General features: G+C 44.0%; 1 long non-coding RNA gene across 1 annotated transcript; it reads left to right on the top strand.

Moving 5' to 3' along the window:
• Positions 1-15,926: 15,926 nt before the first annotated feature.
• On the top strand, positions 15,927-41,228 carry LOC134733506 (uncharacterized). The gene is made up of 4 exons (XR_010117060.1): positions 15,927-16,830; positions 27,113-27,367; positions 28,230-32,706; positions 39,538-41,228. It is a non-coding gene; the product is annotated as an uncharacterized lncRNA (long non-coding RNA).
• The last annotated feature ends 30,861 nt before the right edge of the window (positions 41,229-72,089 follow it).

Below are 72,089 nucleotides of genomic sequence, written 5' to 3'. Positions count from 1 at the left end.
CTCAACTGCAAGAGGCCTTCCTCTTTTACTAATCCTCCTTAGCACAGACCCTTCACAGGTGTCAGGCTGGGGGACGGTCAGGTCTTTCCCATCCCACGAGGCCATATTTCAGACTATCACATGGGGAGAAACTTTGGACGATACCTGGCTTTCCAGGGCAGAGGTCCCTGCAGCTTGCCCCTGGTTTATCAAGAATGGAGAATGGCAATGACTTTATCAAGAATACTGCCTGTAAACATTTTGTTAGCAAAGTACATCCTGCACAGCCCTAGATCCCTTAAACCTTGATTCCATACAACACATGTTTTGTGAGCTCAAGGGTGGGGCAAAGTTACAGATTAACAGCACCTCAGGACAAAGCAATTGTTCAGGGTACATGTTAAAATCGAGTTGTTATGTCTTCCCTTTCTGCAGAGACACAGTAACAGTCTGATCTCTCTTTCTTTTCCCTACACGTTTCAGACTTGTGTGGGGTCTGTAGCCCCTTTCTTTTGGCCCATTTCTCCCTTTTGGAATAGGAGTATTTACTCAATGCATATGCCTCATTTTATCTTGGAAGTAACTAACTCTTTTTTATTTTACAGGCTCTTAGGTGGAAGGGACTAGCTGTGTCTCAGATGAGACTTTGGACTGTGGACTTTTGAGTTACTATTGGAATGAGTTAAGCCTTTGGGGGACTGCTGGGAAGGCATGATTGTATTTTGAAATGTGAGAAAGACATGAAATTTGGGAGAGGCCAGGGGCTGAATGATCTCCCCACCCAAATCTTATGTTCAATTGTAATCCCTAGTGTTGGAGGTGGGGCCTGGTGGAAGATGATTGGATCATGGGAAGGAGTTTTCATGAATGGTTTAGCACCATCCTTCCTTGGTACTGTATAGTGAGTGAATTCTTATGAGATCTGGTTGTTCAAAAGTAGGTGGCACCTCCCACCATCTTTCTTTCTCCTGCTCTGGCCATGTAAGCCATACCTGCTTCTCCTTTACCTTCTGCCATGATTGTAAGTTTCCTGAAGCCTCCCCAGCCATGCTTCCTGTACAGCCTGTGGAACCATGAACCAGTTAAACCTCTTTTCTTTATAAATTACTCAGTCTCAGATAGTTCTTTATAGCAATGCAAGAATGGACTAATACAGTATATGTGGGCCTCTGGCTTTACAAACACTGTGAATGTGGTTGGAGGCAGGGGGCCTGCCTCAGCAATGCATGAAGAAGACATTCTTCCTTTTGGTCCTCTGACTCCGAATGCAACCGCATTCATTCATTCATTCATTTGGTCAGTATTTGGAGTGCTGTTGATAGGGGTGGGGTCATATAGCCCTCACATCTAGATAAGTAGCCCCAACACAGCAATAGGTGAAATTTTAAAAAACACAACCTAATTAAATTCCAAAGTGGAAAGTCTATACCAGTGTGTTTTAAACTTTATTTCCCCATGAAAATCGCTAGGGAAACTTTTAAAAAATACACATTCCTGAGTTTCAGGCCAGAATCAGAATCTCTCATTTTTAGCTTTAAAAAAATGTTACAAACTTCGCAGGAAATTTTTATGTAGCTTGCCCAGTACTGCACTGTGAATTGGTGTTCAGAAAATATGGTAGATGAGAGACCACCTCTGTGAAGTTGAGGATGTAGTGATATCTGACTAGCGGAATTGTCATGCTCTCCTAGCATGCTAATGAGGACAGTGTCAGAGGAGAGAGCTGGCCCTAGGCACCAGACAGACACAGAGAGCCATTTACTTACTCTTGCGGATTCCAAAAGTCAAGACTCAAAAATCGCATTTCTTCTCTCAATGCCTGGAAGTGATGACTGAGACCTGTTGTACTTTTATTTGGTGCTAGGGGCTACTATGGAACTTCAGTCTCCATACTTACCTATTAAAGTTCCTTCTGTTTCCCCTTTTTCCCAAATTCACTTGTGTAGGGCAATGATATTACAAGAGCAGTGCTCTAACCCCTGAGCTATGGAGCCCCTGCCTGATCAATGATATGAAAGACTGGCCTCAAAGCTGTGACAGACTCTTGAAAATTATTGGAAAATAACTGAATAATAACAACACAGTCTTACTTCAAACCCTGTGTTCCCTAAGAGTGTTTTTTCCCCCAAAGTATTTTCAAAGTATCTGTCATTGCTTTGGGGTAGGCTTTTATCACTAGAATCTTCATAGCTGACACTTCATTTCCAGCCCCTTTGGCTTTTTTATATGTTTAGTCATATACACAGGTCATACCACCATAGCAACTCACTCAAAATAACTCACTTAGGGTGACTGCACAGAGAGTCTCTCTCAGCGATTTTAGTAATAACACAATAGCAACCCACGTTAGTGCAGTTGGGCTCCTTAAATATTCCTTCCTAAGTCATGTAGTACACACTTTAGAAGCCACATTAAAATACTAAAATTACCCACAAACGCTTTATTGCTATAGTTCACTCCCGGATTTGCTTCTCAACCTGTGGGTAAAGAAAGACATAGATAAAATAGATAAATTCATCTGCTGCTTTAAAGTGATAGAGCTATAAAAATCTGATTTTTCTCTGTGTTTTGAAAAATTGAATAGTCATAGAAAATTCTTATAACAGTATTTACATAAGTAAGCACTTCCTCTTTCCTTTCTTCCCTCTCTTTCTCCATATCCTTCCTCCTTCCTTCCCTCCCCCTTTCCTTCCTTCCTTTTTTCTCTCCTTCCCTTCCTTCCTTCCTACCTTCCTTCCTTCCTTCCTGCCTGCCTTCCTTCCTTCCTTTTTTTCCTTCCTTCTTTCCTCTCTTTCTTTACTAAATATCCATATTATGCTAGGTATTGTTTTAGATTCCAAGCCAGACACAAAGGTAAATACAATATAGTCATTGCTCTCAAATGTCTCACAGCCTTCTGAATCTTTTCAAGAGGAAAACCTGAGAATTATATAAAATTGTTTCATCAACATAAAAGAATCTAAAGATGGCGCAGAATGTTTTGGGGGATGCTTCCTTGATTTCTAGTTCCTTTCTCTGTAGATTCTTTCTGTTCAAAGCACAGAGGTAGACAGACATGAGATGCCTGGGTCAGAAACATAAGACTTTACTACTCACAGCAATAGCAGTAGGCAGAGTATCAGCAGTTGTTCATACGTGTCCTGAGCCCCAGTTTCCACAGGGCATGTGAAGAAGGCCAGATGACACTTATTCACATAGTGACTTGCATTATAGGAGGAGATTCCTGAGCTCAGAGAACCCAAATCTTTTATGATGGGCAGTAAGTTTGCCTGCCCTTTTCTCCAACAGCAGGTATTAATTCTGTCTTTCAAGGCTGGTCACTATACATGGAGAATTCTTCCCCAATCCTCTTGCCTCTCACCTTTCTTTCTTTCTATTTTTATTTTTATTTTTTTTTGAGACGGAGTCTCACTGTTGCCCAGGCTGGAGTGTAGTGGCATGATCTCAGCTCACTACAATCTCTGCCTCCCAGTTCAAGTGATTCCCCTGCCTCAGCCTCCCGAGTACCTGGGACTACAGGTGCGCACCACCACTCCCAGCTAATTTTTTTTTGTATTTTAGTAGAGATGGGGTTTCACCATGTTGGCCAGGATGGTCTCCATCTCCTGACCTCGTGATCCACCTGTCTCGGCCTCCCAAAGTGCTGGAATTACAGGCGTGAGCCACCACACCCAGCCTCATCTTTCTGTAAGTCCAAATAAAAATAAAAGCAGCTGGCAAATCTAAAGTGAGATATAAGTGGATTTCTCCTCCGGGTTCAGGATCCGGATGTTGTCTCTGCCAGGTGTCCTTTCCCACCTTGCCTTCTGTTCTCCTCTCCCCTCCTCTCCAGCTCCATATCATGCTCTGCTAAAGAATGCAAGACTTCACGTGAGCTGAGTCCATCCTGGGCACTACTATTAGGCCCATTCTAAAGCTGGGGTTGCTAAACTATGTCACAAGCTACATCTAGCAGAAATGATTTTTTAAAATTTAATGGTTGTAAAAAAAAAAAAAAAAAAAAGAAGAAGAAGCCGGGCGTAGTGGCTCATGCCTGTATTCCCAGCACTTTGGGAGGCCAAGGCAGGCAGATCATTTGTGGTCAGGAGTTTGAGACCACCCTGGCCAACAAGGTGAAACCTAGTCTCCACTAAAAATACAAAACTTAGCAGGGTGTGGTGGTGTGTACCTGTAATCCCAGCTACTCAGGAGGCTGAGGCAGCAGAATCACTTGAACCCAGCAGGCAGAGGTTGCAGTGAGCCGAGATCGTGCCACTGCACTCCAGCCTGGGTGACAGAGCAAGACTCTGCCAAAAAAAAAAAAAAAAAAGTCCAGGCACGGTGGCTCACACATGTAATTCCAGCACTTTGGGAGGCCAAGGCGGGTGGATCATGCAGAAGATCGAGACCATCCTGACTAAGATGGTGAAACCCCGTCTCTACTAAAAATATATATATAAAAAAAATAGCCAGGCATGGTAACGGGCGCCTGTAGTCCCAGCTGCTTGGGAGGCTGAGGCAGGAAAATAGCGTGAACCTGCGAGCTAGAGCTCGCAGTGAGCGGAGATCGCGCCACTGCACTCCAACCTGGGCGACAGAGTGAGACTCTGTCTCAAAAAAAAAAAAAAGAAAAGAAAAGAAAAAGGAAAGAAAACAGAGACACAGAGCCAGTCCACAAAGCCTAAAATATTTACTATTTCTCTCTAAGGAAAGGATTGCTGAGTCCCATTCTAGAAGTAACTGAGTATAGGGGGAAGTCAATTATTAAAAAAAAAAAAATGGCAGCTACAGCAGCCCCAGAATGGATGAGGTGCTGGAGCACTGGGTGAACATGTTACCTTTCTATTTTTTGAGATGTGCTGTTTCCCTTCCTGGCAGAAAGCTGGGATGACCTTCCTCAGGTCTTAGAAGACGCAGAGCTCTCAGATTATAAAATGGTACACACTGTCTCTGTCTCTCTATATCTAAACACACATATTATATATCTGATTTAATTTACAATAACCTATACCTTATATCTATATATTATTGTGAATTAAATTAGAAGAAGTGAATAAGGGAGTGAGAATTACAGATCCAATTATAATATGTGATTTAAACACATATGGAGCCTGGACTCATCTTCGTCTCCCAGTCAAGTGTAGCTACGGCATCAATTAAGATTTAGATGATGTTCTCAGGTCTGGGGAATGAATTGATGAGTGCCAGGAAAATAATGCTCAAGTGTCTGTGCACGCATGGAGCTAGCTGGACGCCGCTCCGACAGATTTCCTTTGTGTATCAAGCATCTGAGCTCTGCAGAAGTCTCTTCTTAAAGTCATCCTGAAGCCCCTCAGTCCTCAGATTGCTGCAGTATCTTAGTGTTTTTAAACCCCTCTGTTAACACAAAGATTAAATATTTTTGCGCATACTCTCTGTATGTCTGAAAAATGCTCAAAAATATTGAAAGATGGAGAAATATACTTGAGAATCTTTTTATTTACTTTAAAATGAATGTGGGATACTTTCTTCTTCCAGTCTCTCTCTGGGACTGACTCCAGCTCTAACCTGGACTTGCAGTGTGGCCAGCAGTTTAGTAATGTCGAACTTGACCTAACTAAGTCTGATTTTTACTAAATCAAGAACTCTACTAAAAGATGTAAAAATGTGAATGATTGTTGCTTGCCACCTTGAAGGAAAATAGCAGTGTTAAATTAGAACATTCTCTCATCTTAGAGATGTTACTAACAGGTGACATTTGAATACTGTTTCAGAGGAATGGGATTATACTGAATATTTTTCTAATATTTCTTTCGTTGTCACGAGGCAAGAAACAACTGGCACTGTTCTAAGGGCTTAATATGCATTAATTTAATTCTCACATCTCATGAAGCAGGTGCTGTTGTGAGCCCCATTTGACAGAGGAGGAAACTGAGGCACGGATTGGTAAATGGAAGAGCCCGATTTCAAAGCCTGATTATTTGGTTTCAGAGCTTGGACTCTTTCCTGGCTGACACCAGACATTCCTAGAACCCTTAATTATGTGCTAGAAGAGTGATTCTCCATCCTAACTGTAAATAATTTGTAGTTATATGTAAAAGTGGAGTTGGGTTCCAGGCTCAGAAAATTATAAACAAGTTTGTCACCTGCATAACTGTCTGGTGGGACATTGAAAAGTTCCACAAGATCGTCTTCTGCATTGTGGGACCTCTAGTATTCCAGGCCTCCACCCACTAAATGAGGTCACACCCCATCTTCATGACTATCAATAAAGTAAAATAGGGCCAGGCACGGTGGCTCATGCCTGTAATCCCAGCACTTTGGGAGGCCGAAGTGGATGGATCACGAGGTCAGGAGTTCGAAACCAGCCTGGCCAACATGGTGAAGCCCTGTCTCTACTAAAAATACAAAAATTAGCCAGGCGTGGTGGTGGAAGCCTGTAATCCCAGCTACTCGGGAGACTGAGGCAGGAGAATCACTTGAAACCGTAAGGCGGAGGTTGCAGTGAGTCGAGATTGCACCACTGCACTCCAGCCCGGGTGAAAGAGCAAAACTCCCTCTCAAATAAATACATAAATAAATAAAGTAAAATAAAGCCCCTACACATTTCCAAAATGCTCTCTAGGGGGCAGTATCCCTCCATTAAGAACTATTGGTTAGCTTTTTGATGGTGACGTTAAAGCGTCATTTCTCTAGAGTAAATCAACCTGGATAAGAGTTCTAGCCACAGGCACATGTCTGTATTTCTACATGAGCGTGAAGAAGCAAGTGCACTGTGGAGGGGATATGAACAATATCTCCCTCCCTTCCCAACTAAGGGAAGCCGGCCCATGCCTGCACTCACATGAGACTGTTCCTCACGATGGCACAGTAAGAGGAGACTTGAGAGAGCGCCCTGCTGTTTTGGTCGTGTGTGATGTTAGTGACCGCGTCATAAGAACCAAAGCTGATGCTTGACTGGAGTGTGCTAGAATCGAATCACTTAGAAGTGGATCTGCCAGAAAATATACGAGATTGATTTTTGGAAGCGATGCTGGAAACTGTGGCTGGCGAGGTAGACTGAGCTTTGCTTTCCAGTATCTGCAAGGGGCCGACTTCTCCGGAGCCTGCGTATGTCGGGGCATTCTCAGGCTTTCAGATCGAGCCAGATGTTCCCACTTCCTTTTGATTCTCTTGCTGATGGAGAAAACTGCCGCTCTGGGGGATGAAGTACTTCCCAATGACTTGGAAATTGTGATGGTAACTTGTAGTTGATGAATCATGAGTTGTTACCACAGGCCTCCAAAGATCCACAATGCACACCAAAGACGGGCACCAACACCACCCCAGTGGTATAGAGACAAGCACGTGGTTCTCTCATTTTGAACACTCTGTGTTTGAAAGATATCAATAATGTCTCCCTCGCTTCCCAAATTATTTTCTCCCAGGGAATCTCCACGTTATGACATCTTCACAGATGCAGTCAACTGTTTTCTTTAAATGTCATTGGCCCCCGAGGAGAGGTAGGCCCTAAGTCTTGTGGCCCCAACCCACCCTGCTGAGAGGCTGGTGTGTGGCTCCTGTTTTGGGAAAGAGGAGGTAGGCGATTACGTGACTCCCCCACTTCCTCCAGCTCTCTTGGCAAGGCTGTTGGCAGATTGGAGCTTGCCCCGCTCTGGACTCAGAAGTTCTCATCTGCTCCATTAGCTGCTTCATCTGGCTCCAAAGGGAGGATTCTTGGAAAGTTCTAAACTGGGTTACAGCCGCATTTTAGGCTGCCATTAATTGATTGTTCAGAGCTAAAATTAGAAACAATACATTATAATGACTTTTACCATGTCAGAACCACCAATATTTAAAAATATTTCACGAATGTAATTGCCGGTGTGAAATATACTTGTTTAACCGTCCCACCGCTAAAGGAAAATCTTGGACTGAAATTCTTGATTTCAGGAAACAAACTATAAATTTCAACAGATAGTGGTTTGCCTCACTGAATAGACACAGGCTTCAGGACCCAATAGGCTGGTTTTAGGATCTTGGTCCCTCTATTTACCAGCGGAGGGCCCCAATAAGTTACTACCTCTCTGGGTCTCAGGTTTCGTATTTGCAAAGTGTGGTTAAAAATAACCGCTTTGCAAAATAGTGTTTTGCACAAGGCTAACTGATGGAGAGAGAGAGAGAGAGTTAAAGACCAAATTGATAATTTCGTCAACAGCATGGAATAGCAATTGGGAAATTAATTTATTATGCCCTGTTTGTGGTTAACCAAACTAAATGTCTATTTAGCTAGGGTATTGTGTCTTGATAACAGCACCCCCACAAGAGAAAATTTTATATGTTGTAAATTAGGTTTTGGTATCAAAAATTTTGATAAGGTATTAAAATATGGTACCTAACTTTGAATTTCAAAAACTGTGTGGATATTCATATAGCCACAAAAGTTTGTATACTATTTTAGAGGGTCCACAGACCACTGAATTCCATGCAAGGATCCCTTGAGGATCTAGGGACCTTGTATTTGAAATCCCGGAATACTGCTTACTGAGAGATAGCTTTTATACTTGGGGTTCTAGATTTTGATAATCATTGCCAGGATTTGATTTTATTGTAAGCTAACCTACACAACAAATTGCTTGTTAAAAGAGAGCAACGATCATGGAAAAAATAAATCTGCTCCAAAATTATGTATTGTCTGTTTGTTCTCTGCAAATGCTTGGCGAGAGAGGGAAATATTTCACAGAGGTGTTTACTATATTGGGTATTCCTAACAAGCTGTGGTTTCAACATTCCCTGGGGCAGCTCACTTTCTCTCATCGCTTGGAATGATCTCTGCCAGTGTGGGGCTGTTTACAGAGAGGAGGGAAGGGGTTAGAGATGGATCTGAGCTATTAAATCGTGTGGTTTCTGGGGACTTGGCCTCCTGGTGGCTTTGTTGTTTTTGAATAGTTGTTCTTGGGACGGTGGGAAAGAGAAGGTATATGAATCTGCCTGCTGCTCAGAAGAGACTTTTATTTCTCTTGCATTGCGTATGTGTCTAAAACTTACTCCCTGGCTTATGCTTATTTGTGATTCCTACCTTTTTCCAGTTGCTTTACCAGATCTGTACCTATCTGAGATTAGCATCATTGGGGGAGAGTTTTGTTTGGGCTGAACTGAAGGACTTCAAGGCTAGCTGTGGAAATTAGGGCACTTAGGGGAAAGAAAATCTGTAAGTGATCTTGGCCAAAGTCACTTTGCCTCTCAGGCTTTAGTTCTTCCATTGTAAAACTAAATCCACTGTTCACACATTTAGTGATTTTGCTCAATGCAACACATTTACTGAGAGCTACTATTTTCCAGGAATGTTCTAGGTACTTGGAGCAAATTAATAAACACAGATCACTGTTCCCCTAAGGGGAGGGGGTGGGAGGATTGGGATTGTAATTGTTCACAGGATGATCTAGAGAAGGAGGCATTGGAAAAGGACTTGATCTGGGAGATAGGAACAAGCTTTCCAGGCAGAGAGAAGAGCCAGAGCAATGGCCCTGCATCCAGGGTAATCCTCATCCTTGGAGGAGTAGCAAAGGGGCCAGCGTGGCTGGAGCTGCAGGAGCAGGTAGGGAGGGGAGGGTATGAGGTCAAAAGCCCAATGGGAGGTGGAGACAGCTCTGCGGACACCCTGTTTGGCAAATAATGGTTGGGCTGGGTTTCAAGCCCCATCCACGCCTGAGGCCATCAGCAGCCTGCACAACATGTGGAATTGGAGGCGGGGGTGCCCTGAGTAGCCCCACATCAATTTATCTAAAAAGGAAAGATGGAAGTCACTTTTCCCTAGGCCACGGTGGCTTTGGCTTCAGTGGGATTGCCGACAGCCTCTGGGCACACAAGTTCCATTTCTGAATCCCCACTACCTCCCACTCCTTCCACGCAGTCCCTTGCTTCTATACAAAGGGCTCCCAGCGTCTCACAGGTTTGCAAGTGACCACAGTGATCCTGCTGGCACCCCAGGGCATCGTTTTTCTTTGCCACTTCCAAAGCTTGCCAGCATCGCTGAGAGCATGTCATTAACCAGGGGTGCCGCTAGGTCCTTGTGCAGAGCTCTTGCCCCCAGGGTCAACTGTCTGTCCTAGGGCATGACGGGCAGCACAGCCTCTCTCATGAGGGTTCCTGACTCTTGTGGCAGACTCTGAGCTGAGACCCTTGTTGCAGAAGCCATCCAGAGTAGACGGAGCACAGCATAACTACTGGAGTCAGAAAAAACAAGACCTACACTGAATCCACTCTGCCATCAGCTTTTAGCTTCACAGTGAATTGGCTGTACAACCTTGGGCTTGTTGCTTAACTTTTTGTGTTTAAAATGGGAATTATAATAGCACCTCATCCCTACTCATGGCAGTTTTGTAAGGCGTAAATGACACAACACATACTAAGCACTTAGCACAGTGGCTGGCATGTAATAATTACTCAATAAATATATATTTTAAACCTTCCAAATTTTCTGGAACAGTACTAATCTAAAATATTTTCTTGAGAAGCAGGTGTGAAGTACAAATTAGTACATTTCTATTTTTTAAGTTGGTGATGCATATCAAGAGATTTAAAATGTTTTTATCCTATTATGCAGTATTTCTGCTTCTTGATCATACTGTGGAAATTTCCAAAACTGTGAACAAAGATGTATGTATAACAATGTTTGCCACAGTATTTTTTTTTCAACTTAAATATAAAGATGATTTTTATTTATTTATTTTTATTATACTTTAGGTTTTAGGGTACATGTGCACAATGTGCAGGTTTGTTACATATGTATCCATGTGCCATGTTGGTTTGCTGCACCCATTAACTCATCATTTAGCATTAGGTATATCTCCTAATGCTGTCCCTACCCCCTCCCCACAACCCACAACAGTCCCCAGAGTGTGATGTTCCTCTTCCTGTGTCCATGAGATCTCATTGTTCAATTCCCACCTATGAGTGAGAACATGCGGTGTTTGGTTTTTTGTCCTTGCGATAGTTTACTGAGAATGATGATTTCCAGTTTCATCCATGTCCCTACAAAGGACATGAACTCATCATTTTTTATTGCTGCATAGTATTCCATGGTGTATATGTGCCACGTTTTCTTAATCCAGTCTATCGTTGTTGGACATTTGGGTTGGTTCCAACTCTTTGCTATTGTGAATAGTGCCGCAACAAACATACGTGTGCATGTGTCTTTATAGCAGCATGATTTATAGTCCTTTGGGTATAAACCCAGTAATGGGATGGCTGGGTCAAATGGTATTTCTAGTTCTAGATCCCTGAGGAATCGCCACACTGACTTCCACAATGGTTGAACTAGTTTACAGTCCCAACAGTGTAAAAGTGTTCCTATTTCTCCACATCCTCTCCAGCACCTGTTGTTTCCTGACTTTTTAATGATCGCCATTCTAACTGGTGTGAGATGGTATCTCATTGCATTTCTCTGATGGCCAGTGATTATGAGCATTTTTTCATGTGTTTTTTGGCTGCATAAATGTCTTCTTTTGAGAAGTGTCTGTTCATGTCCTTCACCCACTTTTTGATGGGGTTGTTTGTTTCTTTCTTGTAAATTTGTTTGAGTTCATTGTAGATTCTGGATATTAGCCCTTTGTCAGATAAGTACGTTGCAAAAATTTTCTCCCATTCTGTAGGTTGCCTGTTCACTCTGATGGTAGTTTCTTTTGCTATGCAGAAGCTCTTTAGTTTAATTAGATCCCATTTGTCAATTTTGGCTTTTGTTGCCATTGCTTCTGGTGTTTTAGACATGAAGTTCTTGCCCATGCCTATGTCCTGAATGGTATTGCCTAGGCTTTCTTCTAGGGTTTTTATGGTTTTAGGTCTAACATGTATTTTTAATAATAGTAAAAAAAAAAAAAAAAAAGATGGCAGCTACATGTTTGATGATATGTGTAGTGGGTAAAAATAATTATATAATCTATCTCTGCTGTATATGCAGAGATAGAATATTATGCAGCCGTTAAAAAGAAACTCTACAAAGAATATTTAATGATGTGATAAAATCCTTGTAACATAGCTTTAATGGGAAAGTTCGGGATGAAAAAGTATATATACAATGTGGTACTCAAGTGGATAAAAATTATCCTCTATTACTGATAAAGATGGAAAAGAAATATTAATGAAAATATTAATAATGGTTATTTCTGGGTAGTGGGACTGCAGATGTTTTTAGTTTCTTCTTTGACCTTTTTAAAGTCCTAAAATGAACATGGATTACTTTTTCAAGAAGCAAAAAAAGCAATGCACTTTAAACAGTGTGGTAAGTACACACATACTTATCAGACCATGTGTCTGGAATTTTATTTGGAAAATATGGTTACAGTAAATATAGGTCAACTACTTTCCAAGATTTTTTAATTGGAAACTTTTGAAAAACTTCAAAATGAATTATTTCCTGGGCTATATCTGGATGTGAAGGGAAAATAAAGTTTTAAAGTAGGCGGGGTAATGCTTTCAACATTCCCATGTACAAATAACTATCTTCTTGGCTTTTGGGACAGTATTAGGGTGGGGTTTCCATGGTTTTTTGTTTTTTGTGGTTTTTTTGGCAATAACTCAGAAGTCTCCAGGATCATCAGGGCTGAGGAACAAACTGAACTTCAGAGAAAACAGCTTTCCCTGTCTTCAGTATTTTATCAGTTCGGCAATAGGAAATGCGGATGGAAACTACTTTTTTTCTGGGAGTGGCATCCCTTGACCGACATAGCTAAATTAGGCAACCATATTTCAAATAGTGTCCTTTATTTTTAGAAAGCTTCAAATAAAGGAACTCCCAGTACAAGAATAACATTAAAATGGCATAGTTCAGCACTTCTCAAGGTTCAACATTCACAAGAATCACCCAAGCAGCTTGAAAAGATGTGGCTGGCGCCTAAGATTCTGCATTTCCACCCAGCTCCTGGGTCTTGGTAGTGCTCTTGGGCAGTGGTGATGCTCCCAGGTAGTGGTGGTGGTGCTCCCGGGTGGTGGCGCTCCCGGGTGGTGGCGGTAGTGCTCCCGGGTGGTGGCGGTGGTGCTCCCGGGTGGTGGCGGTAGTGCTCCCGGGTGGTGGTGCTCCCGGGTGGTGGTGGTGGTGGTGCTCCCGGGTGGTGGTGGTAGTGCTCCCGGGTGGTGGTGGTGCTCCCGGGTGGTGGCGGTGCTCCCGGGTGGTGGCGGTGGTGCTCCCGGGTGGTGGCGGTGGTGCTCCCGGGTGGTGGTGGTGCTCCCGGGTGGTGGTGGTGCTCCCGGCTGGTGGTGCTCCCGGGTGGTGGAACTCCCGGGTGGTGGCGGTGGTGCTCCTGGGTGGTGGTGCTCCCGGGTGGTGGTGCTCCCGGGTGGTGGTGGTGCTCCCAGGTGGTGGTGATGCTCTCTAGTGGTGGTGGTGCTGCCAGGTGGTGGTGGTGGTGCTGCCAGGTGGTGGCGGTGGTGCTCCCGGGTGGTGGTGGTGGTGCTCCCGGGTGGTGGTGGTGCTCTTGGGTGGTGGTGTTCCTGGGTGGTGGTGGTGCTCCCAGGTGGTGGTGTTCCTGGGTGGTGGTGGTGCTCCCAGGTGGTGGTGCTGCTGCTGCTGGAGGAGAACCACACTTTTGTAGATTTCCTAGGCAGACATGAAGTGCAGGCTGGGATGTTGCCTTATCCCTTTACAAAGAGTGCCACAGAGGACCACAGGCCCTTGTGCAGCTAACTCTGTGCATCAGAATCACCCCGTGTGCTTTCTAAATACACAGAGACACACCTTAGCTCCAGTTGACAAGGTGTTGACCAGTGGGCTCAGGCGTCCCTTTCTTAGAAGCTTTCAGGTGATTCAGAGGCACAGCTGTCCAGTGAGAGTTGAGAACTCCTCCCCTGGCTCCTTCTTGGCCCCCCTTGGCTGGCCAGCCTCAGTGGTTGGGGGAGGTTTCTGGACCTCTTGGCTGTCGCTGCACCCCTCACCTTTACTCAGGAGATGCACTTGCTTGGAGTGTATTTTCAGCCTTAGGTATCTTTGTTCTAGAAGAATCCTCAGAATGAGATAGACTGTCCAGCTCTCCCAGCCCCGCTGCTAAGTGGGCATTTCCCAGGCATACCTCCTGATAGACTCGATGAGCAGCCATTTGGAAAACATTTGCAGATTAAAGTAGAATCTGGCATTTTTGTGATACCCACTCAATGCATTAGGTAACTAGTAGAGGATTTAGAAAATATTTATGGCTTGGGAAAACATGTCTCTAAGAAATTCCAGAAAGTTCCAAATTTGGATTTTCTTTTAGAGATAGAAGTTAATAAATGCTAAAAATTCAATGCCCTGCCCTCTTCATTAATAAGATAGAAATATCTAGGAAACTATATACAAGAAAGCGATTTAGATTCCAAAAGGGTAATTTCTCTGAGCTCCAGTAAAATATAGATTTTGAAAAACCCAACGATACCAACAATGTCAACTAACTTTGGTGACACAGAAGCTCAGAGATGAGGAATTTTCAGTTTCTTGATTTAGAAAAAAGGTTGAGTAGTGTAAAAATGAAAACTGCAGAACTGTAGTAGATATTTATTTAGGAACCAGGGCCAAATCAGAATAACATTGCTTGAAATGAGTTATGTATTTATTCATATTGTAGAAAACACGTAACACCAAGTTTGCCATCTTGATCATCTTTTAAAATTATACTTGAAGTTCTGGGATACATGTGGAGAACGTGCATGTTTGTTACATAGGTATACATGTGCCATGGTGGTTTGCTGACCCATCAACCCATCATCTAGGTTTTAAGCCCCACATGCATTAGGTATTTGTCCTAATGCTCTCCCTTCCCTTGCCTCCCACCTCAACAGGCCCTGGTGTGTGATGATCCCCTCCCTGTGTCCATGTGTTCTCATTGTTCAACTCCCACTTATGAGTGAGAACATGCGGTGTTTGGTTTTCTGTTCCTGTGTTAGTTTGCTGAGAATGATGGTTTCCAGCTTCATCCATGTCCCCTCTAAGGAACTCATTCATTTTTATGACTGCATAGTATTCCATGGTGTATATGTGCCACATTTTCATTATCCAGTCTATCATTGATGGGCATTTGGGTTGGTTCCAAGTCTTTGCTATTGTGAATAGTGCTGCAATAAACATACATATGCGTGTGTCTTCATAGTAGAATGATTTATAATCCTTTGGGTATATACCCAGTAATGGGATTGCTGGGTCAAGTGGTATTTCTGGTTCTAGATCATTGAGGAGTCGCCATACTGTCTTCCACAGTGGTTGAACTAATTTACACTCCCACCAACAGTGTAAAAGTGTTCCTGTTTCTCCACATCCTCTCCAGCATTCTGTTGTTTCCTGACTTTTTAATGGTCACCATTCTAACTGGCATGAAATCGTATCTCATTGTGGTTTTGACTTGCATTTCTCTAATGACCAGTCATGATGATCTTTTTTTCATATGTTTTTTGGCCACATAAATGTATTTTTTTGAGAAGTATCTGTTCATATCCTTTGCCCACTTTTTGATGGGGTTGTTTTTTCTTGTAAATTTGTTTAAGTTCCTTGTAGATTCTGGATATTAGACCTTTGTCAGATGAGTAGATTGCAAAAATTTTCTCCCATTCTGTAGGTTGCCTGTTCACTCTGATGTTAGTTTCTTTTGCTGTGCAGAAGCTCTTTAGTGTAATTAGATCCCATTTGTCAATTTCGGCATTTGTTGCCATTGCTTTGGTGTTTTAGTCATGAAGTCTTCTCCCATGCCTATGTCCTGAATGGTATTGCCTAGGTTTTCTTCTAGGGTTTTGTGGTTTTGGGTTTTGTGGTTTTAGGTTTTCCTTTTAAGTCTTTAATCCATCTCGAGTTAATTTTTGTATAAGGTGTTAGGAAGGGGTCCAGTGTCAGTTTTCTGCATATGGCTAGCCAGATTTCCCAGCACCATTTATTAAATAGGGAATACTTTCCCCATTGCGTGTTTTTGTCAGGTTTGTCGAAGATCAGTTGTTTGTAGACATGTGGTGTTGTTTCTGAGGCCTCTGTTCTGTTCCATTGGTCTATATATCTGTTTTGGTGCCAGTACCATGCTGTTTTGGTTACTGTAGCTTTCTAGTATACAAGCCTTGTAGCTCTCTTCTGCCAGGTATTTCCCTGTCTCCTGTCTTTACCACCTGTACCACGTGAACAGGTGGTGACCTATGTTGCCACAAGGCTACCTCCTTTGCGTCTTCTGTGATCTGCTTTGTTGTTTTGTCTCCAGGAGAAGCCAGTCACTGGGGAAGGAGGAGGGAAGTGGATCCCAGCCGACTCCGCTTCATGTGCAGCCCCACTCAGCAGATGTCCTCCACTGCCCACGTCTGGCGTGCTTCTCTCTTCTGTTCAGTGCAGTTAGGGCTTTTCCCACTGAGATGTGTTAGCCACCACAGAGTCTCATATATAAATTCACAGGCCTCCTTGGCAAAGAATGTCCCTGCTTCCTTTGAACACAAAGTTTTCAGTCTTGAACCACCTGGACTGTGAGCCCCATGAAGGTGGAGTGTGAGCTGACTCTGTAGCCGGCAGCCCCCAGGGGACAGGGTCAGTGGGCAGAGCCCACTGCTATGTTGAGAGAAGACAGAAAACCCTGTCTGGGTCCCATCTCTCCAGTCAACAAACAGCAGATTTTTAAGTACAAATGTCCTCCCTGCCTCTTGCCCTCTTTGGCAAAGTACAGAGATTCTAGAAGCCTGAACAGGAGGGTAACGTTTCCTGGCAGCATGGACTACTCCTGACCTGACCAAGCGATGGCCTAGGTGACAGGGCCCAGCTCTTTTGGAGGTTGGAGTGTGAAGCCACTGAGATTTGACAAGATGAAGAGATGTTGCATGAAGGATGGGAAAATGGAAAAATGTACGAGGCCATAGAAGTCAAAGATTGGAAGCCAAGAAGAACAAATGGAAGTACTTGGTAGAAAAATGGAAACAGAGCAAAAGGTGAGGGAGAGCAGAAGACCAAAGTGTTCTGAAATTTCATTCAAACGGTGCTTAGTTTCCCAAACATTTCGAAGGGAACACAGATTGAGCTCAGCTTTGAGCAGTTTAAAGGATCACCAACCCATAACAAAATATAAACCCTAGGCTGTTCTGTCCTTTGTGGGCTTTTTTGTTTTGTTTTGTTTGTGGAGGGTGGGTTTGTTTGTTTGTTTGCTTGAGATAGGATCTCTCTCTCTGTTGCCCAGGCTTGAGTGCGGTGCTGTGATCTCGGCTCACTGCAGCCTTGACCTCCTGGGCTCAAGTGATTCTCCTGCCTCAGCCTCCTGAGTAGCTGGGACTACAGGTGTGTGCCACCACGCCTGACCCTTTGGTTTTAACACGAGAACCTGAAGAAGTCAAAGGGAAAGAACTTTAGGAAGTCTCTGTATTAGACATAACAGCTAAAAGCAACATGGGCTACATTCAGACTTGATTCGAACACACTAACTGTAAAACAAACCCTAGCTCTGAGACAATTGAGGAAATGCGAATATAAGTAGGTATTAACTGGTGATAAGGAATCCTTGTTTATTTTGTTAGGTGTGATTATGTTAAAAAAAATGCTATCAATTAGGACTTCCGAACTATTTACAGCAAAATGACATGATATTTAAAATGTGCTTTAAAATAGTCCAGAAAAAAGTGTGTGTGTGTGAGAGAGAGAGAGAGAAAAAGAGAGAATGTGTATGAGAGAGTGTGTGCGTGTGTCTGTTTATGTGAGAGAGAGAACAAAGAAAGATCAGAAAAATATTGAAATAGTTGTTAAAACTGGATAATGGGCAAACGCAGGCTCACTGTCATATTTTCTCTCCTTTTGTCTGTGTTTGACATGTTCCATAATAAGATCTTTTTTTCCTTCTAAGAAGTCTGTATTGACTTAATCACACAACAGCATCAACATGTTAGCACCAAGTACTGCGAGAGACAGCGTCCCACTCAGGCCCTCCAAGCACTGCATTCCATTGACTTGACTAAACAGAATGTACAGCATGCTGTAAACAGATCTGCATATACAGTTTTGAGAGAAGTTGCCACAGGCACAAGTTCTGTGCAGGCAGCCTAGGGTGGTAGGGGCACTTTTCTCTCTGCTGAAGATGATTACTTTATTTTTTTTGCAATTAACGTAATTTTAAAGATTGATACATGAGGCATTCTGCTCAGAGGTCCAGATTTTATAAGCAGTGTAAACATTCACCACTGGTGGCTGGGATGCTCCCCTGTCTGGGGTCATTCATGTGCAATTCACAGACCCACTCAGTGCTCAACCAGGAGCAAATGGAGGAGGTGGCAGGCCAGCCTGTGCCAGGGCAAGACTGTCCTGGAAAGAGAACATCTCCTCCTGTTTCAAAGGCATTTGCAGGACAGTCTCCTGTGGGCATAACCTAAGACCTCAGGCACAAGGGTCCCAAGTCCCTGTGGTTTTACCCTGCAGTTTCCTTGCTTGTTACTGCCTCCTTGCTGGGCCAAGAGAAAAATCCACTGTGTACTACTCTGACCCTTAGACTTTATTCCCTAAATTTGCTTCAAAGTCTTCCTACTGCCTCTTTTCTTTCCCAACTCTGAAAACTGTCAGCGCTTTTTGCCACTTTTAGGGTTTTATCTGAATTATTAGCATCTTTCTTTGGTTGCCAGACAAGATGGACACTGCTAACACTAAGACTCGAGGCATATGTTCCAGTGTCTAGCAATTTATTGCTATGAATAACAAATCCAAAAGTCCTTTGAAAACATGCAAGCTTCCAGACAAGCATGTATGATTAATATCAATACCTGTAACAAGAGCTCCAGTTCATGGCTAGGCGTAGAGTCATATTTTGCCGTCATGTGCGGGCTGAGGAGTTATACGTGAATAAATCATAGCGCTTCCAAGTTAGTAGGAGCTTTAGGGGATGTTTATTACAGTTCTCCAACCTGTGCCCAAATCTGCCCATGCATCAGACAGAATCAAGTAACCGAGTCATGAACAGTTTCATGATTTGAACCTCTTTTAGGAGTGAAAAGTGATGCTTAGGTGAGGGTGCCTACAGTGAGCACAGAGTGGATCCTAATTTAGATTAAGGGGCCAGTTTAGGGCGCAAAGTGCCTACATTTAGTATAGATCACAGCATAAAGAGAAGGACTATGTATTTTTAAATTATTTTTGCAATGTAATGCAAAATTTTGCATCCCAATGTGACATTCTAATTTTGCATCCCAATGTTACATTCTAATTTTGCATTTAATGTTTCTTCATGATCAATCTCTGCATTCAGTTCTTATAACATTTACTTTATTATTTCACTACACAGACAATGGCTTTTAAAGTCAGCCATCTGCATACATAAAAAGTAGTGGTTTCTGTCACCTCTAGTTGAACAAATTTGAAACTTTTACAAAATTCCAGGAAATAGCAATGTAATATGCCAAAAAGCTGGTGGAAACAGATAGGTTTTTAAGCATATGTTTTATAAACATTATTAAATGACTTATCTGATAAGTCAATCCAGTAAAATAAACCACGTTTTTGAAAAGTATATATTAGAATACTGAGAGAGCAAAAATGTTTACAAGTACTAAATTATTAACCTCTTTTTCTGCTATTGGTTAAAAAACATTCAACTATTTTTAAATAGCCATTTGTCTAAAAAAGTAAATCACATTGGCTGTTAAAATTAAAGCTTTTCTTCACACTTTATGTTACTTTTTCTTCATATTTACTGGCTTTCACACTATTTCTTATTCAGTCTCTGATAATATATTTACATATATGAATGTAAATTGATTGTACAATTCAAATATGTTATATAGACATAACTGAAGCCAGCTGGACATTTTCCCAAAAGATTCATGTATGAACAAAGAAACTAATATTGTAATTGAAGATAGGAATGTCTGTAAATTGATAAATTCATATATATCTGTCTGGGTGTAAATTTAATCCTAGGGTTCAAGTTAAAGGGGGTGAAATATATCCTTATTGTCTTTCTATCTTTTGCTCTTCTTATGACCAGATGACAACGAATGCTAAATAGACATCAAATATATCCTTGCCAATGTGCTGGTGAACCAATACAATAATTTCACCTTCTATATAGTAACACCTTTTGTCAGCTACAAGTGTACAAGTCTGGCCTGGTGTGGTGGCTCACGCCTATAATCCCCGCACTTTGGGAGGCTGAGGCAGGCAGATCACGAGGTCAGGAGTTCAAGACCAGCCTGACCAACATGGTGAAACCTCATCTCTGTTAAAAATACAAAAATTAGCCAGGCATAGTGGCACAAGCCTCTAATCCCAGCTACTCAGGAGGCTGAGGCAGGAGAATTGCTTGAACCCAGAAGGCGGAGGCTGCAGTGACCCGAGATCGTGCCATTGCACTCCAGCCTGGGCGACAGAGTGAGACTCTGTCTCAAAAAAAAAAAAAAAAAAAAGAGTGCACAAGTCTGTAGGACAATGGCTCCTAGTCTTTTTTTTTTTTTTTTTTTTTTTTTGCGTCTCCTTCAAATCTCATCACCTTGGCAAGTGCCTCTGCTATCTGCACATACAAATTTCTACACCTAAGCTTAAGTGTAATAATGTTGGAATTCTTTGTGCATGAGGAAAACAAGGGTGTGCAGAGGAGCCAGCATGGACTGTAAACTTAAACAGTCTAGATTTGAATTACATCTCCACATTGGGCAGGGTTTTAAATATCAGATTCTCGAGTTCCACATCTGAGGAATGTAGATGATAATACACAACTACTGTGAGGGTTAGTGGGTATACTGTTTATAGAGCGTTGTGCCTAATAGAGACACAATAAATAATCATTGTAATTATCATTATGGTTATTTCATGAATATGATTTGCTCAGTCCAGCAGACATTTATTGAGCATCTGCTATGCGCTAGATACTGTGACAGTTACTGGCAATAAAGAGATGAAGAAGATAGAATCATTGTACTCTAGAAGCTTCTAATCCATTGGAGAAGACAAATAGATTATACAGTGTGGTCAGTGATATAATAAAGGGCACCTCAAAGGAATGGCAGAACCGGGGCATTTCATAAGATAATTATCAAAGACAAGATGCCATTGACTGTGGCTGGTGCCAGCATCTGAGGGGAGATAAGACCTAAGCTAAGATGGACCAGCCAGTACATCACAGAAAACCCAAAGGACCAAGGGCTTAAAGACAAAGCAGTGTAAGACTGACAAGTGAGAGCACCAGGTCCATCCTGGAGGGGAGATATTTTGGGGTTGGTTTTGTATACAAGTGAACTCTTACAGTGTAGTCATCCTGAAAATTTCCATAAGGGAGGCAGAGATTGAGCAGAAATTTCAGGTGTGGATTTTGCTTCAAGAGACCAGAAAGGGAAATTGTGCCTTTTATAGGTGAGATAGCTGGAATGGGCAAGTTGCAAGAACAGGATAAGTACAGGTAGGTTGATCAGAAAGGTGAGTGGGCACGGGACTTAGAAGGACATTGAATATCTGTCTAAGGGATTTGGTTTTATTCCATGGGTAAAGAGCAGGAGTGGGAGAGACTGCAAGGAGGGATCCCAGTTACCTAGCTCTGTGCAGGGCAATGACACCCGTGTGGGGTGCTAATGTCCATCGATGGATGGGACAGAAGGAAGAGACAGAAACAGGAGACACTGGAAAGAATAATCAAGAGAGCTGGATGTCTTACCAGATGTGGTGGTTCAGGGGAGGGAGCAGGGAAAAGAAGTGCCAAGATTTCCCCCTGGGTAATTATCTAAAAAGGTGGTGCCTTCAACAGAAAATAATCACATTATGTGGGGCAGGGAGGTGGATTGGGTGATGAGAAATGGATGAACTTAGTTTTAGTGTTAATTTTAAAGTGATGCCAGAGAAAGAGAACGGGGCTTGAAATTCAGATCCCAGAGGAGAGAAGGTGCTATCAAGGGTCATTTCACCTACGCATGCATGTATATGTTAGTCTTTTCACTCACTCACTCATTCATTCAATCATTTGCTCTTCCGTCACTCATTCTTTTGCTCTTCATTCATCTACCCATTATGCTATGCTATGCTATGCTATGCTACACCATGCTATTCTATGCTGTGCTATGCTTATTACAATCCCCACTCAGTGCTAGGCATAATGGTATTGATAAAAGGGACAAGGCACACCCCTACCCACAAGGAACTCACTGCTGAAAGATCTCATTTTTACTTATAAGCATCTTGATTTTCACGAACTTCTCCCCAAACGACCACATCAGTTTCCTTTTCTGTCGACATAAGCTGCCAATGCTGGATGTAGAACTGAAATGTTTCAGGTTTGCTGTGAAGCAAAGGCCCATCGAAGGGAATGTGGAATTATATTTTCTGACCATTCTAAGACATTCGTTTCTTTTAAATTTAAAACACATAGAAAGGATATTTGCCAGCTAGTTTTCCGGACAGAGATCATATTTGAGTGGGACTTCCAAGTAAGTGCAGCCCCAAGGTATTACCGTTCTGGGGTTATCTGCTGAGGACACACTGACTTTGTGGCGGAACCAAAGCATCCCCCGCCAGGCAGGTGCGACCCTGCTTGTCCAATCTGCTGTGGGGGAACTGGCTAGGGGAAACCAAGTCTCGCAGTGGATCTGCCTGTGCAAATCCTATCTTAGTCCCTGTGCTTGTTTCGCACATGGATCTTCTCTTCGTGCATCTGGGCAATAGTTTATTCCCAAGAATGTGAAGTCATTGTTGGCCAGAGAACTTCAGCCCTTGGAATTTGGTCTTTAACTCCTGCGTGAGTGTCTGGTTGTCTAGATTTCTTGTGTCTTTGGCATCCCTGGGGCTTGCCTACAAGGAGGCAGGTGTTGGGAGACACCGTGGGGCAGAGCTGAGGACATGGGGAAGGACTCTGAATTCTCTGCTGCGGTGTCATGACTTACAAACATCATCTTCATGTGTTGCATGTGTTGGGAGGGGTGACTGCTGGGGTGCTTTTCCCTGCCTCTTTTAAAGTGTTCTTCCCATTCCCAGAGATTAGTCTCTGCCACCTGGGCAGGGGCAGTGTAATTTCAATTCTGACTAGAATGATCTCTGGAAGAGTGTAGTCTCTGTGTCACTTGCCAGAGGCAAGGTGGTCAGACTCCAGGAAACGCATGTCACGTTGTGTTCCAGGTGAGTTTGCCGCCATGGACTGCAACTCCCAGAATCTGGTGCAATTAGTACCCCTGATGCTGTGTGATCTGCAGGTAGTGGAAGGACCCCTGTCCTCATCCCAGCTCCACCTACAGCAGCATGGCCTCCTCCTCAAACAGAACCCTCATTCATATATGTGCAACAAGGAGACTTGGCTATGGGCAGGTGTCTCTAACTCTTTGTCTTTGCCAGGGCTTTCATTCTCTTTATACCAACCCCTCCCACCAGAGTACTTAGCACACCAAAGACATGTGCTGGTGCCTGTTGTTGGTTGAACTCAGAAATCTATGGGTTGTCCGTGACGGCTGGGGTGAGAAAGCAGCTTGGATTGCACTCTGGTTAGCTGGTTCTGTGTAACAAACCACCCCAAGACCGGATGGCATAGAGCAACAAGCATTTCATTATGCTTATGAATTCTGTGGGACCAAAATTCAAACGTGGTACACTAGGGATGGCTTATCTCTGCTCCACAAAGCCTAGGGCCATGGCTGGGAAGACAAGAATGTCTGACAGTGACTCACTCAGCTAGGGCTGGAGTCATCCAAGGCTTCTTCACTCACATGTCTGGTGCTTGGCTTGAGATGATGCGAGGTCAGGGTCCTCCAGCAGAGTGCCTTCATGCGGCTTTGAGGTGTGGCTTGGGCTTCCTCCCAGCATGGTGGTGCTAGGGCAGCTGACTTATAATCTGGAGGCTCGGAGTTCCAAGAGTGAGTTTTCTAGTAGGCGTGGCCTTCTATACCCATCCTTGGAGGTTACAGAGGATCACTCCCACCACCCTCCATTGGTCAGAGCAGTCACAGACCCTCCAGAGTCAAAGGGAGAGAGGTCTCACCTGTGATGGAAAGCCAAAACATTGGAGGCCATGCTTTTAAACCACCCCTGGCCCAATCTGAATGAAGAATCTTTTTCAGTATCCGAGACAGAGCAGTTATGTGTTGGGTGGGAAAAGATGAGACAGCCCTATAGCCATAGAAAGCAGATGGAGATTTGAAAACAAACAATTAAATTCCAGGGAACCATTTCTGCGTTCTGAGAGCTCCTTTGCTCCTTCCACTTCTGCTTCCAGGTAGGAGTGGCTGTAAGGACTCCAGGTGAATCCATCAACAATGCCTTCCAGGGGCTGCTCTGCTTCTGGGCATAGGTATTTACATAATCCTCTGAGCACAAGGTTCAGACCCCACAGTCAGCCACAGCCTGAGAACTGTGAAGGATTTTAGATAAGAAACCTCTTCTGGTCCCCAAGGGTCAATATTTCCCATGACTTCTCTCTGATGCAGAAACAAGAGGCTCAGAAGGGCTCCCCCTGGGCAGGGTTTAAAGGGACTTTGCTACCAGAGGCAGTGGGGTTTAGCCTGGATGCCACTTCCTAGTCCCAGAGGATTGAAGGTGGCTGGAGAAGGGCATTTTGGGGACTTGTCTTAAGAGTCCCGAACGCACATGGATACATATGTAACAAACCTGCACATTGTGCACATGTACCCTAAAACCTAAAGTATAATAATAATAAAAAAAAAAGAGTCCCGAACTCATGCCTATGGCTCTGGGAGAAGCTTCTATTTGTTTGACCTTTCATTTGAACAGCTGTGAGGGATTTCCTGGTTTCACTTGGGGATTGTGGTGTGTGTCTGTGAAGTGCACTATACACTGACTTCACCCCGTGAATATCTCTTTAATGCTTTACAGATAAAGTTAATCATCTGTGCGTCATCAATAACAATGACTGCAAAGAACTAGAGGAGGAAACGTTGAGGCTATTTTGGGTAGCCTTTAAAAAAAAGTCAAATAATTTTGAGTTCCCTAAGATTTACCAGCTCTCCTGGCTGTCTGGTCATTTGTCAATGGAAGAGCCTTTTCCCATTAGGAGGCTGTGCCAGGAATGTCCTCAGTGGGAGTGGCGTGACTTCCATGGAATCCATGTTCATCACTCAGACTTGCAACCTGAGTCTCCCAGGAGGAGCCACTGACTTTGGTGCTAGAAAAATACCCTAGGAAGAATATTCTATACTCTGGCTCAAGCTGCTTTCAGTACAAGGGAAGCCCTTTATCCAATTCTGAAACTTTGAGGAAGAGACCCAGTACCCACAGGGTCCAAAGTTGCACGAAGAAATACCTTCCTGTGTTACCCGTAAGAGAGTTCATTTCTATTTTGAGGATAACCCAGGATAGAAAGGGGCAGATAAAACCTAGAGGGTGAGTGAAGAGAGAGGGAATTAGAGGAAAAGGAGGAAGGTGACTGAGAACAGCATGGAAAGAATGAAAGACACATTGGAGAAAATGCATTTTCTCAGGTAAATCACACACAAGAAAATACTGGCTCCTAGTTTATTCTTTTAGGAATAAAATATCCAATTTGGATTCATTCAGGTGAGAGGCATGTTTGTGCAGCTATGGCAGTAGCAGGTTGCCCTTATAGGAATCCGATTCAGAGCTCAAGAACGATTCACCCTATGCCTAGCTGCCTTCCCAGGATCCACTCCCTTAAACACAGCCAAAGCTGTGTAATTAGACCTGGGAAGCTTCGGCAAAGCCAGATTCCTCATATAAAGTAGCCCCACTCCCCCTTGCAAATGATGGAGCCCTTTGGCAAAAGCCATCAGCATCGGATAAGATCTTCAAACCCCAGTGGCTATGGAGTCTCATGGTCACACCTCCCAGCCTGGTTTCTAACATCCTGTGGGGCTTATTATTTATTTACTGTATTTTTGGCTGCAGCATGGAGATCAGCCCCTCAGGCACCTCTGCAAGTAACATGGCTTCTGAACCTCCCAGTATGATTTACCACCTACAAAAACCTCGGAAAACACAGTGTGTGCACACACATAAACAGGAAAAAAAAAAATCAAGTCCAAAAATTGTAAATGAAGCAAGAAATGACTAGTTGCTAAATGGCAAGCTTTTAGATATTCTTTGGTTTCCACATAAAAATGTATATTTCTGTTCTTGCCACTAGGCTGTGGGCTTCCGGAGTGAAATACCTTGTTATTTTAGTGCCTCTGGAGTAGCTCTATGCATGGCTCATGGGAGGCCCTCAGTAATGGATGGGGGATAAATAGCAAGCTGGAGGTGAGTCTTGGGTTCACCTTGGCAAAGTAGTGGGCAGGTTGAGGAAAGCAGCCCGGCTTTCAAGGACAAGTAGGCTTATCCAAGGGCGGAAAAATGTCACATGCTGGGGCCCCATGGTGGACTGCAGGGAGTTAACACCTCCTGGAGTTGTTTGAGAATTAAAATAAATGATAGACCCATCTCAGATCAGGTCTCAGAAAGATGGAGGAGGCACTGAGCCATGGCCTTGCTGAGATGCATGAGTGTCAAGGTCTCATTGCTGTCGTCAATGACAGGATCTAAGCTCAGCAGGGTGAGCACCCTGGGAACTTTGCCCTCCCTGGGCCTGGCTCCTACCACCTGACACTGTCAAAGCACGGGAGGTTGCTCCTGGGTTTCCTTGTGTTTGGCTTTTTGGCATCTGCCGTTGATAGAAGGAGCACGCACCCCCATCTGTCTGTTCCTGCTGTCTCCTCCTCTCCTCTGTTTCTGGCTGAGTTTCCAGCTTATGAGGTAGAGATGGTATATTTTTTTTCTTAAAAAAATCACATTACATTTTAAAAACTTATGAACTTAGCGACTGCCTAGCTTAAAGGTTTATTTCTAAGGTCTTTGAGTAGCCCAGTCTAACACATTGCCAAGAAAAAGAAGGTACTTAATAGACTTGGCAATAATTGGCAATCCTTGTGTTTCCTGCATTGAAAGTTCTTGTCCTCTAGAGGGGATTGAGCCTTACCTAACTTGTCTGCATCGAGTCCTTCTCTCAGGAGACTACATCTCTGGGAAGGCAGGGGCTGTGCCTGACTCATTTGTGTATTCCCCTGGTCTAACTTAGTGCCTGGCTCACAGAGGACACCTAGCTGGTCAAAGAGGTCACGTTCAGCCCTGAGTTGTGGTCTGGGATTCAGGCCGCCTTTGGAAGAGGTTCCAAAGACCTCAGAAGGGCCTTGGGTGTGTTGGCATTGCATAATATGCATGGGTTTGGGTTCTGTGGAGGTTGTTTCCCAAGATGGCTGCTGCAATCCTGGCCAGTCCTGATGCCCTTTTGACATGTGACTTTGTCTCTACTCCCATCCACAGGTGGAGTCCACCGCCCTTCCCCTAGAGACGGGCTGGCTGGAGAAACCATGTCAAGAAAGAGGGACCCTAAGAATGAGCCTCCACAAGCAAACAGAAGCCTTGGAAGATGAAAGACCATGAGTAGAGAGAGGCCCCGCTGAGGGCAGACATCTGAGTGAGGCCATCTGGGGTCTTCCAGAGGAGAGAACCCATGCAATATGTATGAAAGGGGGATAAGCATCCTTGCCAAGCCCTGCCCAGCCAACCCACAGAACTGTAAGTAAATGGGGTGGGTTTCACTTTAAGCCACCAAGTTTTGGGCTAGTTTATTACACTGCAATAGATCACAGATAAAAACCAACCTAAATTCAAACTCCATTTCTGCACCTACTAATAGTGTGATGGTGAATACATTTTTTTAGCCTCTCCCCTAATATGCAAAATGAGAATAATAATGCCCACCTAATAGAATTAGAACCTTGCCGGCTACACTTCCCACTTGGAATTGCCCACAGCCCAGTGTCAGGGCTGGTCTTAGGTGGTGGAGAATATATTAAGTAGTTTTATCTCCCTACTCTTCCTTAGCTGAGGGGACCAGAAGTAGCCGCCTGACCCCAATGGCTCAGGTGAGCGTGTTTGACTCGCTCTTGGGATTATAAATGAAGAAGCCCAGAAATTGAAGTCAGGTAGTTGAGCCTTGGATTTTTCGGATCATGTAGAGCCGAGGCCAGTGTCAGAACCCCAGGGAGTCAAAGTCACACAGGAACGGAAGCTAAGAGGGAGTTGGAACTCTGAGTGGGCATCAAGGGGGTCCACAGAGCAGGTGTGCAGAGAGAAGCCCAGAGAGGCCACCAGACTGCAGCCAGAGACTGGGAATGGAGAGAGTGTCCCAACTCAATTTCCTGCCTTTGGTTCTGAGAGATTCCCTTGTGCCCCATTTGCTCAAGCCTGTGTGCGTAGGAGTGGGTTGCTTCCTGCCAAGTCATCCCTAATGAAATGTGAAAATGCACATGCCAGACACAAAGTGGATGTGCAGTTCTTCAAGGTACAATAGTGTTTTGTTTTGTTTTTTAAGTCATGGATGAAGGGAACATTTATCTACTTTTCTCTCAAAATCTATATGCTTTTTTCTCCATAGGTTTGATAACATTAACCTGATGCCTAGAGTCTCAGAAGAAACCAGTTTTGGGGGTCAGTGGGACTCAGAAACTAACCTCTTTCTAAACTTCACACACAAACAGAAGGTGTTTTTCCCTTGGAGGCCAGAGCTCTGGGGAGTGGGGATGGGAGATGTGGCCACCTCTGCCATGAATGTACCCCTCCCTGCACTGCCCACTGGTGTTGGGGAAATCTAAGGTCCATACATAAGAAGCTTTGGTTCCTGGATGTTTTCTGTGAATGGATTACCCAGAATAGGATTTTTCCAGATTTGCAGGCTCAAATGAGACGCCTTACAGGTTGGCTCCAGAGCAAGAGTTCTCTGGAAAAGAAGGAATCATAATCCTTTGATAATATTTTCGTAACAGCCACTAGAGGAAGTTTTCAGAGAGTAATAAATCGTGCGTTCTCATTTATATAAAACCTTTTACTCCTAGCTTGGAGCACTATCTCAACTTTTTACTAACTAGCAATTTTACTAACAAATTGAGTAAATCATTTAGCTTCTCAGCCTCAGCTTTCTTATCTATAAAATCAAGATAGCAATAGTTAACATCTCCTGGAGTTGTTTGAGACTTCAAATAAATGATATACTTAAGGCACTTTGAAGACTGCTTGGTGGGTAGATCGCTGAGCCCAGGGCTCAGTGGGTGCTTGATGAATGGCTGCTTTCATTATTTCTGCACCAGTGCAATCTATCTGCCTCTCTTCTTGACGTTTGCTCCATTTCCCAGACCCAATGTTCATCTATTTCTTGGACTAAAGTTCAGTTTTACCTAGCCTCAAAAGTCAATTCTGCTTTCAAGTCCAGCCATAGATCCTAGGTTCCATGACCCCAGGCAGTACCCTGCAGGGTCCTCTCCCCTACAGACCCCTCAGGGATACTGAGGCAGCCCCTCCCATCTGGCTCAACTCGGCTTTGAAGCTGAGACCCCGACACCCCTCAGCAGGCACTGTCCTTTGAGTTATCCTTCCAGGGGAGATGGTTGGCTATGCACAGTCATTCATTTCTTGCCAAAATCTTTTTATGTGTTTCTGGCCTGGGTTAAGGGGGAAAAAAAAGTGAATGTGCTGGAAAAGAACCTTGTTTCATGTTCTGTATGAGTTCATTAGCTCTGTCCTTAAATCAAGTGAGATATCCAATAAAGAAGGCTTTAGATAAAACATGAGGTGGTGAATCCTGCCTCCTGGGCCCCCTCCCTGGGACTTTCTCTGTAGCACACCTGCCTCTTGGTGCCATACCAGTTTCCTAATATTTCTACACTCTCTGCTTCTTTGTCTCTATCAAAATGTTCTCAAGGAAGGCTTTTAGAGATCCATGTCTACTCAGTGGTAAAGGACCATTACTAACGTTACAGTAGGTAGTATTGCAATAGGGGATAAAGCTTAAAGTCAAAGGAATTAATCTTTAATTGTGAGAGTTTGAACATCAATGCCAAACTGATGTTGGATTGAGGAGAGGGTGGGGTGAGGGTGAGATAGCCTCACCATTAGTGAGATAATTAGAGCCTCATTTCTCATCATGGACGTTGACCACTGACTCTGCTCCTGGAGAAGCCTGCTTCAGAACTAACCAGCAAACACCGAGGGCCTACACTGTGCTCAGCCCACTGAAATGTGGCATGGGGTGAAGTTTGTGAGCTCTAACCTGCTAACATTTTTTCTTTACGGTAAGTCGCAGTTACTCATTTAACCTCATTTCATGCTGAATTTTAAGAGAATTAATTTTAAACAACTACACATACTCTTTTCGGGACACTCCTGTTTGGATAGGGTCATACCTGATCTCCTCTTTCCCCAAAGCTTCGACTTGGTATCTGATATGGTTTGGCTTTGTGTCCCCGCCCAATTCTCATGTTAAAGTGTAATCCCCAGTGTTGGAGGAGGGGCCTGGTGGGAGGTGATTGGATCATGGAGGCAGATTTCCTCCTTGCTGTTCTCATGATAGTGAGTGAGTTCTCACGAGATCTGTTTGTTTAAAAGTGTGTAGCACTTCCCCCTTAGCTCTCTTTCTTCTGCTCCAGCCGTGTAAGATGTGCTGCTTCCCTTCTGCCTTTACTGAAAGTTTCCCAAGCCCCCCCGCCCCCGAGTCATGCTTCCTGTACAGCCTGCAGAATCGTGAGCCAATTTGACCTCTTTTCTTTATAAATTACCCAGTTTCAGGTATTTCTTTACAGTAGTATGAGAACAGACTAACACAATAGCTGATGCACAGGATCCTGTCATAGCCTTTGTGACCCCATCATGGGTTACCACTAGGGTCAGGCTTGCCCCCAGCCTCTGAGGCTGGTTCTGTCTCCCAAGGGGGAATTTTCATGATGCTAACTCAGGACCCCTTTCAGCTTCCTACTCTGAGCATAGGGCGACTATGCTCTGCTGGGTCTTTGTGACTCAATCTCTGCAGGAATCCTTGTCATGTTCCCTTGAGCGTGTTCCTGCCTGGCCCTCTGGGAGCCCCTCTCCCTAACCAGGTGGCACTTTCTATTGCCAGGTGCTCAGGATGCTGTCCTGTTTGCCCACATCTCCTTTGCATTTCCTCTCACCATGTGTCTGTCTGGTCTCTGAGCCCCAGCCACCTCTGCAGTGGTTTATGTGCAAGTTGAGACCAGAACCTGCATCAGCCTGGTCCTGCACACCCAGCTGGAAAGAACCTGTGTGTTGGTTGAGTTCCCTCCACCACTCTCTCCTATTGATACCACCCAGCCCCAGTGATGGCTGACAGCATTTGCAAAATAAGAAATTGCTGGCTGGTGGACAGTTTAGGAGACCTATTACAAATGAACAGTATCAAAGTAATGAAGATATAAGTACCTTGTCCATGAGGGATGTAAGAAATTAGTCTTCTATATCTTTGCATCTAGTTTTTGCATGTCAATCAGTCGTACCTTTACATATTCATTAAAAAACTTGGTCCATGTGGGAAGATTCAATTAAAGTGTTTGAGTCATTCACACTTGGATTTGAATAAAGAAGTTGGAAGAGTCCTTAATATCTGGAAAATATTCAAATGTTTCCCTAAAGTTTTCAAAACTGTTTTGCTCATGGATTGGGAGCTCACTCACAAATGGACCTCGGTGTTCACTTCCCATTGGTCTGCTTCTACTAGTAGAGAAAATCGGGCTTGTGTGGCAGTAATTTGGCAAGTCATGTCCTTCATTCTCACTTCCATGTTTGAAACACAGCTTCTCAGTTGTGTTGTGACTAAGACACAGTTTGGGGAGTTTAATGGATTCTGGGCTTCCTAGACAGGAATCCAATTCATCATTGAAAAGATGAAGTATACAATTGAGATGGATCAGGGAGAGAACTTTGATTACGTTCCATTTGAAATGTTTTTTTTTTGTTTTTTGCTAAACTTGTTAAATAATAACCCTGCTGTTCCAGAGGAAGTGATACTTTACAAAAAGAAATTCATCTCAAAAAAATTCAAATGTAATTATAGTTGAGGATTTGAAGTTTCCTGATGGGAACAAATCTGTAGAGTAATTTGGGGAAATGTGTGCATTTCTAGCTATAACCGGTGTTCCACTGGGTCTCTTAACGCAGGGGTCAAGACATCTGCAAAGTGTCTTCAGATGAGTCCTGGGATGGGTCTCTGGGGGCTCTTGAGCAAGTCCACCCTGCACTGTGTGGCCCCAATATTTTCTCCCTCTTTTGCTCAGCAGTGGGGGCTCCCTTCCTGTGAAGCTCTCCAAGATGCCCTGCACTGACTCGGGTGCTCCACAGCCACTGTCCGGCTCCCCAGGTGCTTGGCTCCCATCTGCCTCCATTCCTGCTGCAGAGGCCTGGAGTGCCCGGGATGCTAGGGCCACTCTGCCTTCCATGCTAAAGAAGGAAGATGTCTCTGGTCCCTTTTGTCCCCAACATTTTACACATACAGAAGAATGTAAAGAATTATACGGTGGTTCACATAGCCATATGTAGACACATCGCAGCTGTTGGCCCTCCGCTCTCTTTCCTTTCCACACATCTGTGCAGCTACCCATCCATCCAGCTTATTGTTTTTAGACTTTTCAACGTCAGCTGCAAACATCGGTGCCTTTGTCCCCACACATGTCATTAACTGGAGTCCAATATTTGTTGATGTTCTTTTGTGTTCCGTCAGCTGTACTGCCTTGAATGTTGATGTTTGGAGTTTTAAGAGAAAGAAGCTCATTCATCTTCAACCATAACCCCTAAGCCCCTGTTCCCACCTCCATCTCTCCTCAGGAATCAGATGGGGGTGGTTCTGGGCCAGAGACAAATCTAAGGCAAAGAATTGCCGTTTCTCTTACATGGCAGAGGAGTGGCTGCTGGGTGAGGAGCGGCTGCTGGGTGAGGAGCGGCTGCTGGGTGAGGAGCGGCTGCTGGGTGAGGAGCGGCTGCTGGGTGAGGAGCGGCTGCTGGATAAGCAGCCCTTTCTGGCTCTCTCTCCAGGTGAGGTGAATCATCTCTTTGGAGGCTCCCTGAGCTCTCAGGTAAGCAGACTCTGAGCCCCTTCTCCACTGGCATCAGACTCGAGGGTTCCCAGTGTCGCTGCAGCAGCTGCTCCTGCTGAGGTGTGCAGGGGAAGGGTTTTGAGAAGCTTCTCATCCTCAGAGCTGGCGTTAACAGGCAGACAAGCATTGCTCAGGACAATGCGCAGAGGCTGGAATGGGAAGTGTCCGGCACTCAGAGGTGAACTGGAGGCCTCGAGGTGCACAGTTTGTCATCATTGTAATCAGAGCTGAGATGCACCAAGCACCGCCTAGCGCCAGACCCGGGCTGAGAGCTCACTGCGCGGGCCTAGCATGCTCTTCATACCATCCTTGCTCTATCATTATCCGCTTTGCACAGATAAGACTTGTTGGTGACCATGATCTTGGCAGCTGTGATAAGAATATGTATAAACCCAGCCAGAGGAGCTGGTTAGGACAGATTTTTCTGGCAGAAAAATCTCTTTCAGAAAGTGGGGTTGGTGGTATAAATTGTAGGTTTTCAGGTGCGGTGAAGCCAACAGATGAGGAGACGATTGCCATTGTCACTCAGTCACACTGAGGGCCCCATGGGGAAGCACCAGGGTCAGGCAGGTGGCAGAGAAGCTAGGGGAAACACGGACAAGAGCCTCAGCCGAGGTTTCCGAGGGAAGAAACTGGGGAGACAGGATGAGCAGGCTTAGGACTGGCTAGTGTGAATAATTTCTGTTGGGTCTGGGGCATAGGGGCTGTTTACAGTTGTCTGGCACCTGGCCCTGGGGCGATTACGACAGGGCAATAGAGGCCCAGCATGGGAGAGCCTGCTAGAGGAGGCGGGGTCTGCATGTGGGCTCTGGATTGTGTGGTTTGCACATGAAGGGCACAAGGGCACACTCATGGGGGAGTCATTTGCTGTCTCTAGGACTTGACTAGCCCTGGAAGGAGCAGTCCCTCCAGTGTCAGTGAGGCTCTACATGTCAAAATTTCAGAAATAGGTGGTTAATACTGTGGGATGGGGCAGGAAGCACCTATCAGGTGTATTTGAACATCTTCTCCCAGCCATGTAACCTTCAGCACCCTGTGGCGCCCACGCGGTTCCTCGTGAATTATTAATCCGCACATTTCTGGCCATTTGGAGAATCTAAATGTAGAGTCCTTGAATGATACTCCGGAGCTTCACGGGTCCCAAGTGAGACTGTAAGGTCCTTCTTATGGCTCCCAGGGAAGTGGCCACTTGCCGCTGCCTTTGGACTAGCCACCAGAGTCACTGTTGCTCTGCCCCTTGGCTTGCCTTGAAATGCTCTCTGAGATACTTGCACTTCTGGTGAGAAGGTGAGTGTGTTGTCCAGGTGCTCACTGTGAAGATGGGCAGGCATTATTTGGAAGAAGGGGAAGAAATGGGAACTTGGAAGTGACTGGGGAGGTCAGAAGAGGTGAGAGGGAAGGGGGTTCCAGGGCGGGAAGTCACTGTTGACAGCTTGAGGGTTCTGTGTCTATTCCAGTGCAACGGGGTGTGCGGGAGGGCCTCTCTTGTGACATTGAACAGGGAATGGGAGAGCATGGACTGGTTCTCTAGGCCTCTGCATTTCTTTGTCCTCTGCAGATAGGGCACAAGCTATGTTGGCAAAAGCTGGTAAAACACTGCTAACAGGCAGAGAAACCACACATTCAACAGTAAGTGTATCTAGCAAGGCATTAAAAAACGGAGAGTAGGTTTTTGTGACTAAAAAAGTCTACCTAATGTTAAAATAACAGGCTACATTAGTCAAACTGGTAAAAAGAAAAGTGAAGAAATCAGGCGAGTCCGCTGTTTGAATTCATACAGACCCAACAATTGACCATTGTTTGAACACTCAATGTCTTAGCTGTTCCTTGTTAAACACACTCTTGGCACAGCAAACATCTGAGAGAAGAAAGCTGCTCAGTAATCTAGAGCCGCTGCCAAACAGTGGAGCAGTAGAGCAGATTCTTAGGATGATTGAGCATGGGGCTGTTGACAGGCAGGCTGTGGGTGTTGGCGGGTAGAGGGAGGCACAGGCTGAGCATCTTTCCACACATTTAACACCCCAGCTCCAGTCTTGGCAGCTACTGTTCCATGAGCAGAATGGAGTTCAATGAAACTGCTTTTGCAAAGACTATGACAGTGAGAAAAATCTGACATAGAAAAATTATGACAGTGAAAGAAATCTGACCTGACTCCATCTTGCTTCTAACCTCCAAGCTGTCCTTGTTTGTTTCTGGGCATAGGCCAAGCCAACTGTGGGAGGAATTTAGTTTAACTTTAAAGCAAAGATGATAACAGTCTCTTCTTGAAACTAACTACATCCTGGCTCAGGGACCAAATATGCCTTTGCAAGACTAACAAATTAGCCACAAGGTTAGAATTATGGTTCAGGTGCCTTGTAGCCAGAGGTCACAGGGTTTGTAACCTCCCCATTTGCTCCTATAGGTGACATCACCATTGCAAAATCTAAGATTGGTACTTGAGGTATTTTTCAGACTGCATTGCAGTGAACAAGCTGGTGCCACCTGCACTGGTACCCCATACCATGAAACTGGCTCATCTGGCCTTGTGATCCCACCCAGGAACTGACTCAGTGTAAGAAAACAGCTATGATTTTATCCCTAACCCAACCAATCAGCATTCCCCATTCCCTAGTCCCCTGCCTTGAGAAACCCTAGCCTCCGAATTCTCAAGGAGACTGATTTGAGTCATAAACTCCCATTTGCCACTTGACTAGTCCTGTGATAATTAAACTCTTTCTCTACTGTAATACTGCTGTCTCAGTAGATTGGTTTTATCTGTGCAGCAGGCAGGATGAACCCACTGGGCAATTATAATAAAGCAAATGCCAAAGGGCAATTGACAGCAGTCAGTATAGGCTTATCTGAAGCTGACAGTCATGAAGAGTGAGAGGGTAGGGGGATTTCATTTTAATAAGCTTTCGGATACGCTTACTGTATTTAGAAAACAAAGAAAAGTTCATAGCAGGAATGCTGTAATGACGCTATCAGCCATTCTTGGGGGCATGCAAGGAAATCTTTAAAACAGCAATGCCACAGATACACAGCAGTTTTTTACCTTTTAAATATGAGTTTATAATAATAAAGCTCGTATTTCTTTTGGTACATATTTCTCCCAATTAAAAACAATATATAAAGCCTGACTCTAATTAGGAGTAAGTCAATGTCACTTTGGCAAAACCACAAAAATATTGATTTATTGACTATTTTTAAAGAAATAAGCCTTATTCTATATACATTTTATCTGTATTTACTGAATTCTTACTTGAATTTAGAACTATTATAACAGAATGAGGACAAGAAATAACTTTTGTAATCTCAAAAGTGTTTAATGAACAAATTCTCAGAAATATTTATAATTAGCACCTTTTCTCTTCAACAACATTAAAGCTAGTTGTTCATCCCCTTAAAATACTTCCTTGATCCCCCACCTTTGTTAATACCATTAATCGGTTTATAACCAGCACAAAGAAAACTCAGCCTAATGCATCAAGATGGATTCTCCATTGGTAGATCTAAGTTAATGATGTGTAACTTAATGTTTTCTTTTTAAAAAATCAAACACTGTTGTGTTTAGTTTTGGTTATAAATATAAGTTCTTGGCAAAATTTGTCATATGATAAAGTAGTTTTAGAAATCTGTATTAAAAAATTAAAGTAGGTAGAATACAGTGACCTCATCCCTCTGCACCTGTGCTTTGGTCCCCATTCACATAGAAGGAGGGATTGTTCTCTGCCATCTACACCCCTCTTCTCCCATCTATAACAGCCTGGATTACTTTGATTATTTTTTTAAAATTTTAATAAAGATGAGGTCTCACTATATTGCCCAGGCTAGTCCTGAACTCCTGGGCTCAAATGATCCTCCTGCCTCAGCCTCCCAAAATGCTGGGATTACAGGTGTGAGCCACAATGCCCAACCAACCAGGCTTACTTTGGGATATTGTTTTTGGACTCTTAGCTTAGGGCCAGGTTTTGACTGGCTTAAGCCCATTAGCATATGTGAAAGATTATATTTTCCAAGGATGACTGTTCTTCTAGAAGTTTCTTCTAGAATCTTGCCCCTCTTCCATCAAGAGATAGAGTCTATGTACCCTACCTTTGAATATGGGTGGGTTTTTGTGGCTCTTTCAACCAATAGAGTAGGGCAGAAGAGACATTATGTGATTTCTGAGTTTAGACCATAGAAATACCAAACACTTACACCTTATTCTCCTGGGACACTGTATGCAAGCAGTCTCATGGCTCTGAGGCCTCCATATTGTGGGGAAGCCCAAACTCGCACAATTGGAGAGACCACATAGAGAGGCCTCAAGACTGCATTAAGGAAAAAAGATGCCCAGGTAGCTCCTAGTACCATCGACTCCTCTTCCGCACCACTGTTCTAGCCCCAACCACCATCTGACTGCAAATCCATGAGGGGCCCCAGGCAAATCACCCAGCTGAGCTTACTCAAATTCCTAACCCACAGAAACCATGGGAGATAAGTGATTTGTTATGTAGCAATAGATAACCAGAACAGCATATCTCATCTCTGTGGCCACAGTGATTTTTGCAGGATAGACACATGACCTAATCCAGTCTAAATCAGTGCAAGTCTTAAGATGTTTGCAAGGCATGCTAGACTATAGACAGTCTCCTCTCCTCTGGGCTCAGTAAGGTGCTGTAGCCAACTGACTACAGTAAGGGGAGACAGCCTGAGAACCACTCCGGCACACAAAAGAAGAACAGAAAGGGATTATGATGACATCATTGATCCTTGAATCAAATCTTACCTGAAGCTACCATTTGACTTACTCAACACCCATGAAGCATCATTTATAGTCAAAAATATTCAGAGTCTCAAGTCACTATACAGATACAGAGTTCAATCTCTTGTTTGATACCCAAATCTTTCCTATTTTATTCCTATTTATTTCCTATTTTATTCCAGCCAGATGTTTTCAACCTTCAATGACAGACCTCACCACCTGAAGCAGGTGTATTCCAGCCCCAAGCAGCTTTGTTAAGCCAAAATCTGTCTCTCTGCAATAGTTGTCATGAGGTAGAGTGGAAAATATCTAAGAATGCTATGCATAAGAAGAGTATCTAGGTTTCAGTAAGTTTCTTAAAAAATTGCCTGATATTCAAATTGCCAAGACGGAGAAATATGGGCTGAATTTCATTCTAATCAGCTGAATTGACAATTGATGGAATGCTTTAAAGCTAAACAGCATTGATTCATTGATCAACCTAAATCAGCATCAGATAGGAGTAGCTGCTAGTCTTTGGTCTCCTGCTCCTGTCCATATGGAAACCGGAGACTTGGATAGGACTTTGAGATCATGATAAATAAACCCATGAGTGGCACGAGGCTGAGAGGGACAGCTATTAACGTTGGATGAGAAATCGAGCTTCCAGAGTATTTTGATGCACTTTGCTAAACATTTACTGAATTAGACAAGATAAAATTTAAAAGAGATAAATATAAAATCCTGCTCTTTAGTCTTCTAAAACTCAAGTGTATACATATGACATGAGTGGAAAGTGACTGAGTTCAGAGGTAACACATGAGGAAAGATTTAGAAAATTTACTTGTCAAAAATCCCTGCCAGACGAAAGGGTTATGTATCTTTCAAAACACTTCTTGGGATCTTTGGTTTTATAACAGAAACATAGTGTCCAAAATAAGGTGAGAAGTGCCTGCTTCCTCCTGGGTGGACTCAACCCAGATTGCAGGGCTCACTTTATGGTGCCATGCATTAAGGAGAAATTGACAGGTCAGGGCATACTTAGAAGCAGCTGGTGGAGGGTGAGAAAACTTTAAACCCGATCATAAGAGAAATGATAAGAGGATATGGATTCTTGCCTGGAAAGGACTTGATGCAATATTGGGGCTTCTGGAAAGTCTGATAAAGTCACTATTTTATCCTTTTGTGGAAAGCATTCTGTGGAAAGATTCCCAATTGCCTGCCAAGTCAGAACTTTAAAGCGAAAGTTTCTGGAATCTATCTGCCTTAATATGCAGTTCTTAATCTTTGCAGAATTGGGAAACCCCATTGAGATGCTGCTGGAAGCTTCAGAACCATTCCCCAGAAAAATTACGGAAACCTAATAATTTGCAAAACTTTCAGGTTTCTAGATTCCTCTAAGGTCAACAGATCCGTGATGAGAATCCCTGCCTGGAAAAATGGGAGATTGAATGGATTAATCTTGCAAATTGCCATAGCATCATAGAGCACACAAACCCTCATTATATTATGACATTACATAACATTCCTTGAAATATCCACTCATTTCCCTCTGCCTATTTTCTTTTCTTCAAGGAAAGCAAGTATTATAAAACTTGTTGTTGCTAACAGTGAAAAGTTTTCTTTTGGAGGTTTAATTTTACCTTCTCACCTTCAGAGCAATGCAAAGACCCTTTGAAGTTCCTTTCCATTTTCTTTTAGTCTTTCTTTAATACTCTTTTCACTTCCTTCTCTCTTTCTGCTCTCTTCTCTCCCATCTCTTCTTCCTCAACAAGGATAGATAGCAGGGATGCGGCGGCAAAGGGTGAGGGAGTGTGACCAGAGGGAAGTTGGGACCAGCCAGGTGCTCTTCATGTTTCTTCCCTGACCTCTGGCCCCTTCTTCTTCTCTGCATACCACGCCCACCCCCAAGAATTCTGAAGATTGATACGTTCAGATAGAAACTTCAGTGCAATAGCCACAGTGACTTCATCAAGCAGAACATTTGAGTATTGAGAGGTGGTGTTTGCTTGTGTTGGTCTTTTTATGACAAGATTCTTAGCTTTGATAAAATATGCTGTGAGTTCAGTGAAGATTATACATTAACTTGAATTGTAACTCAGTTTAATTACAGTTGACCCTTGAACAACATGGGTTTGAACTACACGGGTCCACTTATATGCAGATTTTTTTCCATCTTTCCTGCCACCCCTGAGACAGCAAGACCAACTCCTCCTCTTCCTCAGCCTACTCAACATGAAGACGACTAGGATGAATTCCTTGATGATGATCCACTTTTTTCCACTTAATAAATAGTAAATAAAGTTTCTCTTCTTTGTGATTTTCTTAATAACATTTTCTTTTCTCTGGCTTACTTTATGGTAAGAATAAAGAATGTAAAACATATAACCTACAAAATATATGTGAATTGACTGTTTTTGTCATCAGTAAGGCTTCCAGTCAACAGTAGACTATTAGTAAAGTTTTTTCAGAATCAGAAGTTGTACGTGGATTTTTGACTGCACGCCTGTAAGCTCTGTGTTGTTCAAGGGTCTACTGCCATTGTAAGTCTTGTCTCTACAAATGGTTTAGGAATTTTTAGTAGATAGAAGCCTCATGCTGTGTTACTTTTGTGCCTTTCATAGAAAATTGTAACATTGGCCTATTTTACCGTCTCTGTTTTATGCAAACTACTGGTGTGTGCTACTCACATAAAAAATGATAATACCAGATGATTAGCACCTGGATCACTAAATTTTAGTTAATGATATTAGGAATTGGTGGATCACCAGCTGGGTGTGTAACCTTGGGCAGTCCCTAAGCCTCTCCAAGTCTCAGTTTTACATCTGTAAAATGGGAAGCATAATGTATGTTGAAGTTTACTGAGGGTTAAATGAAATGATTCATGTAAAGCACTTAGTCCATATCCAGCACATACTAAAAAAAAATTAGTTATTATTACCGTAATGAATGTTGCCTGTACATCTTTGTGAGCCTCAAAAAGTTTTAGCAGGAAGCAAAATTTGCATTAGGTCATATTGTATTTGCAGATGCCCATCCCCTTCTCATTGATGCTCCCCTGGAACTTCCTATTACAATGCAAAGGGAATACAAGTTCATTGCAAGAAGTAAAACCTCATGGAGATCCTCCAAAATTCCGATTCCCATGAATATCTTACAGAAAGAAAATAGAAATGACTGACCAAGTTGAAGCAGTTTATTTATTGCCAACTTCTGGATTTTCTTCACATTCTGTTCACTAGGATGAACATGTTCCAGTTTGTATGGTTGTTTTAAATACTGATCAGCCTTCATTTCATTTATTAATGTCAGGTGCAACTAAGCTGCCTTAAGCAAATAAAGTGCTCGTTCCTTCCAGACCCTCCTCTTAAGCTTAATATGTTCCATATTCCCTGTTTATTTTCTCGCTGACATGAGTGTCCCCAGTTTTGCTGCCAGGCAAGAACTGAAGGTAAGAGAAGGCTGCAGACAGTGGTTGGTATGAGATGGCCATGCATCGCTCGGTTGAGGGTTTATCTGATTATAATGCATGGTTTGTGCAGACATTTCAAGGGTTGCAGCAGAAAATCCATCACTGTTGTTAGTATGAAGGGGAATCTGTAAAAACATCATTTGTCTAAAAAGAGAGAGAGCAAGCTCTGGCAAGTGTTGGGGTGGGGAATGTGCTTTTTCTTTCTGTGTTTGTAACCTGTAGAAACACCAGGGCCTCTTGGATAGGCTCAAAAAGAGCCCTGTCTGGCCTGTGGCACTTTGGAAGAAAACCCACACAGAGAAACGTACAGAGGAAACTATTTGGGAGCGGGAACTGGGTGTGTTTCAGACGTTAAGTCTGCAGAGAAAAATCTGCAGAGTTTTTTTTTTTTTTTTAAAGGAAAACAATCCCCTGAAAATGAACTTTTAGAGAGTTCCTTTATGCAGGAAACATGTCCAGAAGGGAAAAAAAGAAACAATCAAGAGCAGTGAAGATAGTAATACCCACCTCCCCGTACTAGGAACAAAAATGAAGACAGCAGTTGAAAAACAGAAATTCACTACAGCGCAAATGGAGGCTACTGTATGCTGGGCAGAAGCCGAAAGATAATTGTCCTCCATGCTGATAAACAATTTTCTTTCCTCCCTATATGTATAAGGAACCATTCTGCGTGTTCTCATTTGGTCGTTCCTGAGTGCATGATGTCAATGGGTAATGACAGTGACCACTGTTCTGCACACGTTCTGCTCCAGGTCTCTCTCTTCTCTCCTTTCATTTTGTCTTTTACTGCATGGACACTCACATCTTCTAAGTGAACAAAGAATAAAATCGATCTGGCAAAACAGGAACATGAGCTCAGGTAACATTCCAGGCCCCCAAATCCCGGAGTGCCCCCCCCCCCCAGGGCTACCATGCCTTCTCTGTTCCTTACATTGCTTGCCTCATACAGAGAGGCTAAGGGCCTGGGAGCTGGTTCTGCCTGGCTGGGTTTGGATCCATGTATATTAGTCCGTTCTCAGGCTGCTAATAAAGATGTACCAGAGTCTGGGTAATTTATAAAGGAAAGAGGTTTAATTGACTCACATTTCAGCATGGCTGGTGAGGCCTCAGGAAACTTACAATCATGGCAGAAAAGGAAGCAAATACATCCTTCTTCACATGGTGGCAGGAAGGAGAAGAACGGGTGCCTGGTGAGAGGGGAAGCCCCTTATGAAGCCATCAGATCTTGTGAGAACTTTCTATCATGAGAATAGCATGGAGGAAACTGTCCCCATGATTTAATTACCTCCCACAAGGTCCCTTCTATGGCATGTGGGGATTATGGGAACTATAATTCAAAATGAGATTGGAGGGGGCACAACCAAACCATATCAATCCCGGTGTTTCTCTTAGTAGATGCAGGACCTTGGGTGAGCTTCTGTGTCTCTGTGCTTATGGTTTTTTATTTATCAAATAAAGATTCAAGCAGTACTTCCTTCATAGAGATTTTGTCAAATTGATTAATAAAATTTGTATTTTCAACTTATTTTCATTATTGCCACTACTCTCCCTGCAATTAGCCTGTTTTGGTGCTCCCCTCATGAAATGTCAGCCTCCCATATGTGCTGTGTTGTTCCACGTGCATACTGTTTTTCCATTTCTATAAGACTTCCCCAGCCACCTGCTCAAAAATCAATCATCCTCTAATACCATCTCGTCAATATATGGTTTCAGGGCTCATTGCATAATGAGGAGAATGGGCTCTTAATTGTATTTTTACCCAAAATTGACCCACGCCAAGCAGAACTCACTGACTAGGGAGCTAGTCACACGGCCCCAGTCAGTATAAGGAAACTAGGGAACAAGAGGAGCACGTGGGTCTTTGTTGGACAATCAGTGCTCTGCTCCAGGTGCCAAATAGATCAAGATGGAGTTGTCCCTCCTGTGGTTGGGCAGCCTGGAGACCTGTGGGTCCTGCCCCATGTGGACGTTCACTGGGATGCACGGTGCTGCACAGCACAGACTAGGACTGCTGCTGCAGCTTTCTGTACTCACTGTGCACCGTGGAGATCAGGCCCACTCCTATGAGTCTTGCATCTCCACATGCCTCTGGACTCCGTATTTGGGAAGTTACCATAAGGGTCAGATCTTTAAGTGAGTCATTTTGACGAGCTCCATTTCCTTCACCTCCTGGTTTAGTCTCTTGCTATTAATCCAAGCAACTGAGTTCTCCATGGTCTTGGGGCCAATCCTCCAGAATTAGAATTGTGATGATGATGTCCATGTCAAAATACTGTGCTGGAAATGAAACACCCAACACATTTGTTTGGATACAGGAATGAAAATAACCCATTATCATGACATATGCCACAGCATTTTAAAAGCAGAACAGGCCAGTCAGCTTGGTCAAAACCAATTGAACAGGGTGTGTGGGCATGTGGTGTGTACATGCGTGTTAAGTCACAAATTTAAAATATGCTCAAGCTTACCTCAGGCTGTGCTTACAAGTCATTCGTTCATTTACTCAGTAAGTACTCCATAGCCTACATACGTTTTTGTACACCTTCTGCAAGGTTACAAAGGTTACATTTTCCACCCTTAATGTACTTAAGGTTTCAGAGGCAAGATAAAATACAAAATTGGGCAAGTGACAGCTGTTATCACCTCCAGGGGAGGAGTTGCACTCCACCTAGGGCAGTAGTCTCAGGATGTCAACACACTCCATGGTTTGGGATCACCAAGGAAGGCACAGCTCACACAGGCATTGGATAGAACAACTCTTTACTCACAGAGAGAAGAGACAGCCTGATCAGCATCAATCACAGGTGTCGGTACCCCATGGCCAGGGAGATGGTCTTCCCCCTCTCATGTGCAGGGGAAGGACCCCAACCTCTCCTCTGTGGAGTTAAGATACAGAGAGCTGGGGGCCTGTCTGGGGCCACTGACACACCTGCTTATGCAGAGCAAAGGAGGACACACTGAGTCCAAAACAGAGATATTCCCAAACAAGGAGATCTGCCCAGCATGAGCTGGGAGGGCCCTTATCTCCTTGGAAGGAAATGTTCCTGGCTGAGACCACTCTTGTGTGGCCTTGCAGGGGTCAGAAGGCTGCACATGACACTACCATTCTGAACAAAAATTAAATACAGAGAGAGGCCATACATGAATCAGAAGTGAGCCAGAGCCCTCACAGCTTTCCAGAATCCCTCCTGACTTTGGCTTCAGAGAAGGTGGTCTCTGAGCAGGCCATCGAACGGTGGCAGGAAGCCACTGAGAAGAAAAGAAGCTCACAGGAAAGAACCTGGAAATGCAGGCACTGACTTTGGCTGAGGCCAGAGTGTGCAAGGGCAGTGGGGAAAACCGTGCCTGCAAGGACCAGTGGGAAATGGAACAGCTGTGGCCTTGGGTCCTCACTAAGAGTTAGGGGGCAAGGGATGGAGAAGATGAGGCTGTTTGGACATTGTCATGGGTTGAATTGTGTTCCTCTCAAACAATATGTTGCAATCCTAACCCCCGGTGATATCCAGAGATAGAGTTTTTGTGAGATGTAATCAAGCTAAGATGAGGCCATTAGGGTGAGCTCTAGTCCAATAGGACTGGTGTCCACGTTAGAAGAGAAGACACAGACAGACATGCACGGAGGGAAGACGCCATGAAGCCTCACAGGGGAGGATGTCAGGTGATAGAGGTTAGTGTGATGTGTCTACAGGCCAGGGATTGCCAGCAACCACCGGAAGCTAAGAGAAAGGCAGGAGTGGATTCTCCCCTGGAGCCTTCAGAGAGAGTGTGGGTCTGCTCACACCTTGGTTGCAGACTTCTGCCTTCCAGAGCTGGGAGACAAGAAATTCCTGTTGTTTGAAGCCACTCGATTTGCAGTCATTTGTAATGGCAGACCCAGAAAATGAACACAGACACGATGACCGAGTTCATTCCTTTGCAATAAGGCCATTCTGAGGCTCTGTGTGAGTTGAGTGTCCAGGGAGACACTTCTGCAGCTGCTGGCACAGATGTTGCTCAGAGTCTTTGGAGAGATTGCTCATTGGTACCTTTCATGGCACCAGCAAACTTGCTCATGGGGTCATTACGGTCATGACATCGACTGCTCTTTTCTCTAAATATTTGTGAGACATCCTAAGTGTATGTGATACAATGAAACCTGTTGATCATACCTCCTCCAAGAACATGAGAGGATCTAAAGACCTAACCCAATCCTCATTACATAGCTTTTCCCATTTGCAATGTTTCCCTGTTCACATTGTCTTTGTCAGCCTCTAGGAAGGTATCATTAAAAACTCTCACTGAATCAATCTTAAAGAAATATTTTTATTAGAAATATACAAACAGTGCTGGGTGGCCCTAAAAGCAGACCATGAACATGCTTATAGCACCAGCAAAGCAGGTACAGGAAAAAAAAATTAAGAATCTAATATGCAATTTTTAGAAAGTAAAGTAGTTATCACATGCAAATCATAACTTTGAAAAACTTCCTTATGCTTAATGTGTGATTCAGCATCATTTTTAGAAACTAATGCAGGACTCAGGAGAATTCTTCTCTGGTTTTGGGGCCTTTCAAGGTGAAAATGTGGCCTTGGATCCCAGGATGTCATATGGATTCAAGGTTGTCAATGCAGTGGCCCGGGGAGGGCTGGAGCCCTGTACCCTAGGCCTTCACCATCGTGTCTGTGCTCCAGTCCTGGGAGGCAGGTTCCTCAGCCTCTAGGACAGTAATGAGGGAAGAGGTAATCCCAATTCTTGCATCTTGGTTCTACCACGTTGCGCCTCTCTCTCTCTCTCTCTCTCTCTCTCACACACACACACACACAGACACACACACACACACTTCCAGTCCCAATTCTAAATTTGCAGACAAAAGACTCTCCCTCTGCTGGGTCAGGCCCACTGCTGTCTTAATGAACCTCAGTTAGGGAGAGGTTTGGATGTGCAAAGAGAAAGGAGGAGCAAGACACAGAAGATTAGGGTGCAGATTCAGGAGTTGGACTTCATGGGCATGATTATATGATACGAGCCAAGTTATTAAACCTCTCTAGTCTTAGTTTCCTTATCTGCTAAATGAGGCAAAGAACAGCGCCTGCCTCATAGGATCCCTGTGAGGATTAAATGAGCCACTTAATTCTGTGTTGGCACTTAGTGCTCGGTACATGTCAGCTAAAATTATCACGAAAACTCTTAGGAGACTCCTGTCACCACCCGGATCAAGGAGGGAGGAGCAGTCACTGGAATGAGCATGCCCACAGCTCAGGAGCTGGGCAGGGGGCCAAAGGCATCCACTGCAGAGGGCCGAGGACCGGGCCGTGGCGCCAACCGCAGGAGGAGCGTGGAACATATGACCTCTAAGCCTTGGACCAAGTGAGGGGCACACAGGGAGCAGGACCCTGCGAGGAAAGGCTCCACAGTCTGAGCCAGACGTGAGGAACCGCCTCCTGCTTCCCAGCAATGGCATCTTCCAAGGACAATAGAACATCTACGGAGGTTACCAGAAGGTTATGGTAAAAATGCTCACTTTTGGACCCATGGCATGAGTCATTCAAAGATAAGACTGCGTGTGGGGGTCAGTCATGTGGGAAACCGGCTGGACGGCATTTACATCAAAACCAGACTTGACTCTGGAGAACCGAGGAATCCTCCGCCACTGCCCCGCCGCACCCCGCAGCCCCCACTGTCAGCCCACCAGCCCCCACTGTCAGCCCCCCAGCCCCCACTGTCGGCCCCCCAGCCCCCACTGTCAGCCCCCCAGCCCCCACTGTCATGTCGACTCCTCTTTTTGAGAAAATGAGTCATGAGCGAGAGGCCACTCTGGTGACGGGACAGCTGTGTCACGGTGACCCCACGGGACAGAACTCCTTCCTTTGCCAGACCACTTCGAATCTTTCAGACCCTAAAGGGAAGCCGGGCATTCTCAGGAACGGAGTAAATCCAGACTGCTGAGCCTGGTCCTGGGTGGAGAGAGGAGGAGGCTGACTTGAAGTTCAGCCTTGTTCTAAGCACTTTCTGAGCACAAACGCGTTCATTGTCAAGTCTACGCATTGTAAAATGAAGCTTGGAGAGGTTAATAAGCTTGCTCAAAGTCTTACATGAAGCGACAGAGCTGGGAGTGGCTGGCAGAGGATGCGAATGCCTTACCCACCTCTCCCTGGCCCATAGCTGAGCAGGTGCTTACATCCCCCTCACCCGCTCCCATGCACACTGACAGCTGCCCCTTTCCACCTCCTGCCTGTCTTTCTGCTTCTGTGCCTGTGATTTCCTCCAGTCTCACTAGGAACTTGCTTGGCCCATGCAAGAGCACCTCAGTCAGACTGAGACGACCCAGGAGCTACCATCTGCGGATGTCACAGGCCACAGCAGGAACACAGGGGTTAAGTCACCTGCACTTGTAATGTAAAATGACAGCGTTCTTTAACATGGGTCCAGGGCTTAGGCTTAGGATGAGGCCACCGTGCTTGCTGCGCAGGCCCCCTCTCATCAGCTTGCTGTAATGCAATGCCCCAAGGCCACAGAGGGTCTCCAGCAGGACCATGGTCCTGTTGCCCACAGCGACAACCTGTTGGAGAACACAGGCCCTACTGACTTCTCTTGCTCACTTTTCTGACTGTTTCAGTCATTGCAGGAGTTCAGTATTCTCGTTCCTAGCACACTGTTTCTTCCTCTTCCACCACCGATGGAGAATGGGATGAGAGAACAGCGTGTACTGTTTAAAGCCCCCATTTCCTGTGGCTTTTCATTTCATAGTAAGTTGAGCAGGAGATAAAATGAGGAAAGAAGTGATAATCATCTTTTTCATTGCAGGGATCTATAGAAGTTCCCCAGGCAGCAAAACTCAGAGGTCTCCGGTCAGCATCCAGGTCTGAACTCCTAGAGGTTGGCCCACAGGCTTCAATCTGCACCCTACCTGGATGCACAAGCCTTGCTTTCCGTGAGGCTCCGAGGTCAGGACACACTTATTTAGCATCTGTAGGGCATGAGGGAATAGAAGTGACCAAGGCTCAGTTCCTATCCTCAGGGAACAAACATAAAGACTGTCACTGAGACTAACAGGGAAAAGACAATTCAACCCCCTTGAAATCTGCCAGCCCGTACTACAATAAACAACACAAGTGGGCTCCCAGGTGAAATTTCCAGAATTGTATTTTCCTGTCAAAGTTCCTTCAGAATTTCCAGTCCTTCTCCAGCCCTCCATGAGTTTCTTAAAATGATGGCTTGTGGCTTCTATCACTCCTCCCACCGCCAGCTTCAAAAACCTCAAGGCCAGCATGTCAGGGCATGTCTGCATTGGTTTAAATAGAGCATTACAAATCTTTCCCCTAATCTTTCTTGGCTTCTTGCCTTCTTTTCCCATGTACTGCTTGTTCTAGCATCAGAAAACAGCTTGTCCCTTTATCAAACATCATAGTTTGTCATTTCCCAAGTCTTCATCATTGAGAAACCAGATGCCTTCATTTGTTGAACAAGTGTCTTCAAAAGAGCTATCACACACACACTCATTGTGCTGGGTCCCTGGAGGGTTTAGTTCACTTTGAGATACATGAATGGACTCCTAGCATCTGTTTTACCTGATTTGAAGCCAAACCAGGCTCTCTCTCCACACATATCCCACCCAATCCAGTCTAAGACTAACATAGATTTACAGCCCAGGCCTAGCCGAAGCTGACCTGTGAAATAGATGCTTTCCACACAAGAACAGCCCTCACTCAGCCCAGGCCTAGCTGAAGTTGACCTGTGAGATAGATGGTGGTATGGTTTGGCTTTATGTCCCCACCTGAATCTGATCTCGAATTGTAATCCCCAGGTGTTGAGGGAGGGAACTGGAGGGAGGCGATTGGATCATGGAAGTGGTTTCCTCCGTGCTATTCTCATGATAGTGAGTGAGTTCTCACAAGATCTGATGGTTTTATAAGTGTTTGGTAGTTCCTCTTTCCCTCTCTGTCTTTCCCACTGCCTTGTGAAGAAAGTACTTGCTTCTCTTTTGCCTTCCACCATGATTGTAAGTTTCCTGAGCCGTCCCCAGGATGCAGAACTGTGAGTCAATTAAGCCTTCTTTGTTTATAAATTATCCAGTCTCAGGTAGTATCTTTATAGCAGTGTGAGAACGAACTGATTGTTTCCATGCAAGCAGGGCCCCCACTCAGCCGGGCCTAGCTGAAGTTGACCTCTGAGATAGATGCTTTCCACATCCTCACTGCACACTCTCCCTGTGGCTCCCGATGCCCTCCCCAGCAGGTTAGTGTGGCCGTACGACCTTGGGCTTTGGAGCTATCCAGACAGGAGTATGAACCCTGCCTTTGCACTTGAAAACTGAGTGATCTTGGGCGAGCTATTTATTTCGGGGTCCATTTTTTGTCATCTGCAATGCAAAGACAGTACTAGAATCTACTGCAAAGTGCTGTTGTGAGGATTATGTGACAAAAGAGCAAGCAGAATGCTAAGGATAGTGTCTGCCACCCGCAAGTTCTCACTAAGTGCTGGAGACTTTCATTACCCTTGGGGTTTGGGGGCTCTTCTGGGCCCTGTCATGCTTGTCATCCCTTGGCTCAGCACCTCTGTATAAGTCCTGGGTTCCATCAACAGGCTCATTCCCTCAGTGTTGTCTCAACTTACTGGCTGAGAGGAAGAAGCTAATAAAAACCCAAGGTGTGAATAAGAAGCTAATAAAAACCCAAGGAAACTATTCAACGATCACTCACCCAGGGACATTTTATGCTGCAAAGTATGTTCTTCATTAAAGTATTAATTTACCTCAGTGCAAATTCAAGCAATGAGGCTGAGACAGGGTGAAGGCTCACTCACAGCCCTCTGCTGCTAGTACCAATTGTTGACTGAAGGAAACTTGTGGTGGAACCTGCTCCGTTTGATAATGTGTTCTTTGTCGGGTTGTGGTGAGGATTAAGCTGGATAACAAGGTTGGACAAGCGGGAGGGGCTTGTGAGTGTTTATTTCTCTCTGCTAACCCCTGAACTTAAACAGTAGGCATGCTGCTATGGTTTGAAGGCAGGGTGCAGATGTGTGCAATCTACTGAAATGCACCAAAAAATAGGACGGACTGACAGATAGATTGATATATTCTGATAAAAGAAGTATAATAAACTTTTAATAGTTGATATACGGTGTTCACAATAAAATTCTTTCAACTTTACCATATGTTTGAAAATCTTCTTTGTAAACAAAGCAAACAACCAGTAGAAAAATAGTAATAGGCCATAAAAGGGTATTTCGTAGGAAAGGAAATATGAATGATAAATAAACATATAAAATATGGCCACCTCTTTTATAATCAAGGAAAGGTAAACAAAGAACTTATGAGATACATTTTGATGAACTGTATTATCAAAAATCAATACATCTGAAAATAGTAAGTGTTGGAGAAGATTTAAATACTGTATAGTTGAGAGTAAAAACTGGTACAGTCACTTTGGGAAACAATTTGGCATTATATTGTAAATTTGAGGACATGATAAATATCCTCTCCAACCCATCAATTCTACTTCTACAGTATGTGTATGTGAATCGTAGAGAAATTTTGCCCATGCACACTGGAAAACAGGTACAAGGATGCCCTGAAAAGTATTATTTGTAAAAGCAAAAACCTGGAAAAAACCCGAATGTTCATTACTGGGACTGGGTAGATAAACATGTTGTATTCACACACAGTGGCACATTAAATAGCTAGCAATATGAATGAACTCTAGCTACATATAACAAACTAGATGAATCTTGGAAAAAATTCTGAGTATAAAAAGTCTATCAGAGAAAGTTGCATTCACTGTGGTACTATTTTTTATAAAGCCCCAAAACAGGAAAACTAAGCAATGTATTGCTTAAAGATACATACCTTCACCATTTTTAATAGAAGAAACAACAAATGCAAATTTGAGGATTTTGCTTCCCATATGCCAGTCAATCAGGAGGAAACATATAGATGATTTCAAATGTATTGGCAACAATCTTAGTGGTTCTTATGTTGAGTGATGAGTTCACAGATGTTACTCTTATAATTATGTTTTACAACCCACATGGATATAGAATAGATTATTTTGTATTAATGAAGTATTATATTATTAGGCAGAAGCTGAATCATCCAGCGACTGTTGGTCATGTTAAAAGTTTCAGACTTCATTTTCCCATTTAACAAGGAGGAAGAATAAGGCAGAGGAATGTAATACTTATTTCCTATGGGATTTGTCAGCATCTGGACAGTTACAAGTCAGATCATAAGTCAGGTCATCATGACTCTGTGAAGTCTTTTGCCTCTTCTAGCCTCCTTCCCCTTTAGTCAGTATCCCTTTTCCCTGCCCAGCTCCCTACCTATCAAAGGCCTAATGCTCCAGCTGACTATTTGGATGAGACATTCTCCTGTTGGATCTCTGGTTAAGAGAGCCTCACATCACACCCTCCACATTGCTTCTCCCCTAATCTGAAGGCTGATGCCCATCACAAAGCTCACAGCTTAGAGTGGTCCTTGGAGCCCTTTTATACAAGTATGGGCTTCTCAGGGCTTCTCTGAACCCAAAGTCTTGGGCAAGCAGACATGTTGGACCTGCCTGTCCACTGGCCTCTGCCCCTGGTGAGCTTTGCAGACTCACTGACTTTCTCTCTGCTTCCATTTTTCTTTCCTTAAATGAGTCATAATCATACTAGCAGATTCTGTGGAGCCATTGGGATTCACACTTCATAAAAACTGCTGGGAATGTTAACCAGAAATGTCCGTGGAAGCACATGAGGATAGACAAGATTTCATGGTCAGCTCTCCCTGCCCCACCTCCATCCCAGGTTTAGGTCAGTTTGGCACTTGCCGCTGAGTGAGCTGGGGCCATGATTCATCAGTCACTTTCAAAACTAGAATTGGGATATTTCCTAGCTGTTGGCCAGGGTGGAAGTTAATCCTGGTGTGTACACTTTTCAAACAAAGTGAGCAGGGCCCAGAGCTCCTTCAAAAGCTGCTGTTGTGCATGTGCACAGGCCAGCTTTCAACTGTGAAGAACTCAGCAGTTGGCAAACGCTGAAATCCATGACTGAGTTCATGTGCTCTACTAATTATGAACATGATTTAATTAAAAGCACTCTCTCTGTTTCAAGAGCCATCAAAAAACTCAAACCAGGAAAGTTAAGTTCAATACCCTGAGGGACATTTTGGTGTCAATGATACAGTTGGAGCAAGTGGGCCAGAACAGGAGCACATGACCAAGTTCAGGCAGAGGCAGAAAAGGGAACAGAGTGGCCATAAATGTGGTAGGATCTACCTTAATTTTTCCCTATAAAGTAAACTTGTTTTCTCCCACCATTGCCTAAGTAATATATCCTGTCCCTACTATGAGGGATGCCACCTGGACTTTTCTTGGTAGCAAAACTTATATTGATTGTAGCATGTAAGTACATTTTAATAAATTTGATATGATATATGTTGAGGACCCCAAAGTAAGAGCTTCTAGTGACACACATACACACAAAAGAGACTTAAAGTAGTCCCATTAGATGCTCCTGGAGACACTGCCCTGAGGAGTTAGCAAAATGGTAACTTTCCCAGCATATCTTGAAGGAGTTATCCTTCTCTCTTGAGTCACACAGACTCCTGGGCTTTCAGGATTTAGGTACGTGGCTGTCTGTACAGTATTATAAAAGTCTCTTCTTGAATCAAACTCTGTAAAACCCCTTTATCTTGGAAGAGCTCTTGACAAATATTAAGATTTATAATTTTGCCATTTTGTTAATTGTTATCTGGCTGTTTTATAGTTCCTTTGCTCCTTTCTTCCTCTATTGCTGTCTTCTTTTGTGTTTTAATGACTTTCTGTAGCGGTATGCTTTGATTCATTTCTCTTTATATTTTGTGTATGTACTATAGGTTTTTGTTTATAGGTGGTTACTATGCAGCTTACATAAAACATATTGTAGTTGTAACAGTCTATTTTAAGCTGATAACAACTTAAGTTTGATCACATACAAAAACTTAACTCTTTTACTCCCCCTCATTTGACGTTTTTGATGTCACAATTGACATCTTTTTATATTGTGCATCTTACAAGTTATTATAGCTATTGTTATTTTTAATGCTTTTTCCTTTTAACCTTTAAACTAGAATTACAAGTGTCTTATGTACTGTCATTACAGTTATAGAGTATTCTGAATTTTACTATATACTTATCCTTACCAGTAAGTTTTACACATTCAAATGCTTTCATGTTATAATTAGCATCTTTTCATTTCAGATTGAAGAACTCCCTTTAGAATTTTTTGTAATGCAGATTAGAAGCTTGGCCTATCATAAAATTAATGACTTTAAGAGAGATTATTTACATAATATGAGGGTTTAAGATGCAGATATACAATAAAGTTATTGTTATATTTCAGATGCTAAAGGAAGTGTGACTTAAAAAGGAGACAGCTGTTTCTTTTATTGAAAAAGGAGACAGCTATTTCTTTTATTGCCTGAAATGTATGGGATGAGCGTGTGATTGACATTCCAGAATACTACACAACCATCATCCAACCACTGTGAGTTCCACATGAGCCTTCCAGGAAGCTCTTTATTGAATGTTCTCTTTGCTTCAGTGGTCAAAGCTGGGTTCCCAAAGACAATCTAATGGGTCAGCCACATTTCAAGCTGAAACTTAATAAATGCAATAAAGTTTGAAAATAGTTCACATTTAAAGAACTCATAACAAAGTCCTCGTAAAAAAGATGTTCTTATGCCAACAAGTAATTTAAGAAAGTCTCCATCTTTAACATAAATAAAAGGAAATGTCAGGTCTGTGTGGTTAATTCATTTACAGGTAATTATTCAGTGTGAAGTTTAAATTATTGTTTTTTATTAAAATGTGAAGCCAGGCACAGTGGCTCATGCCTATAGCCCCAGCACTTTGGGAGACTGAGGTGGGAGGATCGCTTGAGGCTAACAGTTTGAGACCAGCCTGGGCAACATAGTGAGACCCCAGCTCTACAAAATTTAAAAAATAAAAAATAAGCTGGGTATGGTGGCATGCGCCTGTGGTCCCATCCACTCAAGAAGCTGAGGCAGGAGGATTGAGCCCAGGAGTTCAAGACTCTAGTAAGGCATGACTGCAGCACTGCACTCTGGCTTGGGCAACAGAGTGAGACCCTGTCTCTAAAATTAATAAAAAAAAAATAAAATGCTAAGACTTTTGATCCAAGCAGAGTGTTTTAGAGCAACTGGCCCTGAAGGGAATTTGGTAACCAGGCAAAGGCAAACCCCTACCTAGAGCCATGGAAAGTTATTAAGGTTAAGGCCAAGATTATTTTTAGCCTCAGATTTTAAAATATTTGTCAAGATTATTATTAGCCTTTAAGCTTAGTAGCCTGAGGCCAAGGTCAAGGTGGGAGGGTATGTGACTGACAGAGATCATCAACCACGTGAGGTAGGTTAAGGCTTAGTCTTTGGAATCAGACTCATTCAGATTACAGTCCTCACTCGATTTTAGGAAAATCACCTGGCCTCTCTGAGAGCAGTTTCCTCATCTGCAGAATAGCGATCACAATTCCACTGACCTCTGAGTACGCGTGTGATGCTCCTGTGAGATTATGCTTGCGAGATTCTGAGCACAGCTCTCCTGAGAATCCTAATGCTCACTCAGTGAGGACTGAAGGATATGATGATGAAACCCGCATGTCTCATGACTTCTCCAAAGTCAGCACATTACTAAGAAAATAAAACCATGCTTTGGGTTTGGACACCAGTGGACCATAGGTGAGGGATGAACAAGTGTTGTCTCTCTCTCTCTCTCTATCTCCCCATCCCCCATCCCCACCTCCACCCCATACCTCTGGAAGATCCTTGCTCTCTGCAGTGCTGGGGCAGCCTCCCATGCATACAGTGATTAATTAGGACAATTAATGTCATGGATATTAATTAGGACAATTAATTAGGACAATTAATGTCATAATAGGTCAATGTCATTCCAAGATGCTTGTGTTGTCATGCTAACTAGATATGTGTACCAGACACTATTTTGAGTAAGGCAAAATACACTTGCTTCACGCTGGAATTTGTATTGGGTGGGCAAAGTTTTGTTAGGCTGGAAAGGGGACATACCTTCCGCTGGGATGTCCCAAGAAGGCAGGAGTTTTCAGCAGGGAGAAGATGGCCACCCTGGCTTATTGTTTCAGGGAACTACTCTCAAAGGATGCCTTCTGGAAAGTGTGATACTGGGAAGTGCTGATTTTAATGCTTGAAATTTGTTTGCATGGATAAACATGAAATCCACCAACACTGAATTTTATTACCCATTGATCAAGTATCTGTTTAGTTAATCAGTTTAGTTCATGTAAAAATCAACAAAAGTAGCTGGATCCACTGGCTGGCTTTGTAGGGCTGTGAAGGATAAGGAGGGACTTCAGGGGTTCATTGAAAGTCATTGAAGGCAACCCAAGGGAAGCGAGCTAACCCCAAGGGAAGCGAGCCGGTTGGCACTGTTTTAAATCTGCTGTCAGGTTGACTCAGTGGGTCTGGGCAAGGCAAGCCTGACTTTCATTCTGGCATTTTCTGGACTCCATCCTTCCTCCCCAGCCCAGGACTCTCCCTGCTCCCCCTTCATTATCCTGCCCTCCAGGCAGCCCATAATCCTGCTACCTCAGGAACCCTCTGGCTTCACGGTTCCCCTGCCACAGCGCTGGCCCACCATGCTTCCTTCCCCACATTGTGGACCGCACCTCCTTTCTCCTCTTAGCAACATTTCTTCTGTCCTTTGGCCCATTCCAGGTATTTTGCTAGAGATCTAACAGCTAATCTGTGAAAAATGAAGTGTAAAGGGTCAGTGAATTACCTGCCCTGACTTTAAATACAAATATTTGTATTTAAAGGGGGTAGGGAGATAACTCTAAGAGAAAGCCTCACTGCAAAGTAGTGACTATCCTTCCTCTAATGGGTACAAAGGAATTTTTAGTGGGTGTGTGGTGGTGGTGAATTTTGGGGTCCCTCAAATCACACCAGGCATTCAGCCATGTACAGGGAATGATGGGACCTAGAGGCCCTAGAGATGGGTTCACACAGCCGAGCTGGCTTCATGGGCCCAGGCTCTGCTATCTAGATCCACCCCTCCTGGCCACACGCTTCAGTCCTGGTGACCCCCCATGGAGGATGTGAGCCAGGGACAGCAGCAACACAGCCCACAGGAGCCCAGGAGAGCCAGAAAGGGGAGGGGCCCCTCCCAGCTTCCCTTGTGCTCAGCCCCACCCCGACCACCACTCCAGGCTGGTAGCTGCTGGAAGAGAAAGGCATTGGCACCCTGAATGTGGTGTCTCTGTGGGACCAGCCACAGCCCAGAGAGCAAGAGGCTTGTGGGGGCTGGTGGGGTGGAGAACAGAAAGGCCCTTCCTCCCTCCCCAGTTGAGCCGATTTCCCATGTGGCTGCCTGGAATTCCCCCGTTAGTTGCTCCTTTGTGTTAAAACACTGGCGTCTCTCATGGAGAGTTGCATAGGGACTGGCAAGATAGCTGGGGAGGCGCAGAAGTGTGGCTGGTTCTTGCTTCCCACCCTTCCTAACCTCAGTGTGGGCCGGGGGGCAGCCGATCTGATCCTCAAAGGGTCTGTCCCATGGTGTATGGTAGATGTACCTGACAGCAGTAACTGGACTTGAGTGCACCCTGAGAATGACCCTGCATGGCAGACACACCTGGATGTGTGTTCAGAGTTCCCAGCTAAGGAATCCAGGAGTGGTCAACCCCGGGGGCCCTTCTGTATCTATGAGGAGCATCTGAGCCCCTGGCTCCTCCTGTGGGATGCTGAGCATACAGGAAATAGAGGCCCTTTGTTTTGGGTTGCATGAAGGTTGCCGGGTGGAGGTGGTTAGGGGAAGGTGCTAAGTGAAAATGCTGTGTAAACTACATGGCTTTTGCAAACAGTTGTAATTCTCCTGTCCAGCCTCCACCACTGGACTCTCTCCCATGTATATAAACCCCCAGTAGAACCCCATGTCTCATTCACTGGCTCTGGGTCTCTTCTTCGACCTCTTCAACCTGGTGCCATCCCCACTGGAGTCGAGAGGGGTTCAGCACAACTCAAGGAACCCAGCATGAAGCACCCAGGGCACCCCTTTAATCCTCCTGGCAGAGGACAGGGAGGGACCGAGTGTGACTGCACCCTGGCTGTCCAGACCTGGAAGCCTCACGTCCCTCCTTCTGAGTGGCCTCTGGAAATACCATTAGGAGAATACTGAGGCGCCACATACATCCTGGAAGGGTTTATTTCCAAGTTTGGTGTTTCTATGAAAAAACAACACTGTGGTTGTTCCTTGGTGAAGTCGCCTTGAAAGCTGGATAAATTCTAAATGCTCTTAGTCATCTCTTCCCTGAAGTGCCGAGTTACTTCTGCAGGTCGGGATCTCAGACCATTCAGCCGTGATTCCTCTCGGCCCTACGCCGTCCTTCCCTGGGGTGGAACACACACTTTGTTAACTGACGATGTTGGGATGTCCTTTGAATGGACTCTCTGAAAAAAAAAAAAGACTCCAGTTACCAAGTCTTTAGGGAGACTGACAGGCCGTCCACGGCATCCCTACCTCTGCTTGTGGTGTTTCTATCCACCACCCTTTCACGCTCCACATCTTGCCTGAGAGACAAGAAAACTTAGAAAATGGTGCCACATATACAGAGTGTTTTAGAAACTAGGGAAAAGGAAACTTCAAAATGATTTTTTATGCTCCCCACCTCCCTGAGAGGCCTGGTTAAGGTGAGCTTTGAGGCAGCGACAGCACCTGCAAAATCACAGGTTGATTTGCAGCAGGTTCGTCCCCTCCGGGACGAAAGGGGCTGGAACAAGCCATGAGATGCCAAGAAAGCCTGTGAACCCATTGAAGAAAATCTGTAATCTAGAGACCACAGGAAAATGCCGTTTCAATGCTGGCAGCCCTCAGCATCTGTCTTGGGGTGCGAGGGGCAGGGTGTCCCTGAACCATGGCGATACAGTGCATTGACCTTGGAGCATTTGTAATCCCTTGTAAGAGGACAGCCACAAATCTCTTTGTGATGTCACAAATTTCCAAAGTGAAGGAGTTCTCTCAAGCGTCTCAATCAGAGATGTTTTTCTTGGGGCCAGAAAAACAAAGGAAAAAGCATGAGCATTTCTCCTGGGCTGTGCACACAGCTCCACTGCCAGTCCCAGCCGACACGCAGGAGCCACGATGGAGAGGCCAGCGGTGACCTCAGCTCACGGCTCACAACGGGGCCTTGGGGGCTCGACCTTGGCAAGACCATGCACCCTGTGTCCCCTGAATCCTGAGTCCCCGGGTTCCCTGTCCCAGCCTCCTAGGAGGTCAGAGGTGGAGACTTTACTGACTTCTTCTGGGACTTCCCAACTTGGAAGCCAGGATTTTCTTCCTGTATATTACAATAATAAAAATAATTACTGCTGCTATTGAATTTTTATGCTAACCACCCTAGGTCCAGACATCTGCATTAAACTAAGCTGGAGAACCTTTAGTAAAGATTTTTCCACAGCTGCAAAGCTGTGCAAAAACTAGAAAATGTCCAACAGCTGCTGCAGCCACGAAAATATTACAGGAATGAAGACGTTTCAAATGTAAGAGAAATGGCTGGTTATGCATATCAAAACGGCCTAGCCAACAGCGCCTTCTCTTAGATAACATTACAGACATGAATAATGAGCCATTAGTTAGAACTACAAATATAAAAACTTTCATTAATCATCCTGGATATTAAAGGAAGTTGGGGGGAAGAGTCAGTGAGGGCTCATGGAAAAATATGAGTGGGTGGGATAATGTTATTAATACCATTTCCCTGAGGTGGAATAAATGTCATTTTCCTAAGTTTGAATTTTGATAAAATTTCAATTTCCGGAATATTGAAAGGATTCAATAAGGGTTATTTAAAGATAAGTGAATAATGCCATTTCAAATTTTGCAAAAGGTTGCTACTGCTGTGAAGCCAGATTGTGAAAGTGTGATCTGCCACTCATTTGCTTGCCCAGATATCCATTTACACAGTGTGGCATGAGAAACCCAGGCTAGAAAGGTAGATGCATGGAATTCCACTGCATTCTTCCAGCTATAGCCCCTGATATATTGAGGCTGGTACACTCTTGTGGTATAGCTATCTGCTTGCCAAAGAGGAGCTGTTGAAGTTTTCCCAGGACTCTGTATTTTGCAACGTGCCTGCCAGTCATCAAGAGCTTGGGATATGGGCCCAGGGCCACAGCTGACCTCAGACCCCTGCTGCAGAGGGCCCCACCCTGTCCCTGCTGTGTGATTCCCCATCCTTTTCTTTCCCCTGCCGCAGAGATGCCAGCAGAGCTTAGAGTTGACACAGGCCTCAGAGTTATCTGATAGGGACATCCATTATGTCTTGACTTCTGGATTATTGATGGCCAAATTTAGGATTGTTAAAACCTTAGAAAAATTAAATTTAATGGAATCTAGTTGAGCAAAGAACAATTTATGAACTGGGCAGCCTCCTGAGCTAGAGTAGCTCAGAGAGACTCCACCACGCAGTCACGTGGTGGAAGAAGCTTCATGGACAGAAAACGGAAGTCAGGTACAGAAACAGCTCAATTGGTGACAGCTTGGTGTTTGCCTTTTTTGAACATGATTTGAAAAGTTAGTCCCCTTTAATTGGTCAAAACTTGGTGACTGGCATAAGAGTAGTTTAATCTGTTTACACATCTAGTTATGTTTCAGTTTACTATGTGTGGAGAAACCTTTAGGCTGGGCTTAAAATATGAAAAGAGTCAGCTTTAGGCTAAACTTAACAAGAAGAAAGATGATTTCTGGGATTTCCTTTCTTTTCTTTTCTTTTTTTTTAAGAACTCTTGGCCCTTCTCTGCCTGCTTTTATTTGCTTTTTATTTTTTTTTTAAGACAGGATTTTCCTCTGTCACCCAGGCTGGAGCGCAGTGGTGCAATCATAGCTCACTACAGCCTCCAGGGCTCCAAAGCTCCTCCCGCTCAGCCTCCTTACTCCCTCCAACCCCCACTGCCCACCCCACCCCCAAACCCATTGCTGGGACTACAGGCACGTGCCACCATGCCTGGCTCCTTCTCTGTCTGTTGGATCCTCTTCATCTTTCCAAGGTGACTGCAAATCCCATGTCTTCAGTGAAGCTCTCCTAGGTCACTCCAGCCAGGGCTGCCCACTCCGTTCTGTCAGCTCCTGGAGGTCTTATTTCTTCTATTATTGATTTGAGAAACATCAGATCTCGTTGTGAATTTTTCAGGTCCAGAGTTAAATCTTCAACAACATTGGAAACTTCTTGAAAGCTAAGCCCAGGTATCACATTTGTTTAAAACCTGCCTTATACTGTCCACTCTGACCCCAGCACACATACCACACTCACCCAGGCATGTGCACACATACACACTGCCCCCAGACAGAGGGGAGATTTAATAAATCCTTACAAGTGGTGCTGATGACTCAAATTGCTTTGCAAACTGTAACATGCCTAGACAGAACCAATTTATCAAGACAGGGGAATTGCAATAGAGAAAGAGTAATTCATACAGAGCCGGCTGTGCAGAAGACCAGAGTTTTATTATTACTTAAATCAGTCTCCTTGAAAACTCAGGGATTGAAGTTTTTAAAGATAACTTGGTGTGTAAGTGGGTAGGGAGGCAGTCAGTTGGGAGTGCTGATTGGTTGGGTAGGAGATGCAATTATAAGGAGTCGAAGTTGTCCTCTTGGTGGGGGCCACAAGACCAGATGAGCTAGTTTATCGATCTGAGTGGTGCCAACTGATCCATCCAGTGCAGGGTCTACAAAATATCTCAAGCACTGATCTTAGGTTCCACAGTAGTGATGTTATCCCCAGGAGCAATTTGGGGAGGTTCAGAATCTTGCAGCCTCCAGCCGCATGACTCCTAAACCGTGATCTCTAATCTTGTGGCTAGTACGACAAAGGAAGTCTAGTCCTCAGACAGGAAGGGGGCTTGTTTTGGGAAAGGGCTGTTATCATTTTTGTTTCAAAGTTAAACTATAAACTAAGTTCCTCCCAAAGTGAGTTCAGCCTACATCCAGGAATGGACAAGGACAGTTTGGAAGTTAGAAGCAAGATGGGGTCAGTTAGGTCAGATCTCTTTGACTAATAATTGTCTTAGTTATAATTTTTGCAAAGGCAGTTTTAAAACTAGCATGCCACAATTTGACATATTATAATGACGATTTTTGCAGAAGTTTGCTTACAGAGTGTTATTTTTATGTAGTTTTTCTACCTTACACTTCCATTTATTGAGCTATTACTATGTGCCAAAGACCACCCCAAATTCTTTACAAATGTTGTCTCATTAAGTCTCACAATATCCCCACAAGGCATGAATTTATATGCACATTTTTTAAACGGCCAGCTATGACTCAGAGTGGTTAAAAAAATTGCAGGTAATAGGTAGTGGGGTGGGGCTTTATGTGTATTTGCATTTACGTAACTAGACCAATACACAAGGTATAGTCAGAAAAGGGGAGGAATACAGGAGAAATTCCACATCATCCTGATACATTTCCATGTGGGATAGCAGGAAAAGCACAGATCTGGGGTCAAATGGTTTGGCCCAGGTGTGGCTTAAAAGTTGTATGAGTTTAGGCAAAACCTTAAACTCATTTGAGTCTTCATGTCTAGATTTCTTATTCTATAAAATAACTTACCTACCCTACATATAGGATCCACACTATAAAAAGACGGACTCTAGTTCCAGAGTTTATTTAGAGTCCTGTTGCCTTCATGAAGCAGTCTTGATTTTACAATCTACCCAAGGTACTAAAAATTTATGTGAGATTTGATATTTGTCTCTGGATACTTTTCACATCAAACAAACACATGTTCTAAATTTCAGAGGCTGAAACCCCAAGGCCGATGAATCACAAGGAGAATGAAGCGGTCTGCTTTTCAGTTTTCCTCGCAATTTTTATTGCAGCCACCTTTACATCAAGCAGAGGTTACTACAGGTTCTGTCATTTTCATTTTAGATTTTAATATATAATTTTGAATTTTATTCCTATTTTTGTTAGAAAATAATTTTTCCTCATGCGATGCCACTTCCAAGGCAGTACACATTAGAACTGGCAAAGTTTGTCATACTGACATTGATGTAATAATTTTTTAAAAATCACTTCCAAGTCATCCACTGAAGTGTCAGCAATGAATTGGCATACCAATGCACATAGAGGATGAAGAATGAGCCACAGAGAAGGAATTAGGAAGAGCATTTTGGAGTCCATCAAGATATGCGTGCTCGAGTCTCGCCGTCACTGTCTCTGTCTCTTTCTCTGGTAAAAAAAATAAATAAATAAAGTACAATTTTGAGGGTGGAGTGGAAGTGGAATTCTTAAAGGTCTACCGCATGCATGAAGGACTTAACATTTGTATTTTTCCTCTGAAAATAGACAGCTAAAGTCTTCAGAAAATGTGCTGGGGCAGAGGCCATGGCTAAGCCCAGCTGTTGAAGAGTCTGCCCGCCCCAGCGCACACCCCACACTATGGTCATCCCCAGCTCCATCTGTCTGGTGTCCTGGCCCTGACCTGGCAGATGTCATGGGTGAGCATGAGAGGTGCATCCTGGCAGCTGTGGGTTATTCTAAGAAGAATTGTGTCATTGTGGGAGAAAGGTTGCCCCTGATGGCCAACTTGTGCTGATTTGCCTAATACTTTCCCAGTCTGAAAGTCTTGTGTCCAGGGAAACCACCCTCAGTCCTGGGCAAACCAGGGTGCTTGGTCCCCTTCAGAATCACCTCTATCCACGGAAGCAGCACCCACCCCATAGCCAAGGGATGCACATTTTCAGCTAGACTGGGCTCAAAATTTGACTGTTTTTCAGATGAAACTATGAGCTAAAAGATTTTCAGGAGTTGCTGTCTATTCTTTTTTTTTTTTTTTTTTTTTTTTTTGAGACGGAGTCTCACTCTGTCACCCAGGCTGGAGTGCAGTGGCGCAGTCTCGGCTCACTGCAAGCTCCGCCTCCCGGGTTCACTCCATTCTCCTGCCTCAGCCTCTCCGAGTAGCTGGGACTACAGGCGCCCGCCACCACGCCCGGCTAATTTTTGGTATTTTTAGTAGAGACGGGGTTTCACCGTGGTCTCAATCTCCTGACCTCGTGATCCGCCCGCCTCGGCCTCCCAAAGTGCTGGGATTACAAGCGTGAGCCACCGCGCCCGGCCCTATTCTTAGTCTTAAAAGACTTCCATTGCCTTCTTCAACCAAGATGATGCCAGAAAGTATTTTTTTTCTATGGTGCCTATCCTCACCCCACCACTGTGCTTGGCTTTTCCTAAGCGTCTTCATCGGCAACAAGGATGCACCGCCTTCCTTCCCATATGCAGTTTGAATGATCGGAATTTGCGCAACTCTATTGTCTCTGGTCAAAGACATTTATCTTCGTGTATGTTTTTCAAGGAAGGTATTTTAAAATAATGTTCACCTTCTATCAGAGCATTTCTGGTCAGACCCGGTTCACATTTGCATTGATCGATGGCTATTTTAGAGCAACTGTGAAACCCCATTCTTCAACCCTCAGTGGTTTTGTTTCTTTAGCCTTCCAGTGGGACAGTTTTCCTGTGCCACCAGACCAGCGCCTGGTCAGAAGCTGGTCAAGATACTTTTCTGTATTTGTAGCTTATATTGTGAGCCAGATCACACTATTTTGCCCCATGTGATCTGGCCTCTGCCACAGGCCTCGTCCTGATGCCCCGGCTCCCAGCCTCTTGCCTGTGTCTTTGTCATCTTGCACCCACTCTGGAGACCCAGGATTTGATGCTGCTTCCTGGGGCTGACCTTGCTCCTCCTGAGCTTATATTTGCCTCTGATCCTTCAGAGCACCCCCCTCCCTGATCTCACTCAACTTCCCTTGACACATGGCAGGTTTAATTCTCCCACATGGAAAAGGTAGTAAGACATAGAATTTCAATGTACTATGCATAAAAATGAAAGACACTCTCTAACTTACCTTCCAGGGTTGCCATCTTCACCCTCTATTCAAACACTGGTAAAGGAGAACTGGGGCACACACCTAACATCTCTTTGTGAGTCGTGCCATGTTGAAATGGGACAGGAGTTTTCCCTTATCCCCCTCACAGGGCGTGTGATGGGGGTGTGTCGCTTCTATTGTGCCCCAAAGCTCAAACCCCTAGGGGGAGCAGGCAGACAGGCAGGTCATTGTGCACGTGGGCTCCAACCCCAGGGGAGTGTCTAAGGTTGAGTCTTTACAGCTCTGGAAGCCTCAGTGGGTGTGTATTACAGTGTACTCTTTCAGCTTAGCCATCCGCAGGCAGCTCGTGTTAATCAGCTCAGTTAGACCCTCTGTCTTATCACAAGGATGGAGGGCTTTCTGTATCCCGGGGTTCTTGCCCTAGTGTACCAAAAAAATTGGGTCACATGTGGGCTTGGAGAATGAGTGCAAGGTTTTATTGAGTGGTGGAAATAGCTCTCAGTGGATGGATGGGGAGCCAGAAGGGGATAGAGAGGGAAGGTTGTCTTCCCCTGGAGTTGGGCTGCTTATCCCAAATCTTAATGTATCTTGTTTCATAAATCTGTTTTATTAAGATGTCAGGAAATACAGCAACATTTAATAATAAAACTTGTTTTTAAGTCCCAGGGATACACAAGGCTGTGATGTATTGTTTAACTTGGCCAACGTTGGTGGATTTATGACATAAGTGAATATTTGGGTATGCAATGTAGCCACCAGGCACATCTTTAGGAAATACAGATAACAGATAATCAGCTTGGAGAAAGGCTAGAAGTTAGAAGATCACTAGTGGTCTTTTCTGAGCATTTCAGGGACTATTTGGCCAGTTGCTTCACCACAGCTAACTGCATCACTCTTACTTGATTGTCCTGTTTGGGAGGAAAATATGATTCATAGCTGTCAACTTCTGCAACAGAGATAAGGACTTTTTCTTCTATATGTCCCTAGCAGCTTGCACTGGCCTGGCACACACAACAAAGGTTTCCTGGCCTAACAGCAATAACTGTAATTCTAGAGTGCCTATGATGTGCCAGCCAGCGGTCATGTATCTTTGACCCTTCCAGGGCTAGCATGGAGCTATGTGCCTCATCATGCATCTTCATCTTCTTATCGCCATCACGAAAGGCTGAATGCTTGCTTGCATACGGGAACAAGTCCTCCTTGAAGTCTAGCAAGGTAGTTAAAAGATTGCCCGGGATGATTCCTGGCTCAGCTACCCTACCTGTGTAACCTTGGGCAAGTTATTTAATCTCTCTGTGCCTCAGTTTCTTTTTCTGTAAAATGGGGTCAATGATAAAACCTATCTCCCAGTTTATTAAAAGATTTAGTGAGTTGATGCTTGCCAAGCACTTAGAAAAATGCCTGGCAGATAAGAAATGCTATGTGTTTCTTAAATAAATAAAATTAGTCATTGAGTTAAATCTCCCTTTTACTATGTGAAAAAAGATGAGCTTGCTCCAAACTTCACAGTCTTTTCTGCCAATGGGCATGTGCTTCTACCAGAGGGAAAAAGGATAATGGACCTTGAATTTCCTGATATCCCCATGGAGGCCAAAGCCTTCTGCTCATGAGCCTGTGTTCACCCCTACTTGGGATGTTTTCTCCCAAGCACAGGCTTGGGAGCAGCCCCAAAGTTTTCTTTTCCCAGCAAGCCATGCATTTTGCGGACTCAGATATTTGATGAGTATTTCGCCAAAGCAGAAACATCCCAGTGAAAACTAATGACGAAGACAGTTCTACCACGCTCTGTTGCCTCCTCTAACTGGAGAAGACGACAAACAGCACACACAGCATCCCTCTCAGACCCACCTATGTGGGTCTGAGCTTTCACACAGCTTTCATAGAACTCCCTACAGTGTCCACAGGCCCCAAGACACCACTGCCCAGGGCCCCCCTGACCCACAACCTCCTAACACAGTGGCACGCCATTTTCGTTTCTGCTGGTCAATGTGACTGCTTCAGTTCCTCCAGTGGGATCCAACTGACCTTTGATATTCTTTATACTCTGGGGTAAATTTGCTGTAAGGATGTGAACAGAAGCTCAGTAAAGCCCAGAGAATACTCAAAGCATGCTCTGCTAAATTCCATGCTCGAAGGGGTGTCAGATGTAGCAAGAAAAAAAAAAAAAAAAGAATGCCAAGTTAAATTTGAACTTCGGATAAACAACAAATAACTTTTTAGTGTATGTTGCATACAGTATTTGGGAGATATCCTTACTAATTTTTTTTGCTGTTTATCTGAAATTCACATTTAACTGGGCAGCCTGTATTTTATCTGGCAACCCCACATGCTGGAGAAGCCTTACAAGGTTAGTTAGTATTTGGTGGTGGGGTAGGGGGGGACTGTCTCTCTCTACAAATGATTTTTTACCAGCAGGCCAATGGTAAGATTGTGAATGAGACAGCCCAGAAGCAACTGCAGAGGGTCATGCAGAACCTCTGTGTGGACAGCTTTGCTCTGTGCCATCCTGGGGCAGAACCAAAATCTCACCTACATAACGGAGGTGATCTTTACTTCTGTTTATTTACTTGTCCTAAAGAACTCTTTAGGATTTCAGACGTACTTGAATTCATCATGAATCCTCCACAATGGCCACTTTCAGGAGGGAATTCAGTGTATGGAGTTTTCTTTGACTCCAAAGAATTGAGCTTAAATAAAGTGACATTCACAAAAACATGCTTATGCATTCATGCATACGCCTTTGTATATTCTCTCTTATACCCACTCTGGCTAAGGCCAGTGTTTCCTCATCATATGGTTTGGCTCTGGGTCCTCACCCAAATCTCACGTAGAATCGTAATCTTCAATGTTGGATGAGGGGCCTGGTGGGAGGTGATTGGATTATGGCGGTGGACTTCCCCCTTGCTGTTCTTGTGATAGTGAGTGAGTTCTCACAAGATCTGGTTGTTTGAAAGTGTATAACACTTCCCTCTTTGCTCTCCCTCTCTTGCTGGCCATGTGAAAATGTAACTACTTCCCCTTTGCCTTCCACCATGATTGTAAGTTTCCTGAGGCCTCCCCAGAAGCGGAAGCTTGTGCATCCTGCAGAACTGTGAGCTGATTAAACCTCTTTTCTTTATAAATTATCCAGTCACAGGTTTGTCTTTATAGCAGTGTGAGAACAGACTAATACACCTCAGTAATATTAATAGTAGGCTAGTATTTAAGGCTGTTGTAATATCTCTGTTAAAATAAGGACAGCATTCTGAATAATTGAGTTTGATCACATGATATGTGATGTTTAGATGTCCAATGCTGGCCGTAGTTAGTACTCAAAGTTTACCTATACTATACACATGGTAAAAGTCAGGTGGCTTTGTGCAGGGTGGAAGCAGGATAGGAAAGAGGAAGAAGAAAAAGCAAGGAAAAATATACGGAAGAAGAAACAGAAAAAGTAAAATAGAGAAGAGTGTGCCCAGTATCTAATTTCTCACTAGGTTAGATACATTTTCTTTTAACAACTAAGCTTTTAGTCTTTTTAGACTGAAGAAGAAATAAAATCAATTTAATCAAATAATCAGTTGTTTGGGAGCATAAATAAATAAGAAATTGAAAGCACAATTGAATGCAAACAGCCGTCCCAAAGTGTGATATAGCAATTCTCTCTCTATGGTTGATACATTTATCTATAAATTAATTAGATTTTTGTTTCCAAAAGTGTTTAAGAATATTATATATTTATGTATGCATCCTTGAAAATGATTATGGAAACAATGACCTATCCTGAAGCAAGAATTTTTTTGTTTTGTTTTTTCTTACTCCTCACCATCCTCTTTGCTGTTTATCTGAAATTCATGTTTAACTGGGCAGCCTGTACTCCTGTAGAATAGTGACTCAAACAACAAAAATACCTGCCCTTGTGGGGCTTATCCTCAGTCTTCCCTGTGTTGCTCGCACTCTGATACAATCAGCTGTATTTGACTACCAAGCATCAGAAAAAAAATTCTTTTTATTTTTTTTCTGATGCTGGTTTATGTAGAGCTGGCTTCATGGCCTGCTGTCCTGTGCATTCATGCGGGACCTCCTGATCAGAAGGGTCTTGCTGTTACCAGCCTGTGAGTCTTAATAATTTTGTACATGCAATCCCTCCTCTTCATTTTCTCCTGAACTCTGCTAAGTATGTAGCCAGTCCCAGGTTTATGCATTATAATATAACAAAAATATCAAAAATAATAATTGCAGTTCCATAGAGAGCTTAGAACTTACCTTCTAAGTGGTTTAAATCTTCTGATGTCTGGGACCCCCAAACCCCTAGGAAGTCAGAAGATAATTTTTTCTTTAATGGGAACAATGAAGTCTCAAGGTATTAGGTCCATGTCTAGCTAAAAGTCTGTTGGAGCTAAAATTCACCTTTCCTAAACCTCACATCACATTTCTCAAACGTAATTGCTTCATCCTTGCACTTTCCAGGTCTTTCTGTTTTCTCTCCTTTGTCACAGCTGAGGCTGTCACTAAAACTGTGGCACTCTCAGCTCTCTCTTTATCATTCTTTTCCACTCAGTCTGGATCTTTATCACCTTGAAGGCATAGGTGGCACTTCATAGCCAAGCACATTTCAGTCATCTAGTTTTGTATGTTTCCCATGATTGTGGCATATTTCTACCTCATCTCCTAGTTAATGGAAGACAGGAAGAAAACAGGCTGCACAGGTTATGTGCATGAAGGGATGAAGTGGCAGGAGAAATGAAATCTTCCTAACTCTGGCCTCCTGCTGCTGCACAAGCCAGGCCAGTGGTGTGGCAATTCCAGGGGGCACAAGGCTTTTCAGAGTGTCATTGTTTGAGGAGGACATGAGTGATTTAGCTGGTGGCCTCTGCTTCTTTTTCTTTTGAGTGCTTCTGAATACATGACTATGCTCTAAATACACAGCTACCACTGCTGGGTAAACCAAGTCACAGCCGTCCTCTTCCCAGGTTAGGGTCGCTGCTCAGCAGGAGCTGATGTGCTTCAAGGAATGATAATCTTCTGCTGGTAAGATAATTTCCAAATCTTTACAGGTGAATTTAGAGTGAGGGGTCCCCTTACCTGTGGGATTTAATCCATCCTATCTTAATATCTAAAGCCTTATAATGCCTTCTTGTCTGTTTGTGTTGTTGTTGTTGTTGTATGTGTGTACGTGTGTGTGTTTAAAGGTCTTGGCACAGATGCCGTGCTTAAAACATGTTAACTGGATTCAAATCTGTATTTTGATTAATCAGAAATGCACACCTGCATAAACACCCTTCCCGGAAAAGTTTAGAAAACAGTTTAGCCATCTGTTTTCTGGTTTTCCAGTTTGGCTTTCTTTTTTGTAGTTCTGCTGAATGGCATCATTCTCATCCCTTGGCAATGGTTTTGTAGAGTTATAGTTTCTGGTAGGGGAAGGGCTTTGATTCTAAAGCTAGTGAACAGATTAAACGCAGGTGAGATGCAACACCAGCATATCGTAATTATCTTATTTTCTGCTTTGCAGTCCCTAATATCCAGTTAGGTAAATCACAAGGATTCTTATAATAACACCTATCTTCTCCCCCAAATAAAATGGAGTTATCTTCCTTTTTAAAAATACAAAATCCACAACTTTATCATAGAGAAACAAGCCTTCTGAGCAAGATCACTATAATCATTTAAATATACAAACGCTACAAAGGCAAATGCTTCACCCTCCAGCCCTAAATTTACCTCTTTTATTTTTTCTGAAGCTCTAAACTTTCCCTCTTCATTTTCACACATTGAAAGCAGTCCCGAAATTTTCAGGAACAAGGGCAAGTTTTCAAACATTTCCTAGAAAGTGCGTAACCCTATCTTTCTCTTTGATCCACTATACTTACATCGGCAGATTGGTGTGACACTTGCAAGGCCAGGTATTTTTATCCCAGTTCATCCAAAGGTGGACCAGAGATAACACAGCTCCTGGGCTTGGGAGGGGGACGGGGGTAGTGGGGGGAAATGTGGCAGGAGAAGCTACGAGAATCACAGGGCAAGCAAGGCGGTCCTTAAGGAAGAAAGCTTCCTAAATAACACACTGCTCCATTCTTTCTATCCCTCTTCAGAGCTGTTTTGTTCCTAACCCATTTTTCATTAAGTTTAACTCCTTTGGAAAAGTCTCGTCACTTTCCTAGGGAAAGTCTCCAGGGGAGCGAGCTTTCAAGATCTGCTGCGGGGTGTGTCCTGCCAGTGCGTGGAAGGCCGTTTGTTTACAAAGCTTGGTGAATACCCAGACGGCGCTTCCCTGTGCCCTGCAGCTGCTCAACAAGCAAGGAGACTTGCAGGCACCCACAGAACTCACTTCTGTGAAGCCCTTTCTTCTCAGAAGAGTCTTCACTGCTATTGTGACATCCTGCTTGCCCCTCCTGTTTTATTCCAGATGCACAATATTAACACGAAATGTTGGAGACCATGACAGCGTTGGGTTCCAGAAACAGTATTGTTTGTTGTTTTGAAGCCAGTCCCCCAAATGACTTGAACTTCTAAAGAAGGAGCTGGCATCATTTCTATCATTTACACAATCTGAGGTTCAGCGTGTGAGGGTAGGAACGGGGATGGGGTGGGTCCACTTCTATCCATTAGGGAACTCCAGTAATATTGTGGATTCAAGAATATGCCAATTTTTCCAGGTGGTAGCTTATTTAACTACTGTTAGGGATAACTCAAAGAGCTTTGTATTGCACCTTTACAAAGTTATGGAAGGGCTACTAAATACATGTATGGGATTAGTAAATTGCAGAAATGTTTGCACAGGCATTGAGATGCCAAGTAGTAGCATCTCCATGGTGACGTCTCTCCAGTCATGCTTGGTACACAAGCATAGCTGCAATGCAAATCCCCTAGACCCCTCTTCTAACCAGATGGCCAACCCCCCATCCCCAGTGTTTCCTACAGTGAGTGAAAAGAGAGGGTCTCAAGAAGTCTGTGTATTAGCTGTTGCTGCATAACAAATGACCCAAAATGCAGTAGCTTAAACAACAGTCGTCTTTTATTATTTCTCACGGTGTCTGAGAGTCAGGAATCCAGGTAGGGCACAGCAGGAGTGGCATGTCTCTGCCCCATGACTTCTGGGGTCTTTGAGGGAGACTCAAAGGCAGAGTGTTGAAATCCTCTGGGGGGCCATCACTCTCATATCTGCTAGTTGATGCTGGCTGCTTGTTGGGCCTGAGGCCTTGAGCCAGAACACTGACATGTGATTTCTTGATGTGGCCTGGGCTTCCACACAACATGGTGACCCTCCAGAGAAAGACAGCGAGCCTGGAGGAGCTGTGTGCCTTTCCCTGCCCAGCTTTGGTAGGCATGCAGCATTGATTCCACTGAGCTCCACTGGCTAAGTCAGTTATAAACGACTTCTCTGGCTCAAGGGGAGGGAATGTAGATACCACCTTTCTTTGGAGATGAGTCCAATCACATTAAGAGTATGTGGGATGGAAAATGCATTGGTTCAGCCACCTTTGGAAGATACAATCTGCCATTGGTACCTTCCCCAAATGCACAGGCTTCCTTGTGGAACTGGGGGATATATTATAAACTCTAAATAGCAAAGGCACTTCCTGAATAAATACTAATTGGCTGTCTGTGAGACATGCAGTGACTCCAGGTCTTCTGTGGGGTGGGACAGCTCAGGAAGTCCAAGGATTCAGTGAAAGCCCTAGAAGAGCTTACTAACTGGAAGAGAGGGAAGCTGATGGCTGGACTCATCTCCCAGTTATGCTTTTGGATAAACATCTGGAGAGCACGAGGCTTAGCAAGTCAAGAGCCAGCTACAGCAACACCATAAAAACACCCTGTGGCTGAGTGCACTGGGTGTTTTTGTAAGCGGCATCCCACCTGGTCCACCAGACAGTGAGCTAATTGAGGTGTGGATTTTCACAGAGATTCAATGGTAAACAAGAAAGATGCCTCTCCTACATCCAAGGAATATGTGTTTGGTTGGAAGAGTTGGACAATAAACAAAACAGAATAAACAAAGTGACAAACGATCACACTAGGTAGTGATGGGCATTGTGGCAATCCCAGAACAGGTGATGGTGGTGACACACAGTGCCCACACCCAGCACAACAGGGTGCACTGTCATCAGTAATCGCCTCTCCAGGAAACCGGGGGCACTCATCAGACTCAGTTACTCATGGTCTGTGAGTGAAGGAATTAAAGTCCCTGGAGAGACCTATCAGGAACACCAATGAGCAGCAGATTGCACAGGTCGGCTCAGCAGAAAGCCAAGGCTACATCTTGGCATTCCTGGCTGCAGCCCATTGCTCTCCCCAACCTGCACACGACTCCAGACAGTGGCAGCCTATTCAGCATCTCAGGG

This window comes from Symphalangus syndactylus, chromosome 2 (genome assembly GCF_028878055.3).
Source record: "Symphalangus syndactylus isolate Jambi chromosome 2, NHGRI_mSymSyn1-v2.1_pri, whole genome shotgun sequence".
In the NCBI taxonomy this organism is placed as follows: domain Eukaryota; kingdom Metazoa; phylum Chordata; class Mammalia; order Primates; family Hylobatidae; genus Symphalangus; species Symphalangus syndactylus.
This window is presented reverse-complemented; position numbering and strand designations above follow the sequence as displayed.